The sequence below is a fragment of the Barbus barbus genome (genome assembly GCF_936440315.1).
Source record: "Barbus barbus genome assembly, chromosome: 11".
Taxonomy (NCBI): domain Eukaryota; kingdom Metazoa; phylum Chordata; class Actinopteri; order Cypriniformes; family Cyprinidae; genus Barbus; species Barbus barbus.
The window spans coordinates 3781869-3842722 of NC_136739.1; the positions used below are offsets into that span (position 1 = coordinate 3781869).

Here is a 60854-nt window from a genome sequence, read left to right on the forward strand (position 1 = left end):
ATCAAATTGAATTATTAGAGCTAAGAATATTGATGCATTAAACAATTTATTTAATAATATGCCCTAATGAATCATGTGTAATAAGAAGGTGCATTAACAAATGTAGCACATTGTGATTTGATGTTAAATTTAAATAGAAGCTGAGCAAATAAATAATTAAATAAATCAGTGTTCTGATTCCACAACTGTTAATTGTTAACAAAATGCCTGAATGTGTTTGTCAAAGCATATTTTGCTTTAAATTGCTTATACCTTGTCTCTGAACAGATGAAACTCCCAGTGAGTGCTCTGACTAGTTGTATGAGTTTTATGAAATGCTTGTAACTTATCTCAGTAATTACGAATGCCAATCATGAAATCTTTACAAACCAATAGACACAATTGGGAGGAACTATCATCAAGGCTTTAGAAAGATTGCCTCTAGCCTTGGTTTACTTTGATAAATGTTTTACCAGGGGAAAAGTGCAAGCATCTAGCTGTAGGTTCAAGCTCAACAGATGCCATATCAATTACACAATACCTCACACATCAGCTGAGAACTTCTCACACTTGAGTGCTCCACGAACTGCTCTATGAGCTGCTAATGCTTTCACATCATCACGTTATGCCTAAAACCACCTCCTTGCTGCTGTTTAATAATTAATGCAACTTGCGTCAAGTTTCTCATCCGTATAAATAATTCGAAAGCAAGAATTTCACTTAAGCTATCAAACTGCATTATACAATTTCTCAACATGATTTCCAGGGCGGCATCGCTTAAATTTAGGTGGTCTGGAACAACATTTTTATTTTATTCTATTCTATTCTATTCCATTCTATTCTATAGTGAGAATATAAAAGAAAACCGATTCAAATGACATCCCTCTGAATATATATTTCAAATAGTAAGGTACACATCAAAGCACATATTTCTTCTTTCTCAAAGCACTTGATATTTCTATGTTGTGTCACTCACCAGCTGCAGTCTCCTCAGTGTCCCGGTCTAAAGGAGGTGGCTGCCTGCTTCTGCTCAGGTGTTATCTAGCAATGTGTAAGTGCGTGTGAAGGACTTTGACAGGCCAAAGGTTGATCTAAAAGGTGAGCTATTTAACCATGTCCCGTGGCTGGAGGTTTATTCTTTGTTGCTAATAGTGACCATGTGACCATATATAAATATATACCTAAAATATATACCTAATATATACCTAAAATTCAAACATCATGTTTTAATAAGACATCTTTATTTGTAAATTTGAAGTCTGCAAGGATATTTCTTATTCATAGTGAATAACCAAGTAAATATATATATATTTACTTGGTTTACTGGGCTGTAAGAGTGTGTTCACTTTAAGCACTAGAACATGATATTTGTGATAGTTGGAGAGCTAATTTATTTTCATCAATATTGAAATATTGAATATTGATATCTGAGGCAAGTTACCAGACTGCAGATCACTTTGAAGCATTAAAACAACCTCAATTTTGGTCTGTGAGAGATTTTTTATGGTATAAATTTATAAAAAATTAAAAATAATAATATATATTTTTTAAATCGCCATATTTTTATATACATATTTTGAACTAAGTCTCTTATGCTCAATGAGGCTGCATTTATTTGATCAAAATACAGTAAAAACAGTAATATTGTAAAATATTACAATTTTTTTTTTTTTTTTTTAATTTTCAAATATTCAATGAATTTATTGCTGTCATGGCAAAGCTAAATTCAGCACAATAACGCCAGTCTTCAGTGTGTCATGATCCTTCAGAAACCATTCTTATATACAATTCGGTGCTCAAGAAACACAATTTTTATGATTAATTTTAACAGTTTTTGATGCTTAATATTTTGGTGGAAACCATGCACTACTATTCAAAAGTTTTAGGTAGGCAAAAAAAAAAAAAAAAAAAAAAAAAAAAAAAAATATATATATATATATATATATATATATATATATATATAATAAAACTCCTGAAATAAATATATCATGGTTTCCACCAAAATATTAGACAGTGACAACTATTTTAAACATTTATATATATATATATATATATATATATATATATATATATATATAATAACTTAGCATCAATATAGTACAATGATAATAACCAAGCATCAAATCAGCATATTACAATTTCTGAATCATGTGACACTGACAACTGGTGCTGAAAAAGTTGCTTTGGCTCACAGGAATAAATTACATTAAATATTTTAAATTGCAAAAATATTTCAAAATATTACTGTTTTTGCAGTAATTTAGATCAAATAAATGCAGTCTTAGTGAGCATAAAACACTTCATTCAAAGAAATATATAAAGAAATCTGTTATATTTAAAAATACTTTATTACTTATTTCTTAATACACAATTCCAATTATTATTTTTTCTATTCTAAAAAATATACAGATTAAATTCAGTCAGGCTAAACAATGTCCATTAAGGTTTGATGCCATGCCGTTGTCCTTCATGATCACAAGACGATTGCAATGAAAAAGAAAAGCAGGTGCCACAATGTTTATTACTCTCTCTATTCCATTAAAGAACAGATGCCTGTGAAAATAACTGGGATCATGGCACTGATTCGCAGTCAGTCTTCTGGTAAATCATGCACTCTTAATGTAATTGGTGTTTTCAGTAGGCCACATCAAATGAGTATTAGCGAACTCATTAAATCTAAATCCTAAATCCTGTGATAGAGTCAAGTGAGGAAACCAGTCTGGACCATGAGTGTTTGTATAATCACTAATTTGTTTGTATTGCCTCTGCAAATGTGCACTTCATTCAGACAATAAGCCTGTGCTTAAACTGCTCATCGGCTATACAAGAGAAAACCCCTGACCAAACAGATCAACATCTCTAAAGCCATTTTTATAGACAAGCAATAACGCGCTATCATATTACTGAATCAAATGATCATAAACTCTTCACTATATAAGAAGTTTGCACTCTGGTATACACTCATCTATTCATGTTAAATAATTGTAATATCTGTATAACTTAAAATATAACCGAAGAGTGACCTATGCATTGCGACTCACAGGATAAATATATTTCTTTAATGTGCAAATTCATAACACCTGGTCTGTTCTATGAATATTTATTAATTTAGGACGAAACGGCCAGCAATTTATTAACACTAAAATACATTATGTCCGTTGTATTCTTTTTAAATTTTACAAAAATGTACGTAATGCCTTTTCAAAATGGAAAAGGAAAAAATAAATCCAGAGAAGCTGTACTGCTTCCACAAGAGGGCGCCGATGCTTCACTCCACCTGCCACATCATTCATAACTTTCCCTAAATCTCCATGTGCGCGTACTCCACAAACTCCCTTCAATGTCTCCTCCTCTCCAGGATGCTCAAATCCCTGAATCCCACCGACTCACCTCCAAACTCCCACCCCTACTGTTTAAGAGCTCATCAATAAACCCTCAGCCCAGTCCACGCGTGAGAGGAGACTCAGTGGCGCTCCGCGCTTCATCACATTCTCACACAGAGCAACTGTGCCTTCAACACACTGCTGAGCAACAACGCTTTATTTCAGCCTGAGCTAATCTTATTTCTCCCTACTTACCTTTTTATTGATTCTTAATTTATCCTCTTTAAATTCCTGCTCTCTAAGCATCTCTTTGCGCTCTCGTTAGACACTTATTGTTAACCGATGATTGCGAGGAACTAATATAAAATAGTTGTGGTTAGGTCTGAAATGGATTTACAAACGCTAAATGATACATCTGGGATTTGGGCATGCCTTCAGCTTCAGAACAGCTCGGTTCTGAACGGGACCTTAAACGGGAGTCTGGAGATTTCCAACGGCACCTGCGGAGACGCGCTTCTGCTGCCCAAGACGGAACCTGCGCGCCCCAGAGGTGAGGATCTCCTGATAAACACTCTGCACCAGAACGCTGCTTCAGTCGCATTCGTTCAAGACACTCGTTCTCCTTCACTATGAGGTACCAAAGCTTGTCATGACCCTGTTCTGACACTATGAAGAGACTGAAACATCCTGATTTCATGACATTTTTTTTACATGGCTGCTGTAGATAAGCAAATTAACAGAATTTTGTAATTACAATCTCGGTCAGGCATATTTGGGACATATAATAGCTCTGATTATTCCCCAACTCTTATAAATTATACAGTACAATACAATGCAATACATGCCAATACATAAGTGGTCACATTCATGACCAGTGGGGAAACATAAAGCCCTGTTTTGAATAAATGTTGGTTTAATTTATAAAATGTGTAGATTTAAAATTGCATTTAATGAGACAAAGTAAAAAACACTTTCATTAACCCTTATAAAGGTATATGCAATTGTTTCATTAGGCCGTGTCCAAGGAGTATAATGCATGTGCTCATACTGATGGGGGAAAAGAAGGATTAAATGAGTTCATTTATTTTAAAAATCTAATTGAATTCAGCAGTGTCTATACAAGAAACAGAGTTTGCAGCCTTTCCACTGCTTTTAGAATCACTGCCAAAGCAAGTAAATAATTCAGCAGAGTTCACTGCATCACCCTCTGGGCATCGTGATGCGAGGGACTGTTGCAAATGAAGTGATGACAAATTCTACATATCCGCATTAAATGTTAACTTTAAAACATAAATAAATAAAGCATGAACTATTCCAAAGTATTAAAGAGAGGAAAACCAATATTAGCAATAAAGTTAGCTTTGTTGGAAGAAAGCAGAATTTGCTTCCTTAACAGATGCTAAATATTTCTCAGACAAATTTTCCTTATATTCGATTGTGATGGACATTACATGACCGGCTCCAACTGCCACTTGCAACATATGAAGTCATAACCACAGCGTCCCCAAGGCTTCACGATGTTGTGCGCTTTAACAGGATTGTAAACTTCATGGTTGTGACTGGATTTTTAAAAGAACAAATCTGAATATTACAGTTTTTCTCGATTGCTAATACACAATTCATGAAACAATTCACCATTTTCTTACAACTATAAACACAATCTCAAAACTGCGCACCAACTTCAAACTTCCAGGTCAAACTAGTTTAGTCAAAAACATGTTCTCTTTTGTCAGACTCAAATTTAGGCCTCAGATGATACACAAACCCTTCTAATACACAGATTTTTTTTTCTCTGCCTAGAAAACACTATCAATTCAAAACACTGTTAGAAAAACCTCCTTTTTGGGAAATAGGAATCCTTTTGCTAGTCAATGTCTGTTACAGTACATAAATAGAAGGGTGCAAATACAGTAAAATTCAGCAATGCACTTTAAGAAAAGTTTACTTTCATTACACTACTGTAATGAGATCTTACAGTAGATGAAAAGCACTACAAGAGAAAAGTACAAAAACAACTGAATATACAGTAAAAACACATTGGAATATACTGTCAGTTATTTTACAGAAATAAATAAATAAATTCATTCAGCATCCTTTGCCAAATTGCATTACAGTATTGGCAGTATCCTTATTTGTTATAGCAGTTTCTTAGTCTTCTGACAAAAGATTTCTCTGCCTCCCCTAGACAGTCATCTCTCAGTTTTGCAGAAATAGAGTACATGTAAGGACTACTTGGCTGCAAATCAATAATGAGTTTGAGGGAGTAATACATGTGTATTTACTGTATACAGAATAATGAAAGTTCTCTCCTCTGAAGAACTGCTGCTATGTACTGTAATTATATTGTATGTGTCAGTAGTTTTGAAACCTTGTAGACGAGCCTGTAGGCCAACTTCCCTCATGGTCAGTCCATGCAGAAGAACATGGTCAATAGTGCTTTGTATTTCATCAGGAACAAATGACCTTTGACCTCATCCCCTTCATTTTTATTTCCCCCTTCAATTCCCCTTTGTCTCCCACTACCAGTATTCAATCTCCAAAACACATAATCACTTCATGATGTTCATATCATCGTGAGATTCTGATGTGTGTCATCAGTTTTGCTACTGAATGTTCACACATGGATAAAAGTGTGCTGTTTGGTTATTTTTTCTTTGATGCTTGATGTAATTATATTGTGTTTTTGTGTTTTCTGAATGAGAACATGGTTAAACATGTGCAAAATTATGGCGTTTTTGTGTAGAGTTTAGCAGAAGACACTGAGCAAATTGGAACGTGTGTGCAAACAGGTGAAATGTGTTAAAAGTTTTGAGAAATGTGTCTTTGTTTCGAGAGCTGTATGAATGGTTTGGAAAATTGGGCCAAATTAATCAGTTATAGTGTGCTAGCAATTGAGAATAATTGTAAATTAGATCATTTTTAGAGCCCTTTTAGACATATTTGACATAAAATAACACATGCAGAAGAAAACAAAACAACAGTCATTTTATGTGATGAAAAATAATGACAAAAAAAAAAGCCTAACAAAAACAAGTCATTGTTCATCGCTATAAAAATGCCTTGCTAGCAGTGTTGGGAAGGTTACTTTGGAAATGTAATAGGTGACAGATTACAAGTTTTTCAATTACTTTATTAAATTAATGTAACTGATAATATTTGATTACTTTTTGATTACTTTTATAAATTTCTAATGAATGTTTATAACTGTTAATCATTTTCAAACATGTTGTGTTAACCTTACAGTAGTACTCAACACTGATTACTGCACTTTCAAAATCCTTATTGCTTTAAGTTAGATTATAATAATTCAAATTTAAAGTACAACCACAGATTTAAAATAATTTCTAATTAAAATCAATCTAATCTTTGCATAGCTATGACAGGAAACACTGGCATAAATGGTTAACCGTAAAAAAATAAAGCATAAACCCAAATAGAAAATAAAACAGTCTAGAATAATTATGAGTCCTATTCTGTCATAAATTCCCGAAACATTGATGTCTCATATTTTAGAGCAGTCAGTGTAATTTGGGAAAGTAATCCATTAACTCTATATGTGTGTGAAATTATTAAGATTTTTTAGGTTTTTTTTGGTCATTAAATTGCGTAATGTCATTAATAAATTGTGAAAATGTGCTACAATTTCAACATTTAAATGGTTTTACTTATTGTGAATATTCACTCATTCCACTTGACTTCTTCAGTAGGTTACCTAATAAACGTCATTTAAGAAGTCAGATGAGGTCGAAACAGCTCTTTGATACACACTACTCCACACCATCACATTTTACAGCAACAACATGTGATTTCTCCTCTTTCTCTCTGGGTGCTTTGATGGAAGCCTTCAGCATACCTCTGGGCGCAGGCTAAATTTAGTGCATTGCAACTGAGGAGCCTAATCAGAGACTGCTCGACAAAACACGTATTTGCTGTCCATTTCCTCCATCAGCAGAGGCTCTTGGACTCTCTGTTCTTGTGTTCAATATAAACCCTGATCATCAAACACACGCCTGTCATTATCGCCATCACACGGTGCTCCAACAGTGCTCTTCAAATCCACAGATTCTGGACTTGTAGCATACACTGCACACTCATTCATTCTTCTTGATGATGACTCCAGGATGGTGTGCACATGCTTCAGGCAATCAATGTCATCTCAGTGAAAAATGCAATTACGACTTTTTATCTCACAATACTGACTTAATATTAATCCTGAAGTGTGTTTTAATGTCACTATTGCTGAGGATGGTGTAATCTTTGAATAATATCAGTCTTTAAATGTGTCACGGTGTGGTGCAGGAGTGAACGCACGAAGAAGAAGAATAACGATAAACAGTCTTTAATAATCCACATAAGGGTAATCCATCACAGGAAGGCAGCAAACACACATACACAGACATACACATTGATGAGACCGGACCAAGAAACACAGAACTGAATGCAACTTATATGAGGAACGTAAATGAGGATAATGACTAGACACACCTGAACATAATGACACAATCAAACATGAGGAAAAAGGTCACACAGAGCACATGGGGAATGGAAACACAACAAAACGTCCATGGGGTGTGACAGAATGCAAGATTTGTATAGTGCAACTGTACAAATATACACAATCAAATATACTTTAGTATACACTCTTAAAAGTGCTGGGTTATTTCTGTAAATACATTGTTGGGTTAATTGTGCTGGGTCATAATTTTGGGTTGTTTGAGGTACTGTAAACACACTGTTGGATTGTTCATGCTGGGTCAAATGGACTGCAAGGGGTTCTTCATTTTTAGAGTGCATGTTTAGTTGGACTTCAGCACTACGTAAAGTGCATTAAGTACTAAATTAATTGTTCCAATTTAGCACACTTTCAGTATACCAGTTTAGTACACTAAAAATAGTGTGTAAATGTATGTGTAATATACTTAACATGAAATAAATGTATTTAAAATACACTTTAGTATATTTATTAACATCTCGCAATGGCGGTCCTTGTTTAGAGAAATGCTTATGTCTGCTAAATGACTAAAAGTAAAGAGTGTAAAGACCATCGACTCTACCGTGCGACGACACCGGCAAAGGATATAAGTATCGCTTTTTATTTTTATGTTTACTATTGAAATGTTGTTGTTGTATGCATTTGTCTATTTTATTTAATTTCTGTATTTTCTTAAATGGGTGTGTATAGAGTATTTACAGAGTGTTAACTTTTAGTTTTAGTTACTTTTTCTTATTTGTAAGTCGCTTTGGATAAAAGCGTCTGCTAAATGACTAAAAGTAAAAGTTATTTCCCACAATTCAGAATTCATTTTATTTCACAATTCAGAATTTAATTCAATTTTAATCTCACAATTCTTTTCTTTTCGAAATTGCAAGTTTGTATTTCACAATTCCGTTTTTTTTCTCAAAACTGGGTTTATATTTTGCAATTTTGACTTTTCGCATTAAAATTGTGAGTTTATATCTCGCACATCTACACACATTTTCAAAACTTTGCCTCTTTTTTTCAAAACTTTACTCACAAATCCAAGAATTGCACACACAAAATGCTAAATGCCTCACATCTCTTGCAAAACGAAGCACTGCATTCAAAATATCACAAACACACAAAAGCAAAGATTTGCAAACACCTTTGCCATAATATTAATTCCTGTTAGATTTTTATATGTTACATAAAGAATTGTGTGTTGTGTTTTGCATACTGTCAGGATTTAATAAAGACGCGCAGTGAAAGGGCGTGGACAGTTATTTTTGCGTCTGACCTTATATTAAGGTCAACTGGGGCTTTGGTGCCTTTGCATTGAGGGTAGAGGAGGAAACTGTTCATTCACTCCACCCACCTACAATTCATGCCGGTGCTGAGACTCGAACCTGCATCTGACTCTCCAACAATTAGGCCACAATTTTCTAGGAAATAGCAGCGCATGTATTTGGGGAGAGTTTTGCAGGGTAAAAGAAAAACACTCATGTTTTTTGAAGTATGGTGACCCATTCTCGGAATTCGTGCTCTGCATTTAACCCATCCAAAGTGCACACACACAGAAGTGAACGCACACACACACACACACACCGTGAACACACACCCGGAGCAGTGGGCGCCCGGGGAGCAGTTGGGGGTTCGGTGCCTTGCTCAAGGGCACCTCAGTCGTGGTATTGATGGTGGAGAGAGCGCTGGACACTCACTCCCCCCACCTACAATCCCTGCCGGCCCGAGACTCGAACCCGCAACCTTTGGATTACGAGTCCGACTCTCTAACCTCTAATGTTTTATTAAATTGAAAACTGAGTCAAAAGTCGAGAATTAGTGTATGGTTTTGAAGATTTGGTGTGTGGTTCTGGTGTTCGAGTGTCAGGTTTCAGAAATTGTGTGACAAGTAAAGATTAAGAAGTTGAAAAAAAAAATTTTTTCACAGCAACTTGAGTTTAAAGCTCACAATTCTGACTTTTGGTTTCCCAATTGCAAGTTTTTATCTAAAAATTCTGTTACAATTGCAAGTTTATATCTCACATTTGTTAACATCTCACAGTTCTGATTTCTTTTCTTGTGAGAACTGTAAGTTTATATTTCACAATATAGACTTTTCTAACAATTTAGACTTTTCTCTTTTTTATGTCTCAAAAATGCAAGAAAGTTCTGACTTTTTTCCTCACAATTCAGTTTATCAGATAAAAACTCACAATTACATTTATTTGTTTATTTAACATTTCATGGCAGAAGTAAGCTATCCTAACTATGCACATGGTAAATTGAATTATAACATTTGCATTTAGTGTATTTTTCTCCCCTCATCAGAACAAACCTGCGACACACCAGTTGGGAAGCACTGCTGTATATGATCAAACACGTTGCTGTGTTAACATGACGAGACAGGCAGTAGAAGTCATTTGCTCTGAAACGACACAACCTTTGATCTCAGGTGAGATGCCTGTTGAGTTCGCTCAGGATGAGGTCTTCAGTCATGAACTCTTAACATTTAGATGAGTCCAGTGATGAAGCTGCATCGGGGTAATTTGAGAAGACACAGAGGTTAGCAGAACGTCATGCTTTGGCTTAATATAGCAACATTTGTGGCCAACAAGTGATTAATAAACTTCCTTGACAGATCTTGATGATGATGATTGACACCAATGATTGAATCCAATCATTAGATAATTTACTGCTTTAAACTTCTCTTCATAGTGGGTTATGAGGGGTCTCTTATGGATGCTGTATGGCTTCATACAGATACAATGAATCAGCAGTCAGCCAATGCAGAATTAATCTTTGTTCACAGTAAAAAGAAAGAACGAGGCATTGCGATGTTATTATTGCAGTATGCTGTGTGCCTGAGTAGTGGTAATGGCCTTAATTGACAAATGTGTTTTTTGGTTGTCCTCAGCACATCAGACAGTGATCCGAATCCAAATTATGGCATTACCTTTGTTTTTGGCTCTAATGTAGAAGCACACAACTCACAAACATTTGCTACCCAGTAATTTAAGAGACCAATAAGAGGCATTACTTATCCTTTTTAAGATTTTCATTTATTTGTGTTTGGAAAGAGACCAGCAAAGCAGTGTCTGAAATTAACTGTTTTTTAAAAGGGCAGTATTTCCTCCATCAAATTGGTTTACAGGGGCATTCACCTGCATAATGGTATTTTTCTGTTTGTATTATAACATGCATTCTGCCATTTATTAAAAAAAAAATGGAATATAGAAATATGAAATTAAATGATAGACCTACTCTATGACATTAAGTGGTGGCAAATCACTGCTTTATCACAGAAGCGTTTATTGAACTGATTCATTCAAAACAGTTGATTTGTTCATGAACAAGCAAGAATGGGCCACTGAATCACTCGACCGATTCGTTCAGTATTCAGTGTGTTGCTTAATAGAGACGTGCGTAACTCTAGTTGTGGGCTGAACGGAACTGTTGGCAGCCGCACTGAAAATATTACTAAATATTGTATATTATATATATAAAAACTCATACTAGGTCTATCTGCCGCTGGCTCAGTGGCTTGCGTTTTGTTTAGCAAATTATGTCGCAATGATTTATAATAATAATTAGAGTTGTTATAAAGTCAAGTCCTGCCGAGACATGAAGGTCAAGTCAAGTCTCAAGTCACTGGATCTCAAGTCCAAGTCAAGTCGAGTCATTTTCTTTATTTAGTTAAGCAAGTCACAAGTCCTTAAATTTGCGACTCGAGTCAGACTCGAGTCAAGTCATGTGACTCGAGTCCGCCACCTCTGGTTCATGAAACATGCAGATGGTTGCTCTGAGCACAGCAATATCAGATGAAGTGAGTCGTACTGTTTTTATCCACATTTAACTTTGATATTAGTATGTCCAGCTTTTGCAGCAATTACAGCTCTGGCATAGTGTCAATATATTTCCTGAGAACTTCAACACTAATGTTATCCCATACCTTCTGCAAATCCAGCCAAAGGCTTTCCTTTGAATGTACAATTGATCTGTCCCGTTTATTTTCTAACTCGTCCCAAATTTGCTTGATGGGGTTGAGGTCCAGATTTTGAGGGGGTCAGTCCATCATTTTCAATGCTCCAGCAGATTGCTTCCGTTACAGGTAGTTCCGGCAATAGTTCGTTTTATGGGTATTGTAATGGCAAATTCAACAAAAACAACTGAAAACTCTTAAACTTGCCAAGTGTTCTAATAATTTTGGCCACTACTGTAACAGTTAATATAATAGTTAAAAAGGAGGAAATTACTATAGGGGCTTTTTTTTTTTGCTGCCAAAGTTTAATTATTTGAGGTACAATTTCCAGTTTCAGTGTCATTTTTGTCCAGAGTCCAGGACAAATTATTACACTGCATCGATTTCACGTGCAGTTAGTTCTGTTTTCAGTACGTTCCTAATAACTTCAACATTTTCTGAATGTTTATAATATTGTTGCCATCGATAACGACGTCACCTGACACTTGAGTTGTACATTTGTGTGGGCTCTTCCACTCAGACACAGCCTGTCCTGATGCAATCTCACCCTCTGACACTTTTATGGTTACTAACACCTGCAAAGCTCCCAGACTCTCCGCAGATTGATTTCACGATGTTGGGAGGAAATGATCAGTTTCTGTTGTGTTTTGCTCACAGAATGTGAGTACTGGGACCTTGAATGTAAACAAACATGACGTTTTTCACCAGTACAGCAGTTTATACTATACAGAAAGTCTGAATAATCCAGAAGGAGATGAGCAAACTAAGGGGTCACTGAAGGTCATCAGTGTGCAGGAATGAGCTACAGCCATGAATCTCTCTAAGGACACAGCTCGAAGACTCTGAACACTGCTGTATGGAGGAATTCTGGGTATTCAGTTACACTAAGATTGGAGCGAGACAAGGCTGTTCCAACAGCTTAGTACTTACTGAATGCACTGAGTAAGTGACATTTTTTATTTTGGTGTTCTGATCAAATAATAAGTCAAAATAGGTGGGTTGAGAAAATAAATAGTTCATTCATTTTACTGGAAACAGAAGGTCAAATTGTGCAGATTGCATTTTGGGATCCGAGTACAGAAAAAAATTATATTGTGCAGTCTCTATTTCACAAAAAATGCACATAACATGTGTATGGATTTCTACAAAATATACCACAGTACATGGCTAACAGAAACAAGCTGCATATGAATGTTTTTCCTGATGTTTCCACATAAACATACAGTAATTAGCGAACAGTTGATTATTTCAATTACGGACAGGCACTTGGCCTCTCTGTAGATAGGCTACCAATTACAAACATCATTCAGGAAACAGCATGGATTGCTTTGCTGATTTGGGTATATTGATTACAGCCTAAATGGACTGTTAACCTCTGACTTTGCCTGACAATCGAGCTTTATCCCAAATTCCATGATTAGACATTGATCTATTTTTGAATTGATCACTTGTTGCTGCAACAGCGATGGAACTGTTTGTAACTCATGGCTTTATCAATGTTGGTGAATTAATACTTTAAAACTATAGTACATGAACACTATTGCATGTAAAGCAAAGTAACCCAGGATTTAGAAGAGTTTTAAACAAAGGAGATGCAATTTAATGGGGGCAATATATTACTCTCAGATTTTATGTTATATTTTAAAACTATATTTTAATATATTTCTTTGGCTCAAAAAAAAAAAAAAGAGTAATTTAGCATAGCAGCTAGGGCCACAAAATAAATAGTAATTTAATCAAGATCACAATTTCTACTTTTCTCTATTTATTAAGCATAATTGTCTGGCAAAAATGTAAGTGGGAGTTTATCAATCTCCACTGGGATATTCTGCTCAAGAAAAAGTATAATAGTGATTAAAAAAAATTGTTTGCTTTTTGTAAAGAAATCTGTAAGCAAACCATGCAAAAAGACATTTTCTTGATTTATGCAAATGTGAAAGTGCGATAATTAAGTTAATATTAATAAATTAATAATGGTGATAATAATAAATTACAATACTAAAAAAAAAAATTATAAAATGACAATACAATTGGAAAATAAAGAATATGAAGGTACAGATATTAATAACAAATAAAATAAATAAAATATAATTATAATAATAAATAAAAATACCTCCTTAAGGCAACAATTACACAAAACGTATAGTGTTATAGCACTGATTATATCAACGACTGTGAAATGCTGTTGATATCTGAGGAAACAGTTGACACAAATCTAAAATATTCATGCACTTACATTTCGCCTCAGATTCATAATTCATGCAACTAACTTTCATGATATCTTGATTCCTCTTGATTGTAATTTATTCATGCATTCCTTCTCTGGTTTGAGATCTTTATTCGTATCCCAGTTCAATCTTCTCATGAGGCCAAAAGTATTGATGAAAATAGTACATGGTAGAGTTTTGGAAAGGGGAAGTTCAACAGCTGAAACAGTAGCTGTGCGGCTCTAGAGGTGATGTGCTGCGAGATGGAAATGGATGAGGGAGGATGAGAAATCATAGTGATGTTTTGTTTATGTGAGATACAGCCAAGGCATTTAATGTTATCCCATCCTGGAACAAATATTCAGTTTACTTTTAAACAATATCCATCTGATTTAATGATCTGTATATCTTGCGCATACACATTTTAGATAATGTAAAGTATGGAAGACATCAAGCTATAATTTTTTTTGTTTTTGGGGGGGTTTGCCATAAAAACACCCCAGAGGCATACAACAGCAAAGCACACATGACAATGGATTATTAGCCCTCGGATCTATCTATCTATCTATCTATCTATCTATCTATCTATCTATCTATCTATCTATCTATCTATCTATCTATCTATCTATCTATCTATCTATCTATCTATCTATCTTAGTCTTGGGCGAAAAATACCAGTAAATTGACTATCACAGACCTTAGAAAGTCACATTATTTAAAGTATTTTAAGTATTTTACTATACTCCCATACATTTTGCATCTCAAACATAAACTTCTTCAGATGTATATGCAATAAGGTCAGCTGCAAAAATAACTGTCCGTTTTTTTCATCACTTTTCACTGTATTTCTTTAGTAAATCCTGACAGTAGATTTTTAATACCAAAAGAGGGTTTACACAAGCACAAGCTGTTATTAAATTGGACCCTATTGATTTAGAGTAATAATATAATATAATATAATATCATGCAATTTAATGTTATGCAAGCCAATGTCAAATTGTAAGCAATAATGTACCCTTTTTAAACCATGAACCTATGTTTGCAGCAATGATAGAAGAACCATTTTGAGTTCCAGAAAGAACCTTTCTGTGAACAGATCTTAAAAGAACCATTTTTTTCTTCCAGTGTTAAGAACATACCAACAATCTTTCCACTTTAAAGAACTTTTTGTAAAATGAAACGTTTCAATGAATGTTAAAGGTTCTCCCTGGAACCATAGATGCCAGTAAAGAACCTTTATTTGTAAGAGTGTATGGCGGTTTGAATGAAACATCACCCCTGAATGGTCCAAACTGTTTTTTTTTAAAGATCTGTCCACCAGTGCATACCAGTCTCATAGGGCTAAATAAATGATCAATCAATGATCAATGACCAACAGTGTTTAGTTTTATACTTACCTCATTCTTGTTAGTCCCTCACGTGCAGAGAGTGACTGGCAGTTGCTGTCCTGGATGGTTTGAATAGCGATGACAGAACAGGTTTTTGCGAGATAGGACATGTTGAGAGATCATTCTGAAACAAACATCTGTCACATATGCCAATATTGCATGATGAAAAATGCTGAGGGAGACATTCATCCACAGGGAGAAGAGCACAAAATAAAGAGTAATTGAATTCGATTATATGGCCCCTTTGTAACATTTCAATTGGCAAGGGGGAACAAGTATTTCATTCTCTGTAATCTAACTTATTGTCTCTTTCTCCCTAAATCTTTTCTCCTGACTTTTGTTTGCATTCACCAGTGTGTGTTTCTGATTTTTTTTTATATGTTTCTGTTTATAAAAAATGTAACTCAGCCTGTTTGGTCTTTGTGGGTGGTCGGTCCAAGGTGGTCTTTACACACAACACTGTTTCAATGCGTGTTGGCTATTCATTTGCACGACAGTGGTGTTTTGGGGGCTTAATAATGCAAACTTTTGAATACGGGTTTTAAAGGTGCCATAGAATGCATTGATACAATATTTTAAATTGTTCTCTGATATCTACATATAAGAAACAGTTTTACATGTCCATTTACAACCCTAATATTTCTCCCCAGAATTAAACGGTTATTGGCTTATTTGGAAGGGTCGTGAATAATAATGTTGAGCTCTGCTCTGATTGGCTGTTTCACAGTGCTTCAGTAGCTCAGAGGAAGGAAACACAGGGAAAATATATATTTCAATACTTTCTCGTGCAGTTATATAGTTGGGTAATTATACTGTAAATAAAATGCGGGCATCAGGGAGCCGCTATTAATATGCTGGGCATTGAAACTGCTTTAGAATGCACAATCACATTTTACTTTCAGTTTCGAGATTCGCGATTGCACGATCTCTGATTATACTTTTGAGCAGCAGTACTTACCACACATTTTACAAGATCAGATGCTTGTCAGTGGTGGTCAGGATCTGTAAATCATTCGCCTTCATCCTCAGGCATCTCTCCTTACTCTTTATGTGGTAAGTGAAATCTTATGTACTGTAACAGGCTACAGCTAGCAAGGAGCTAACCATGTCCCTTTAGTGGCTCGCGTTATTTTATTAGAACGCATTTTTTGCTTTCCGTGCCTTTCTGAATACAGACACCAACCCATCCCTGCACAGCCTGGAACATAACATTTATTTCCATGATCTGCCATTTTTGGTGTTGTCCTTGCTCGTATTTCCTTACAATACCAGCAGAACTTCTGATGGTTCGGCTGGCGACTGGCCTAGAACATGGGCGGCTTTATGCAAATGTTGGGGGCATAACTATTAGTGATCCTGAATGTTATGTAACAGTTGGCGTTATGTTCCGATTCACCTATTTTTCAGTGGTCTTTTTTATTCACGAGAATTACATAAAGAGGAAACAATGTTGTTTGAGGCTCACGGTATGTCATTTCCATGTACAGAACTCTTATTATTCGACTATGTCAAGGTAAAGACAGTTTTCCATTCTATGGCACCTTTAATGTGCACGTTTTTGGAGACGGTGTCGTTTTCAAGAAAACATGACTTTGTGACAGTGGGGACATCATGTGCATTGCTTATTATGTGTTCAGTCTATAAGTATGTGCATGTATTGCATGTGGCATTTCTTAAAAAAGTGACATCTCCAACTACTGGCCTGGCATACATAATACAGTATTTTTAGTCATTTTCACTGTGTAAATGGGGGTCGTTTTGACAATGTCTGTATGCAAATAGTTTCTGTCAAGCAAAGGAAAAAAAGTACATTATTGTTGTGTAAACACACCCTAAAGGCCGAGACGCACCAAGCCAAGTTCAAAGAACTAGCGGTGACGAAAGCTGACGGTGTTGTCGACTCGCATCGGGAGCTTGGACCAAAAAGCTGCGCACGAACACATCGCACAGACTACAGCCGACGGCAAACTAACATGTGCATGCGTGAGAGGAATTAACTGTCTATATCAGCAGCTATTTCGTCATTCTAAAGGATAAACCAAAACAAAGATACACAAGTTAAATGCAGATAAATGAAACGTAAAAAAATCAGCGCTAGCTTACCATTTTGAATATCAGTAATGTTGATAACTTTAATAATTTTAAGCGGCTCATGTTGTTATGAAAAGATTTGCGTATTAGAATGATTGGGAAAGATCGCGTAACATTTAAACAGCCTTCTGTCTGTACCGCCTTCATTTACGTGCTTGTTTTCGTCACTTTCGCTGTAATTCTCGGACGGGCACTGACTCATTCGTTAAACTGAACATCCAATCAGAGTTCTCCCTCTCGCCGACGGCCCTGACGCCGATTCAGCATGTTGCCGCCGACGAGTGGAACTCGTAGGAAATCGGGGGTTACCTTTGCAAATCGTAACTCGATATTGTTGTATGGTTAATAACTCTCTAGCTATTTATTTTTGAACAAGAAAAATTCTACAACAGAGTACAATTCATGCCAACGGCCCGTAATATAACTGCATATTCAGCAATAATTCACATGTTAAACATATTTAGCTAGCTAGATAGAGAAGGATCACTCAAATAAGAAAGAATGTGAAGGCTGATAGTTCTTAAGGAAAGCATGATTTAAACAAGTAGCTACTACAACACTTATTCACACGCAATCGCTCTCTCAATACAATTGTAACCTTTCAGTGCTACTTCATCTGTATCCGATTTCGATTAAGCAGAAATGGATCGATCCGTAGGTAAGATAATTGACGAAAACTTACTATTTTCATCACAAACAAAATTTGCACTGCAAAAAGCGGCAATTAGACCTTTTAATGCTGACAACCGTGTTATTAGATTGTCATGTGGTAGGAAAAAAAGTTTGCACACTAGTGTTCCAATAAGCCACTCTCCTGTTACTTTATTTATTTGATTTTTTAATATAAGTTATGAACAGAACTGTGATATTTCAAACATACTGAAATACCTTAGACGAGGAGCAAAGGCGGAGCGGTGTTTCTGGTATCAGTAGCCATGTTTACATGTTTTTTGTCATTCTGATTAAAATCATTCCGATTGAAAGATTCGGTGGACTGTTTACATGAGATGTTCTCTAATCTGATATGGTGTTTACATGTGCCTGTGCTTTCATTTTAGGATACGCTAATAGCCTACAGTGACAACAAAAACAAGTCACCAGAGGAAAAAACGCCCATATTTGCGTTAATATTTTTAATAGCTGCTTGCACTTGCTTAGAATAAACGGTTAATATTTGAATCCCTTGCGTTCATTCGAGCGCTCAGTCATATGGCCAGAACGCGATCATAGAAATCATATGCCCCTCTGTAATGCAGCTCTGAAATGAACATGAATTCCAATGAATGGAACAAATACACAATTTCTTACCAAGAGTTGCTGAACAATGAATCAAAGGAGCGTTGCTTTATGAACACAGGGAGTGATCGCAATGAGCTATATCACTCATAACAAATGTGTTTTCATACAATATTCATGGTGTGAGCACGTATAAATTCAAGCAGATTGGAAATTATGAATCTGTAATCTATTTAATACAAATGACAAAGGCAAATTTTGGTCAAGTTATTTATTTTCATTGAGGTATACTTTCACAATCATCATTGTGTTGTCTCTAAGCTGAAAAGCAGAAAATTGCGCTTCATTTCAGATCCGTTTTTCCCTCCGGACATGAGAGCAGATAGTTTGTAACACAGCAAGCATTCTCCATTGTAATGTGTTTTTAACTGTATAATTAAAAATTTTACTTTATACCTTTACTATTACCCAGTCTCTAATGTAGTGTCGGTGTCCCCAGATCACAGAATGCATTGCGTCGCCGGCATCATGTTCACTTTCTGATGACCCGACTTCTTGACGCAATGACGTAGATGCAAAGTAATCGGTTTAACGCATTTACACGGTAGAATTTTAATTTTGTTCGGTTTATAGAAAGGTTTATCCCACCTCTCTCAAACCAATTACAATTTCATTCGGTTTGGGCATTTTTATTCCGATTGAGGTGTTTATATGGAGTATTTTCAGATTGGACTTTTAAACCAATTACAATGCTCCATGTAAACGCACCATGTATGTTCCAGGCTGTGCAGGGGATGTGATGTGCAGGGATGGGTTGGTGTCTGTATTCAGAAAGGCAAGGAAAACAAATAACGCATTCTAATAAAATAACGCGAGCCACTAAAGGGACATGGTTAGCTCGTTGCTAGCTGTAGCCTGTTACAGTACATAAGATTTCACCACAGAGATAATGACTGAGGATGATGGCGAATGATTTACAGACCCTGAGCACCACTGACAAGCATCTGATCTTGTAAAATGTGTGGTAAGTACTGCCGCTCCATAGTATAAACAGAGTACATGTGATCGCGAATCTCGAAACTGAAAGTAAAATGCGATCGTGCATTTGAAAACAGTTTCAATGCCCAGCATATTAATAGCGGCTCCCTGATGCCCGCATTTTATTTACAGTATAATTACCCAACGATATAACTGCGCAAGAAAGTACTAAAATATATATTTTCCCTGTGTTTCCTTCCTGTGAGCTACTGAAATGAGCCGCACTGTGAAACAGCCATTTAGAGCAGAGCTCAACATTATTATTCATGACCCTTCCAAATAAGCCAATAACAGACCATTTCATTCTAGAGAGAAATCTTGGGGTATGCCCTTATCCAAGCCACATACCTTCTATGTAGATATCAGAGAACAATTTAAAACATTGTATCAATGCATTCTATGGCACCTTTAAACTTAAGTATGCTGAAGTGTACTTCTTTTCACAAGGAACTGGTGTCCATTTTCATAGAAGTACCAACAGTAAGAAAAAGGAGAGCTTTAGATGGGTTCTTAGTCACTATTTAAATGGCAAAGCTTGTACAAAAATATACACTCAGATAAAATGTGCAAAAATTTGTACCCTCGGGAGTACAACAGCTTGTCACTCTGGCAGTAGCCTCAAAGGAACACCTTTTTACATTTATGCAACATGTATCTAGTGTGAAGCATATATAACAGAGCATTCAAAATAGTATATTAATCCAATTACCAGCAATGACTACACATAATGTTTTAACCCTAAATCACGTCAATCCCATCCCAAGGCAACACACCTCAGTTATCTAAGTTATCACTTCTAAGTATTTCCCAAGACCTTTGAAACCCATGCCTATGACAGAATCCACAGCAATCCTCAAACAGTTTAGTTCACACTTCTCCCACATAGTGAGGCTAATGCATCCTACAGAAAATAGTGCCATGTGGAGGATACTTGATAAACACGTTCTTCTTGAAAAACGTTCCTCGCAACAAAGACAGAGAAAGTGAGAGATCGATTTTTGGCGAGCCACTCATGTGGACCATATCTCTCATGAGATCAAAGTCCTGAGGATGAGGATTGGTGGGTCTAATCCGTTAAGACCAGTGGCTACAGGCGATCAGTAATGGAGCACACACAGAACCCTGCGTTGTAGTCAAACGTGGCCTCGATTGATTGCTTTAGCCTGACTAAACCACAAACAGGATATGACTGTTCACATCCCATAATCCTCCCTGCTCATGCTGGCTCACATTGACTGCTCTGTGCTCTCTGCAGAGGCAGTAATGGAAAGCAGCTGGAATATGTTGCACTTTGACAAAAAATTGCTTCTTTTCAAGATCTAATAGTTGGGCCCCAAAATTAAGGCTTAGTATCCAATACTCTTAGGGAGGATTGTTTATAATGTGGAGCTTTTCTACATCAAAAATCATTAAAGCAGGACCAAATAAAGACTTAAAGGGACAGTTCACCTTCAAGACTTTTTGAAAAAAGTATCATACAGTCAAATGGGCCTATAGTTTTGTTTTACACCCCAGTGATTTTCACCGTGAACAAAAACAGTTAAAACTACTTTTTGAAACCATTTGTTTTGGTGTTCCACAGAACCAAAACTGCCAAATGAACCAACAATATTAATTATCAGCAGAAGTGTAATGAAAAGTTCACATATACTGTATGTCAGGCCATAACCACTGTAGACATTAAAGGGTAGATATTCGTGTTCAGATCAGTAGTAAGTATGGATTTTTAATGTTTAACTTATACATTTGATATCTTGAATCTTTGGTTACATCATTAACCTGCCCTTTTCCCTTTCCAACTAAACCAATAACTATTTTGAAATGCAATATAAAACACAATCTTTTCAGTAATATCTTAATTGCTGTTTTCTTTTTAGTTGTTTATTTTGTCTAGTATGAAATGGCGTGTCTATATTAAACTCAGCGGAAATTAAACTTCCAGTCCACGTCAGCTCTATAGGAACCCCAACAATTCTGATAAAATTACCAATGTATTTCTGAGAAAATAATTTCTTTGTATATGTATGTTATGAAACATTTATGCCAAATGTGTCTAAAACAGTGAAGAATATGCAGAAACAAGGAATGCATATGTAAGCATATGCATATGTAAAATACTGTGGTGTTATCGAAGTGTTAATAAAAAAAAGAATGCATGATTTGTTTTTTTTTTTACAGGATAGTCTCTGTTCTTTCTTATTCCAGATATTCATACAACCATGAAAAGTTAGTGAAAATGATAAAAAATGCTGGTGGTGGCTTTTTTTTAAAAGGCTGGCAGGGAAAAATGTAATAATACAATTTTATATATATACTTGGTAATAAAGTTACCCGCATATAATTCTCTGAAGTTTTTGGTTTCAACTATAAACATGAAGTGTCTTATGAAAGGCTCCATATTTATGATACTAATAAATGAATTAATTGTAAGTTTCTGACATTCTAGCAGAATTACCATTCATAGTCTAATATTGTTTTGCAATAATCGTGCAATTTTTCTCCATTAGTCATGATATTTCCCCTTTGATTGATCAATAATCAGATAACTTTCCAATTACACATCAGCATCTCAGTTACAGATATCAAATTTCCAACTCATTGCTTAAACAAAGTGATGGGATATGTAAGAAAGAATGATTCCCTGTGTAAAAATTCTGATTTATGGCCACAGAGATCAGCTAGAAAAACACAATCCATCAGCCGTGTCTGAAAAAAACACACAGCTTTAAGTGTTTGAGTGAGCTGTTACATTCTGAGGATGTTATCTGATGATGGTTGGATTTTTTCCATTACTAGCACGAGGTTGCATTGAGGACCATTAGAGTCATTTATCGCTTCTAAATATCTAATAAGTCAGCAAGAAAACCTGACAGCACATGGGAAATTTATAGATTAACTTGCTAAAACAATATATGTTATCTAAGGGTTTTAGAACCAGCTGATGTGGAGTAGAAAAATGTGTATTTCTGACGGTATGAAAAATAAACTTAAAAAGTAATCAGAGCTTCATTAACTGAGGCCTTTTGAACATTATAGTAATTAAATATATGTGCAGTGATTTGGCATATTTAAAAGTGATTTGTGTTTTTAAACTGAGCGATTAAATGCCACTTAAACCCTCCTCCCATACCTTTTAACTCATCATTGACCAGCTTGATTTACTTGATTTCCTATTATCTAACGTTGACCCTGTAGAGCCTGACATATGAAATACTTGAACAAATCTTTCAATGAAAGATATCTTTATAATAGTAAAGCATATATAAACTGTTTTATATATATATACAGTATAAGTGTTATAACATAGCTTATATTTAAATGCTCAGTTTTATATATATTTTTTCTTCATATTTGATACATTTCAAAATTATTTTTCTAAATAATGATGTATGGGGTAACACTTTAGTTTTGGGGACCAATTATCAATATTAACTATACTTGCTTATTAACATGCCTAATACTATATGTTGTCTGTTTGTTAGTGCTTATAAAGCACATATTAATGCCTTATTCTACATGACCATATTTTAGATCTCTTAATCCTATTGCATTAATCCTAATCTTATTGTATTCCTATATTTAACAACTGCTTTATTAACTATTAATAAGCAACAAGTTAGAAGTTTATTGAGGCAAAAGTCATAGTTAACAGTTAGTTAACAGTTAGAGTTCATACCCAAACTAAAGTGTGACCTAAAAAGGCCTTTAACTTGCTATATATATATATATATATATATATATCGATTGAACCACAAAAGAATAGAAAAAATAAATATACCTATCCAATATTATAAGATAGGCATTATAGGGTCAAGTGTTGTTTATATTTTGTAATTTTAAAAGCCTTTAATATGTTGATCTGTTATTTGATCTTTGTCTTTCAGAAATGGATTCTCTGCGCATACTGTTATACTCTCTCATATTCCTGCTGAGTGTGTTTGGTAACCTGCTCATCATTGTGGTTTTGGTGGCGAATAAGCGAATGCGGACAGTGACCAACTCATTCCTGCTCTCCCTGGCCATTAGTGATCTCATGATGGCTATTTTCTGCATGCCCTTCACTCTTATTCCCAACCTGCTGGAGGATTTCATCTTTGGAGCAGCCATGTGCAAGATTGTGGCCTATCTTATGGGTGAGATGGACTTTCATTTCTTCTAATCTTAAATGAGGCATGTTACCAATGTACCCAATAAATTTACTCTCTTCATCTAGTTCCATGCAAAGCTTGCAGGATACAGGAAACTCTCTGCCCAATGGCAATGGAAAATGATTCTTGTAGTGTATTAAGTAACTTACACAACACAGTTGTATTAGGTAACATTTATTTTACAAATTTATAATTTAATTGAACAGTAATGCTTTTTGGCTTGCTTTGTTGGGGTCTGAAAGAAATTAAACTTTCAGTAATTAATAATCGATATGACCGCATTGTCTGACACCATTGGATGAAAACAAAACTTATAGTGAATTAAGCTGGATGATGGTACTGTTGTGCGTGCAGTTAGTTTTGCTTATGTGTTGGCCTATGTTGATGCGTGGGAGGAATGAGCCATGACATGAGCTATATATATATAATGTGTATATATATATATATATATATATATATATATATATATATATATATATATATATATGAAGAATTTGGTTCCAAAATGCTATAAATCCATTTTGATTCATTTGAGTAAAAATGTGCTTTCTTTACCAAGAAAGTGGCAAGATGAAAACCAGTATTTCCTGTTTCAAACTTTCACATAGCATCTTTAGGTCATAATAACATTAAAAATTCAAATCCAGATTTTGATTTTCAGAGATTTGTTATAAAAACTGATAATTTCCCCCCCAAAATGCAATAAATCCATGACGTTTTTTTTTGTTTTGTTTTTTCAAAATGCAATAAATCCACTGAATCAATATAAAAGTTATTTTTTATATTGAAACTGTTGAAAATACACAACAAAGTAAGTTGATCCACATATGACAGACTCTGAACTTGGTCAATAACCTACTAATATACAGGCACTGGACTAAAAATAGCCTACATTCAATCAGTCATCATCCCCAAAATTATTTCAACAGGTTTTCTTGTTAATGCTTTAAATTCATTACAACAATAAAATAAAATTTGGTTCATTTGTACTGTGATTGGTTGAGCGGATATATCGCATTCTGCAGAGAAGGGAGACTGTGGAGTCGTGGCCTAATGGTTAGAGAGTCGGACTTGTAATCCGAAGGTTGCGGGTTCGAGTCTCCGGCCGGCAGGGATTGTAGGTGGGGGGAGTGAATGTCCAGCACTCTCTCCACCCTCAATACCACGACTGAGGTGCCCTTGAGCAAGGCACCGAACCCCCAACTGCTCCCCGGGCGCTGCAGCATAAATGGCTGCCCACTGCTCCTGGTGTATGTTCACGGTGTGTGTGTGTGTGTGTTCACGGTGTGTGTGTGTGTTCACTGCTGTGTGTGTGCACGTTGGATGGCTTAAATGCAGAGCACGAATTCCGAGTATGGGTCACCATACTTGGCTGAATGTCACTTCACTTCACTGGCGTTTGTATTATATATATAATGTATTTTTTCTTCATACAATCTATTATTGTAGTATCATACTTCAGGTTTTGGCTCCTAAACAACACATACTGTAAAAAATTACACAAATAAGCTGCAATATGAGCCAGACTATAAAGCACAAGTCAAAATGGCTTGGTTACTATTGGACTATTGTTCATTTGTAATACAGTTAGCAGGATGTCAGATTTTGGCACTGCCCCTCGCTTTGAGAAATTGGCCACTGATGTAGACATATGTATGAATGCATCCAGCTTGATCTGCACTGTTTCATGGATCACTACCTCCCTAAATGAAAGTCAAGGCTCACAAGGGCTGCTGGCAAATGATTTGAAGGGGCAAAAAATCAAAAGACAATTCTGTTCTGGGCAGTAGTGGACCATATTGTTATGCATTTGAATAAAAGTCACAGGCACAAGGCACAATTCAGGTGTGGTGGCCTGAAATCAATTACACTGTCATGTTTTTTTTTTTTTTTTTGACTGGCATTCACGGGTGATCAGATAGTGATTCTAAAGGATGTTTTTCTCCTGCATTATGTTGACTGTCTGGTGGAGGCCCTGGAGATGACAAAGTTCACAAGAGAGCAGATCTTATTTGCTTGAGTGTGAGTGAGTGGCCTGCAGCCCACACAGTGTCAGAGTGCAACAGGGCAGCACATCCGACATGCTGTGCCAACCACAACCTCCCTCCCACTGTTTGTTTTTCGAGGGGGCGGAGAAGGAAGGGGATTTGTAAAGCAAAGAAAAATTTCCTTGGTATGAGCTCTGGTGCGGAGGGTGAGATCAGATCAAAGCTCCCGGGCCATCAGGGCAGTAATTCCTCAAACATGAGGAGCTGTCAGAAATCACACTCACCAACAAGAATGCCATTCTGCAATGGTTTTCATTAAGCTTTTGTATTTTAGATTTTGTTGCTTTCTATTTTGCAAAGCATCAAGCTTTCGGGGAAATACATACAGATTTGCAGTGAATACGTATAGGAGCAACTGAATCAGAAAACTTGGTATATAAACCGTTTAGACAAGATCTTGACTCAATGTTAATTTCTTTATGAAAAACTGAAAAAAAAAAAAAAAAAAAAAAACCCTGAAATTTATGGTAAAATTGCATGTATAAAAAATATGGTGTTCACATTTTAATATGGATTAATAAACACGTTTTCACACAGGGCCATGTGGGTTTGGATTTTGTGGATGTTGTGTTTACTTGTGATATCTTTGATTTTGATATTTAAATGTGTCTGATGATCTGAAACATTAAAGTGTGTCAAACATGCAAAAAAAAAAAAAAAAAATCAGGAAGGGGGCCAACACTTTTTCACACCACTGTATATATATATATATATAAACATGACACTAAAATAATGCAATAATAAAACCATAATCTATATAATAACTAATAAATACTACTAATAATTAACAAACAGTTATTTCAATGAAAAACAATAAAATGTGAGATTTTACACAGGGAATTCTGGGAATGCCACTCTAGCGTTTTCACTGTAAATTACAAGAATAATTTTTACTTCCAACAACTGTACATTTAACAATATTTTACTGTAAAATTGTATACTGTAAACTGTGAAATGTCTTGTTAGATTTATTACAGTTTTTCACCATTTATAGTGAGGTAACTCAGCCAGTCAATATATTCTTACTGTAACATTTTTACAGTCTTTTACAGTTAAAATTACAATATTCTTTTGATTTATTACAGGCATCTCTGTCTGCATATCTACCTTCAGTCTGGTGGCTATAGCGATTGAGAGGTACAGTGCCATTTGCAACCCGCTACAGTCCCGGGCATGGCAGACCCGATCCCACGCATACAAAGTCATTGCTTCCACCTGGGTCCTGTCCTTCCTCATTATGACACCCTATCCCATCTTCAGCGCGCTGGTGAAGTTCATCAAACCCAACAACATTACAGCTCACATGTGCCGCCATGACTGGCCAAAGAGCGAGGTGGAGCAAGCGTGGTGAGTGTTCAAGTATAGCTGTGAGTGCTAATCTGACTTTATCTTATAGGACAGTAAAGTGGAAAAAATGACATGACCTAGACCAGACTCAAATCTGGTTCCTCCAGAGCCAGCAGTCTGTATACATGTTCTGAGCACATGCACAAACCACTACACCACAGCTCGGACAGTTTACATCAATATGTGTACAAAATAAATAAATAAATAAATAAAAAGTTATTTTAATATTGTAATAATATTTCACAATACTACTGTTTTTACTATACTTTTTTATCAGAGACATAAAAAAAATCTTGAAATGATTTGCATACTAACATATTCAAAATGCTTGTCTGTGGTAATCAAGAGCATGCTACAGATGCTGCCTTAGAGCTTAAGTTGTTTTGTACTCTGAAAATTCCTTTAATTAGAAAGGAATGCTGTTATTACTCATACTGTAACATCATTGACTGTGTGCATTTGTCTCAACATAAGAGGCAAAAACAGAGAAACAGAGACAGAGTCACTGTGCAGCGCTCTGATAAGGAGCCGGGGTCTTAAACATCAGCTGGGTGCCTCCTGCATCACATTGATGTTTTATGACAGCTGTTGCTAGGTAGACAGAAAGTGACGACAACAGTTCTCTCTCTCCATGTTCCTCTGAGTTTGCTTGTACTTCTTTCTGCATATTCTGTTACAGTAATAATAAGCCATGAGAGGCTGGACATTAAAGTGATTTCATTACAGGGAAGAGGTGTTGTTAGGCACATCACGGATATGTTCCCTTCAAGCTATGCCAAAGCATGACTACACACTTATGAGGATAATTATCAATATTTAAATTAATTCAGAGTTATAATCAGAATAAATAACTCTTTTGTAGAATAAACAAAGCTTTGAATAGTCTAGGTGAAACAGTTTTCATTAAATCTAGACATAAGCGGCTAACTCTTGAATGGGTGGATATCTTAAAGGAATTGACCTCAGGTAATAGATGTAGACGGGTTTGTTTCTTCATCATAACAGCTGATAAAAACATCACGATAATCATCAAATAATACGCACCACTCCAGTCCATCAGTTAACATCTTGTTAAGTGAAAAGCTGGACTCTCATTCTGACGGCACCCATTCACTGCAGAGAATCCATAGGTGAGCAAGTGATGCAATGCTACATTTCTCCAAATCTGTTGTGATGAAGAATCAAACTGATCTACATCTTAGATAGCCTGAGGGTGACTAAATTTTCACTTTTAGGTAAATTATTGCTCAAAATGTTTCAAACCATTTTAATGTTGTTTTAGGTGCATCCTGTTGCTATTTGTTCTGTTCTTCATTCCTGGAGTGGTGATGATCATTGCTTATGGGCTCATTTCTCGAGAACTCTACCGTGGAATACAGTTTGAACAGGAGCCGAAGAAGGGACAGAGCGGTGAGACAATTATGAAGTCAATAACACAACACAGTCTAATTTAGTGTCATGTTTTAGTAAGCCCCAGATCATCTCACTGGGTATTAAATGTGCTAGTCACTGTGATTGTATTAGATGACCTAACCTGAAGATTTAATTGGTTGTCTGTACAGCTATGACAATCTGTTTGTGAATGGGGCTCAATGTCCTAAGTAATGAAATGTGACCTATTTGATTTTCGAAAATATAATTGCAGCTGGACAACATTACCGCAACCTCCCCTAAAAAAGCAAGAAGAAAAAAGCAGGACATATAAACTTGAATTTTAGCCTTTAATTGCTCATTGATGGAGCTCTTACAAGTTTATATCTGCTGGATTGCTTTGATTATGTCTCATCATGAATTCCACTGTTCTACTCTAAATCACATTCTATTAATGTTATAAATATGTCTCCATTTCCCCTGGGCTGCAATAATCTAGCATTCAAACTCTCCAGCGCTGAGTCACCACTCTACCCATTAAGATGTTTTCATTTGAATTAGTGAAATGTCATTTCCTTTCCCATTTTATTGGTAAAAATTTGTGCAAAAGAAGGGAACTCAAGAAGGTCAAAATACAACCTACTGTGGGGTCTTATGAAGGTTATTGTTTAGTGAAAGACACAAGGGTTTTAAAACATTTTAAAACGAAAAAGCACTAGTGTAAACAGGGCCTAAGAATAATAATATATTAATATAATAATTATAATAATTCTCCAAACTTAAAATGTAGCTGACAACAATGGCACTTTCGTCATATTTGGATGTGAATTCTGCCTCGCAAGCAGTAGTACTTTATTCAAAGAATGCAAATCTAGTTCAAAATGTAAGTTTCCCCTTGATCTGTATTCATCTAAATACTCCCTCTGAGATTCTTTTTGAGGAATGTGCAATGTTTCCTTTTTAGGAATGAAAAATGGTATCAGCGCCACTGTCTTATATAGTAGCGATGATGGAGATGGCTGCTACATCCAGGTGTCCAAAAGGCCCAACTCAATGGAGATGTCAGTCCTCACCCCAACAGGCTCTGCAAAGGTGGACCGACCCCGCAGCAACACGTCCGAGGCTAAACTAATGGCCAAAAAGCGAGTGATCCGTATGCTCGTTGTCATCGTGGCCATGTTCTTCATCTGCTGGATGCCCCTGTACTCCGTCAACACCTGGAAAGCCTTCGACCTTCCCTCAGCCCACAAGGCTCTTTCTGGAGCCCCCATCTCATTCATCCACCTGCTGTCCTACACATCTGCCTGCGTCAACCCAATCATCTACTGCTTCATGAACAAGCGCTTTCGAAAGGCGCTTTTCACCACCTTCTCCTGCTGCTGCTGGCCCTGCCGTAGAAGAGGCTTCAGGGAAGGTGACGATGAGGTTACTGCTACTGGAGCGTCCATGTCTAAGTTCAACTATTCCACTGTCAGCACAATGGGACCATGCTAATTCTCCGAGGACTCAGGCTGGGCAAGAAGGAGAAAAAATTGGGGTTGATGTTGACATATTGCGAGGGTTTACTTTTGGTGGAAGACTTTGATTGTTTATCACCTACTTGCAGCAAAGCAAACCACATGCTACATCAACACGATTGCTCCATCAACATGAATGATTGGTCATGTTGTTACATCTACAATAGAGACTTGTATAAATGTATATACATAAGGTGGCATCTAACAACTCGGTAGGGAAGGTCACACCAACCTCACCCTCTTCTGTCAAAGGTCTGTCACTCTCACATAACAAAAAAGACACCAAAAGACTGCCTGGACATTTATTTCTGACTGACCTGGGATATCGTTTTGGTGTAGAGGAACCAGAAATTTTTTAACAATCTGTAACAAAGAGTAACAATCTGCATTTAAGGTAAAGTTTGTGGCATCGAGTTTGCTGAGGAAAAGTTTGGATTAGATGCGAGCAGAACAATGGCTCTTCGGAATGAGAGGAAGCTCATTGGTTGCCTTTATCAACTGAGCGATAATTTTGAACTTGCTAGATGTTGTCAGAGTCAGCAAGACCATAAACTCAGCGGGAAGCAGAGTCTGTGGAGCTGTTAGCGCTCACTGAGAGACAGCTACATTAACCGACTTGCTCAAACGACTATGTAAATGACTTAAAATGGCTAGTAGAATGCCAGCCTTACACTTTATGTTAAATTATCCCTTTGTTGGAGTTTTAAGTGCCTGCATGGTGGTTTTAAAATCTTTTCTGAGGTCAAGGTTCATCAGGAAAGATTTAATTCATAAGATCAGGACTCTAAAACACTGACAAACAGTAGCTTTCCAAAGTCTGAGCCAACAGGCTTATACTAAAAGTCCAGGCCCATTAGAAATACGTGCCTCTAAAACATTTCTGCAGCATCGTTATTACGTACCTTACTGCATGTTTCGAGTCAGTTTCAAAGTGAAACATCCAGTAAGTGGCGTTAAAATGCGGGTTCGATGCATGACCCTGACACCTTTTTGACACGCTTATATAGCTGTGTTTTTATTATGTTGCTTCAGGTACATAATGCTGTGGTTCATAATTCAAATATCTGGGGAGTGCCTCTAAAAGTTAAAGCTCTATGATGTTGGAAATATCCCCTACACCAAACCCAACCCTAAACCTACCCGTTAGCGTTAACAAATGCAAAACTGATATAAAAACGGACTTGTTGATGGAACCGTGCCATTTGACCTTCCTTATATGCCGGTTTGAGCTGTTTTGTTGAACCGTAGTTTCATGGTATTCGTACCCAAGCTCTTCACCTCTCAAACTGAACTCCAAGCGTGAGCTACCAAACTAACCTACTGAATATAGAAACCCATACATATGAAGCTGGATATGTGATGTTAATGTTCAAAAGTATCAGTTTTCAGATGTCGCAGCAGTTTGAAAAGGTTTTGAATTCATAATATGATATTCCTGAAGTAATTGTGCGAAAATTAGGCTTTATTAATCAAAACTGTGGACCTGCAAATCATACTTTATGTTAGAAGGAATAAAAGTTGTGGGAGTTTTATTCCCTCTAGTCTTTGTCAACTGGAAACTGCAGCGATTCGAATGTATAGGAACGTTTTTTTCAGTTTTGCAGAAATTTATTTAGAGATATTTCCAGTGAGCCTATGTTGCAAAAGTCACAATATTCTACAGTATTATAATGTGTGATGGTTTGTTGCTAGACAGGATACTAGTTTTGGCAATTGGCTTCATCCTCATTTTTTGAGCTGCAGAGGTTTTGTTTGGTTTTTGAAGTTGTCCTTCGTGGCCTTCACAGTGGTTATAGGTGACCTCAACTGAATGATAACCTTAAAACCCTTGATTGGGATGAAATCATGCCAATCTGTCATAATCCCACAGACTGATTTATGACTGCTTTCACATGCCCTCGTAAATTCATAGCTATAAGCGTATTAAGGTCCTTCCAGATCACATCAAACAACAGCAAAGAACACTTAAACATGATTTGTGATTGTTCTGTCCTTCTTTTAAAAAAGAAAATGTTTTTTGAGCCAGGTTAGAGAGAGAAGCTTGATTAAATGTCAGATATTTTTGAGTGCCGTGGGACCCATGGGAAGTCAGACTTGATTCAGAGACTGTAAATTATAAAAGTAAAGTCACTAAAATTGAAAATGTCAATTTAATGGTTGACTTTAAGTAAAATTAAAGTGCTGCCAAAGTGAGAACCTGGCGTGATGAGTTCATTGCACTTTTTCAGCCACTTTGATTTTAATTACTGATGAAAAAATTCAAGATGAAACTCCAAAAACGCATAACATTTTGTAGGAAGTTATGACACTTTGAATGGATATATACAAAGATTATTTTTGTCGTAATGATGGAAACATTTAACAGTATATTCTCTTCTACACTGCATTTTTCTAACAGTCATCATTATAAAACAAAAAACAAAAAAATAACTAATTTTGCATGAACTCATTACTCATCAAGTAAGATTAAAATTCAAACGTTATAATTCCCAATTCCTCAAATGATCACAACTGACTGTCCCATGGGGTATTGTTTTTAAACCTATGAAACAGAAATAAGTTATAATAACTTGTCATGATTCATGTCATGGTGTTTTTCCTTTGTAAAGAAAGAAAACAAAATAATAGGTAACATTAATTAAACAATTAGTGTAAACTGGTCATAACATTATTATTACATATATGATTTAATTATGTTCCTTGAAGACTATGAAGACTTGTTTTCACCAAAAGTGTTGATGAAGGGATGCTTGAGCCTTACAGATAGCGCTTTGGGGATACAAAAGGCAAAAATGGATGGGAAACACTAGTTTGAAAACATGGTATTGAGTCACTTTGTTCTTAGTCTCGCGTAGCCAGACCTTCAGACTGACGGCTGAAGGTCTGGAATAGATGTCCGCTTTCATTGGCCAAGGCCCGCTCATGAGGCCGTTTGATCGACATGTCAAACAACCAATCACAGTTCGTTTCGTTTAGCGTCACGTTTCGGGGCGTGGAAATGTCGCCACAATAACAACCCGGTGTGCGAAATTTTAAAGATTATATGCCGCAAACTTTAAATATTTCACATACTTTTGAAAATCCAGCGTTTAGTTGACCCTGATAAGCATTCGTTATCACATTTGTAAACACGACGGCATTCTTCTTTCGTGTGTTGGTTTGGCATCACGGCATATTTGTTTCCCGGTGGACCGAAAATAAACGCAACACTCGCGTCTCTCGGAAATCCGGTTTAATTCAACCAGTCAGGTGACGACTTCGACATTCCTGAAGTGTTTCCAGAAAAGTGTGCCATATGCATCAGACGTTTAATCAACGTTCTGTGGGCCTGACGTCTGAGGCTGAGACTACTTTGTTCTTTACATTGCTCATGCTCAATTCAACCATCCTTATGTGCAGAATGATTTTACATCATTGGGTACAGTTAAGCATAATCATATCCAAGCAGGAACCAGCATAAATGCTCCCCAAACTACCCATATTACTTACATTTCTCTATATTTGCCACCTACTCCTCTCTTCCCCATTAGTTTGTCTCTTTTTTCCAGATTTATATGCTCCATATTTTTTCCACTGGCTAAACATGCTCCCTGAACTTACTTTGCAGTGAACAATGTCAACATTGCATTGATACCTTGTTATCTACACGCTTCCCTAGCCCGGATGACCGTCCATCACATAGCAGGCCTTAAAAGCTGCCAATTCCCCCATTAAATTTATGTCGCTTGGCCGTCCAAACTTTCCCTGATGTACCAGCCAGGGTTTTAATGGCATCGTTCCCCTGCGCCACGGATAATGGGTCGGTATTCAGGATCACACACAAAGATCAGTTTTATCGGATCACCCTGACGATGTTGTCGGATTCGCTCATTTTAAAACAGCATCCCATTAGTTCAGGTTGTTATTTTTGGATCGGAAAAGGTGACATGCTCATAGTTGAAAATGATCATTTGAGCTCTTCTTGATTGCGTGTTTTGAAAAAGGATCAAAATACTTTTATATAAGCCAATCTTGCATTGTGTCACTCAGTCTTAAAAAGGTTTGATCAGCAGATGTTTTTGCTTTATTCTAATGAGTAGAGAAATGAGGTCAGCAGATGCATTTAGTTCTGACCTTTCCAAGCCCATCATGGCTCCTTTTTCATGAGACTAATATATAGCCGGTGGTAGAGATCCTCCTGTGAAGACGTTTGCGAAACAGATGCCTGACTTCGTCAGGTTTGGATCCAGATTGAGAAACCATGTGTTTCTTGTGAAAAACAACTGGCGTACTACAACTTGTAAAGCATCTACGCTTATAAAGGAGTTCCAAAAGTGAGAGAAAAACCCATAACTAGCACAAGGCAAATTTGCGTTTGAATGCTAAGTGAATTGTGAATGCAACAGTAAAATGGATCATAGGCTGCTGTAGGCTGCACAGATGTTTAATAGCCCATGATAGTCCAACATGGGGCTTTTTTTAGCACAAAAACAGACCAGTTTCACTCAGGAAATGCTCTCATGAAGGAAACATCTGACATACGGGTTTCGGATTAGCAGAACGTGGAATCAATTAAACTCTAAACACTTAAATAAATACAGCAGAACAGACAGAAACAACATCTGCTTGGTAAATCCAATAAAACAATAAGTGTTTTGAAATTGACTATGCCCGTGGAAAATTAATTTAATAAATGAGCTGTTTCTCTGTAATTAGTCGGACATCATAGCGCCTGTGTCCGTCTGTGGGCGTTTTACTGTTGTAATGCTCTGAGCTTGGGAGTTACAGCTGAAAATGGAAGGGCTGTAAAACTCTGATGACCCCGAGGTGTGTTTGAGACGTCTTTGAGAGTTCTGAACACATTGTTGTGGCCCACAGCTCTTTTCTCTGATTAATAGGATATAATCTGAAGCCTAAACTAACCACATGCTTCATGGTGTTTAGCCAACAGTGAGCTCAAGTGTTCTCATCAGATTACATACACAACCTCTCAGCGTAGTCTTTCCTCGAAATGCTTCACCTTGTCACGGACAAAGTTTGTAGACAGCGTGATGAATATAAAAAAGTTTATCAGCCTCATCAGTCAAGATGACAAAAAACAATAAGGCAGCCAACTTCACCCAGACAGAAGACAGATTTTTGCCGTAGCTTTTGTAATCAGAAAATACACATGGCATCTGATTTTTACAAACCCCATCCAAACCACATCCATATGTGGTTCTAAAATGTGAATTTTTTGGAATGCATTTCAGTCTGATTGAATTTCAAGTCATTGTTTCTGCACTCTAAAAATTGCTGGGTCAAAAACAACCCAATTTGGGTCAATTTGTCTACCAGTTCTGGGTCAAAAAGGGAGAAAATGTAGCGCCGGGTTGGGTTAAATGTTTGACCCAACATATTAGGCTTCATTTAACTCATTTATTGTTTAGAAACTACTGTACTGCTGGGTTCAGATGAACTCAATATGGGTTGGAAATTAAATTCTCACACAGAATGACTGCAGTAACAATGCCAGCAACAGTAACAGTACTCAAAAGGTGAACATTTATTTAGCAAAAACACCCCAGAATTTATAAAAAAAGAGGCAAATATAAATCCATAAATGCATATGAGAAAAAGTGCAGAAAAGAATGGCAACCCAATAATTATACAGCTTATAAGGTTAAACAAAACTGCTTTTGAAAATTGTAATATTGAATCTTAAAAAAAAGACCAGTTATTTTGTTCCCATTTTCTCCCGCCAATGAATACTCTACTAATACTACTGACGAACCATCAGGCTGAGTGTCGCCATGAAACATAGACTGAAAGCCTGTAATAAACACAGAAAGTCGGGAATAAACTGTGCATTATAGTGAATCGACAGGATTCACTCTCCTCTCAAGTGCCATTCTGTGTTATCCAACCGTCTCAACTCAGCCTTTAGGTTGAAAAAGTAACCTAGCATTTTTTGATGCATCATCTGTAACATCATAAAAAAGTAGTATTGTCTCAAGTTTTGTATGAATATTTTATCTCATTATGTGTATATGCATGAATGTATAAAATCCCACTCATGTTCTCTCATGTGCTTCAGGAGTTCAAAACGAGAGCGAGATATTTTCTGGACTCATTACATCATTCCAACTTGTTTACATCTGATATGAACTAAAGTATCTGTACAAATGGATCAAATTTCATCACTAACACAATGACAGTCAGTCTGAAAGATTGGATTTGAAAACAAATTGGATATATGTGCAGTGTGCACAGGTCAAGCCTAAAGGTCCTTTTAAACCTTTTTTCAGATGATGTATTAAAACATTAATTTTTTGCAGGAAGCTTAACACAGCCTTGTAACCAGGCTTAAGCAGCATCTGTTACTAAGGCAGTGGACAGATTTTACTCAGAAAGCATCATGATCTATTACTGGCTCATGCAATCTGATGACAGATTGTGCTTTCTAAAACAAATGTAGCAAACCAATGCTCATCACATCAAAGAATTTGAAATTTAATTAAAGAGATGTTCTCCAAAGAGCGAATCACCAATCACCGACAAGTGTAAATAAATACAGAAGGTACCATTTATACTGCAACAATACAAATAATATTATCTTAATTTATTATTTTATAATCTGTTTAGTGGACAGAACATTGAGTTAAAATTAAGTCATTCATAAATATTCTTTAAGTTAAATTTACGTGAATATGGTATATAGGAAAAGAAGAAAGGCCTGTACACATAAAGAACGATATTGAAAACTATACTAGTTAGTATAGTTTTCAATATCCATACCAATGCACAATCATGTTCTGTTGCCTAATACTGCAGTTTTGTCATCTGCCACCTTAAATGCTCAAGCTCTTTAAAGTCAGGTGGATTCCGATTGGCTGTCTATGTTTTTATTGCTCCTCAGATGGGAAAAAAAAAAGTTCTGGAAGTGATTCCAACAATATCGCTCCTCTGCTTCGTTGTCACTATACCTGTGATGTGGACTGTTTTTTTGAATTTAGAATAATTAAAAAAAACTATATCTCTACCATTACTGTTATAGTTATCATCCTTGGTGTGAACGGGCCTTAACTGACAAAAATATATTTAAAAAAATAGTAAAAGAAATGTTATTTGCTCTAAAGATAAACATGTTGTCTAAAGGTGTTTCGAAGTTCAAAAAGAGTCTTGTGAAGCATACGAGTGTTGTTCGTGATTGCCTGGAGCTGTAAGCATCTCCAGAGACGTCTAGAGGACGTTATTACATCTACTGACATCCGTGCACTGATATCTCCACCCGAACTGTGGTGACACGTTTCATGGAACATTTCTTGAATGAAAGGGTGAATTCTGCAACGAACTCCATAGCCATACACCCTTCAGAAGTGTGTTTCTATGTCATCTATAGTCCTAGGAGAAATCTCTGTGTTGCCTCTGGTTCTTGCTGTTGGCTGGTCATAGAAATCTCAAATACATGATGCACTGTACATCATGTGGTTTTTATGTTATTACCCTCCCATATACTTAAATTAAAGTTCCTCTTTAGGAACTCGAGCTGTGTCGGAAAACGCTAGGGGAACGCCTTCAGCGATATCCAGCTCTGAATCATATGTGTAATCAGACCTAACGATGGGCAAGACGTCAGAGGCGGGTGACGTCATGACCAGGAAGCTTAAAAGCACGTGAGGTGCAGCCGGCGTCAGCTTTTTGTCATTCAGCAAAGCTCTCTGTGTGTGTCAGTCACGATCTGTGTGTGTGTGAGGCCTATTTACTGCTGTCTGTAAAGTTACACCAAGCATTCAGCAACCAGAAACTCCAGCAGTGTCTAAAGAAAGTGCTATAACAGTTAAGGGCGAAAGCAGATCGCGTTATAAACTGTGTCTTCCTCCCTGCCCACGCTATATTACGAGCGGGGATACACAGTTTGTGCATGGTCTGCTTGGGAGCGAAGCACGCAGAGTCGGCTCTCGAGGGAGATTTCCGACGCAGCATCACGTTTCCTCGGGGAACAATGGTTATACGTAATCTGAGACGTTTTCTATCTACAAGTTATTGCTGAACTGCAAAGGATCAGTCTTTTGATTAAGAGGGAAAAATTAACCAAACAAATGGAAATGTGTGTCCTCCCCTCCTGCTGGATTTATGCTGATCTGCATGTCTGATATTGTATATCTGATATTCCAGGTTGTAGAACACAAAGAAGATTATTATTATTTTCATTTATTTAATTTTTGAATGAATAATAGTTGTGTTATGCTATCAGCTCTGATAACATTTTATTAGTTTTGTGCAATACTGTAAGAATTTAAAAGGATTTTAGATTTAATCTGTGTATTGTGTAAACATCTAGAGGAATAATAAATAATAATAATAATAATAAAATATAGAAAACAAGAGTAAAGGAAAAAGTGGAACATTATAGACTTTAGGCCACCAATGCCTTAAAACTATGTATGTGTGTTCATAAATGTGCAGCTGACTTAATGATTGATAGTTCTTAAGCACAGAAATCTAGACTTGAATGTGTGTGTGTGTGAGCGAGAGAGAGAGAGACTGAAGGTGTGCAAATCTGTTTGTGAGGTTTTTTTTCTTTTCTTTTCTGTGAGGACTGAAGCATTGAGCATTTGTTAAAAAAAAATGTTTGCCACTGTTGTGAATTTGCTTTGTTGAATCTTAAAGGGGTGTCATATTCAGGCTTGTGTTCATTGTACTGGTATAATTTATAATCTATATTAATCTGTACTATGATTGTTGTGACAGACATTTGTGTTATTGCCTTGGTTTATCTCATTGCTCCATGCAGTTAAAAAAGCTAAACTATAAGTAATAAATGAAAGCTCTGATGTGCTGCAGTGCAGGTGAATATATATATGGCACTACATCATGGAGTTTAATAACACTGCAGTATGTCATATTTGCCTATAATCTTTGCTCATAAAACAATCTCAGAATCTTTTTTTTTCTTCCTGTATTTCCACTGCAAGTATAAATTGTGCTTGCAAACCCAAGAGACTGACGCTTGTTGCTTTCACAGTGTGTTAATCTATATGTAAACCAGTGAGTCTGTCTAAGGCCGCTGATGCTGTGTAATTTGATGTTATAAGGTAATCATATAATAAAGCTAATCAACTCTGTAGTGTCTGCTACAAAACAATATCATAACCAAACACACCCTCAATGCAGTAAATAACTTCAAGATACATTATATAGACAGATATAGTGCTTAGCGTTGTTGGAGCTGTTCAGTATAATTTATAAGTTCACTAACGCTGCAAAACACTTTTTGTAGCTTCTCAGCAATGTACTGTACCCTACTACCCTTGCCAAAATGGAAGATATGAATTGAAGATAAATACCATAGCAGTATAGGTTTACAAACTTAATGGACGGGGGCAAGTGTATGTGATATTAAATTTCATTTCCATTGTGTCATATCGGGAAAAATGTTTATTATGGTGTTTGCCTGGAGCAGCAAAACCTTTCAGAGAGGAAGAGATGCAGAAGGATATTGATAAATCTTTCAAACTACAGCATCGCTGTACATTTATAGGTGATTACTTCCCTCCCTCTCACAGCAAATATGACCCTAAAGTACTTGAAGGTTTTGATCTCGTGTTTAAAATGTCCTTAAGGGATTATAGAGGAAAATGCACACTCACAACAATTTTCTGCCATCTAAGCAGTCTTGCCTCCCTAAAGGTTCCGGATCAAACTTTCGATTGATGGGTTTAAAGAACAAGTGGACAGAGTCCAATGCACCCATTTGAGAACAGAAAATAAATAAATAAAAGAAAAATTAATAAAAGAATTTAACCATGTAAAGCCTGTCATATGATATAATAGTCTGAAAAAATTATTATCTTGAAATGGAAGAGTTTATTGAACCTTTAGACAAATATAGTGTGTGTGTGTGTGTGTGTGTGTGTGTGAGTGTGAACCCACACTGCCTGTGAAAACCCAGCTCTAGTTATTTATTTGTGATTTACTGTTTTTTAACATAAAATCATCCTAAATGTAAAGAACGTTTTGTGAAAATATAAACTTGAAACCTTTAATATAGACTAAGTAAGGTCATGTCAAAAATTTAAATCATAGTGAAATTAATGGCTGAAATCAACTTCAGTCTGGGTTTCACAGACAGGGCTACATATATTAGTAAGATTATATTTAAATGCTTAGTTTTATGATCAAAACTAAGTTTTAGAAACAAAAGTTTCTTTTATTGTTGGGGCAAAACATTTTATGCAATCTACAGTAGTCAACATTTGAAGTGGATCAAAAAAGTTTATCAAAGTTGTCCTAAAGGTCCTTGCACACAAAGTAAGACATTTTCGTACGTGGTTTTTCTGGGGGGACAGAGGCGAAAACGCAGAAAATCAAACCTGATCCGAATTTTTTTTATGATGGATGAAAGTTTCAGAGGCAGTGTGTAAATGTGATTGACACAAAGTGAGGTCATATTTATTTTTTAACGTCCCAAAATTTCAAACTCAGTGTGCAATGACCTAAAGACAAGAACACATTTTGGTTTTAGGAAAACTTTGATGAAAGGTTTTGATCCACTTTAAATCTTGACCGGTGTAACATTCCTTAAACGTAATAAAAGTTCCCCAAAAGCCTACTGTACCATATTTTAATATAAAACGATGTATGGATAATAATAGGAAACCTAAATTGCTTCCGTCCATTGCTTCAGTCAAGTGTTAATCTTGAAATTGTCAAGGTTTGGCAAGGAAGGACCCAGATGCAGAATGAATGGGGGGAACAGAGTTTATTAACAAAAATGGGAACACTAAAGGACGAGGAAGGAAGACAGTCCACACAACGGCAGGGCACATGACAGAACCACAGGCTTGGCCCTGGGAATGGTAACTCTTGTCTGTCAGGTCAGAAGAATCAGCGACCAGGTAGGACTCAGGAAGCAGGGCAGGAACCAACACGACAGACACACGCAAAGAAAAAGACAACAGGAGAGACAAGAGATAAAAAATAAATAAATAAAATACCTTTCAAAACTATGACTAGGGAGATTAACCAAGTAAAACTGAAAAGGAAAAACAAAAATAAATACTAGAAATACTTAAATGGAACTTAAGAAAACAAAAGGATAACAATAGGAAAAAGCTAGGAATAAATGACTAGAACAACAAACACAAACAATAAATAAAGACAAGACAGCAACCTTGCTGAAAACTAGATAGAAAATAAAAGGACAAGATAAAAAGGTTCAAGATCAAAACTAAAGAACTAAACCACAAAGACTGCAACTGTCAGTCTTGTTCGGTCTTGTGTCTTGTTCTCCATGCCCTTACTTGGTCCTTCCTGTTCCTGTCTTCATTATTAGTTCATTAGTCTCCGTCTGTGTTTTAATTACCTCACCTGTTTAAATTCTTCCTCGTTTGATTTCCTTGCGTTTATTAGCCCAGTGTTTCCAGTGTCCTGTGTTCGGCGTTGAATGTCATGCTTCTGTGTATCCTATCTTCCTGAATTCTGCCTTGCCTTTTGAAGTCATTAAAGACTGTGATTATTGAAGTTGATCTCTGCGTCTCCTCGTTCTGTGCATGGTGCACTGTGACATCGTGCAACACTGCCGTCCCCAGCTCTCTTAAGCGTGCCGTCCGTGGGGAAATCAACGCCGCCTTCCATGGCTCCCTCAAGTCCGCAGTCTACGGGTAAGTCAAGAAGCCCGCCGGCCGCCACTGACTTCAGCCCTGATCACGCTCCAGTGCCAGCCCCTCGATAGCGCTATGCTGTGCCTGGGCCTCCAGAGAGCCCTCCAGAACACTCTCGTCGACAGCGCCCTCAAGTGCCCGCTCCACCTGAGCGCTAGCCAGAACCAGCCTCTACTTCCCCCAAGTATTTTTTTTGGTGGGGGGGTAGTATGGCTCCAGCCATAGAGGCCGGGGTGGGGGCTGGGGCCGTGGCCTTGGAGGCAGTCCTGCCATGGCCTCGTAAATACCTGGATCCGCCATGGCCTCCCGAGCTTCCTGTTCTGTTGTGGGTCCTGGAACGCGTGCCGCCCTGGAGGCCTTCCGTCCGTCCAGCCTTCCGTTTGAGAAACACCCTATGTTCCTGGTTAACACGCAAGACATTCTCAATAGAGCGATGAATTGACGAGGCAGTATGGAAACAGACTCTAACAAAAAGTGCGCCATACTGCTTCTTTCTTCCATTTGCACACTTTGTGCATATCGCCACCTAATGGGTGGTAGTGCAATCATTTTTCTTTTTGTTACATTTAATCTTTAATCCTTGAAAGTAAGAATTGTATTGTTTGTTTGATGCTAGTTATATAATAAGTCATCTTAGATATGTATTTTTATTATAGAAATACATTATAGAAAATGCAGATCCATGATTTGTGAGATGATGATAAAATATAAAAAACGTATATAATAAAATAAACATTACCTTGTCATAAAAGTGTTTTATAATTTAGGCAGAACTATTTTGCCAATACAATAAATATAATAACCACATTATAATAGATTACCTTATATATATGGTTATTATATATAATACATATCATACAACTATATACAGTGCCCTCCAAAAATATTGGAACAGTAAAGACAAACTTGCTCTTTTGGCTGTGGAGTCAAGACATTTACAAATATGATTAAAAGATGAATATGAGACAAAACTACAGAATGTCACATTTTATTATTGGGTGATTCAGCACAAAGATATGTGTTGTGGCGGCATGTATATGCACATTCATTCTCTGCCAGCAGGAGATGCTGTTGGAGTGATAGAGATCGAGGTTTCCCTAGTAACCGCTCAAAAACACTGTTTTATCAGACATTACATGCAAGATGAAAGGAAAATGACATCCAAAATTTTCTGAACACAGTCGGTACAGTGATATAAAAACACCCGCACCGGGTTTTGATTTTGAAACGTGCAGTGCTCAACCAAGCGTTCTCCATTCAAATTTCCGTAGGCGGGATTTCTTTTAATGATGAGTGGACATTGAGATTTGTAACTTTATAGATCTTTTTATGCCCAAATATAAACACTACACACTGACTACAATTTAAAAAGTGAAAAAGCAAAATAGGACCCCTTTAAATCCCATTGATTAAAAACCTGCTATCAAGTGCTTCATTCTACTGGTCATCTTCACACACATTTCTGTTTTGAGCACACACAGCTCAAAATAGAAATTTACATTTACATTTATGCATTTAGCTGACGCTTTTATCCAAAGCGACTTACAATTGCTATATATGTCAGAGGTCGCACGCCTGTGGAGCAACTAGGGGTTAAGTGTCTTGCTCAGGGACACATTGGTGTCTCACAGTGGATTCGAACCCGGGTCTCTCACACCAAAGGCATGTGTCTTATCCATTGCGCCATCACCACCCTTAATGGTGATGCAGAACATTCATAGCCTATATTACTGTCATAGAGCTACATAAAGTTATAATGAGAGCACTACTTTTAATCAAAATATAAAACATTATTTTTGTATCTGCGAGGCGTGTTACACATTTTCCCTATGTGTTATCGTCAGTAATTATGACTGTCGAATGCCTGACCAGACTTGGTAATGTATTTTATCCCCGCCCCCAAACAGGTTTCGACTATCAGCAAGATTCAAAATTTTCGATTCGACTATATAAATCCTTAGTCGGGGACACCCCTACATCACGCCTGGCGCCGCATTGCACCAAGTGTATGATAGAGCCCACAGACACACAAACTCATCAAGGGGGCTTGGAGATTTAATGACACTGAAGGGTATCAGATAGTGTGAGTTCAAGAGAAGAAAAAGCATCAAACACTTGCCTTTATCAACCTATTTGGAGTTCAGACAGTAAAACTAAGATTGTGTCCCTTCCCTTTATCCCTGAACTTTTCTGGCTTGGAAGACTCGCACATAAAATAAGCAGCCTGGAGCTAAAACATCACAAACATCAAAGTTTTGGAGGATGCCACCTAACCACCTTGTTAGTGACCTGAAAAGATGAAAACTGAGAGAATATGTGAAACACTGGATAGTGCACAGCGGCCTGGCATTTACGCTTCTACTTCCATCTGGACATCAAACGATAAAAGACAGCGGCGGAGGAAATGGAAAGGCGGATTAGCACTCTCTAGATCTGACCTGAGGCCATACATTTTAAAGAGGCCATCTGCATTCAAATAGACTGTCTCTAAGTCATATCGTAAAAAAAATAAAAAAATGGTAGTCTGGAGGAAAAGGAACCAGTAATCTGAGAGATTTTACCCTGGCCTTCCATTGTTCTGAGACATGGTCCATAACCAGAATGAAGATGTGACCTAATTTCAATTTACAGACTGCCTGTAACAACCATGACTCAAAGACAGAGATAGAGTGAAGCAGTTTAGAAGTGAAACAGGATGATTAACATGATATCAGTAACAAATCAGGATTCCTTAGAGATTCAAGTTCAAATTCACCAGTAACATTCACAAGATGCATTCAAAATCAGATAAAGACTACACATTTCTGTTGATCTCGGTGTCAGTTGCTCGATTTTGAAACTGCCATCTTTGCTCATGAGTGCACAGTTTTTCAGTCAGTTTGTTTTGAGACAATCACCTGAGCTGTATGTCATGTGACCACCCTTGTAAAAAAGAAGTACACAAGTATTAAATGGGCACTTGCAGTGTACTTTGAATCTAAAAACAATATGTCTTAGAACCGTTGGTAGCTATTGACTTCTCTAGTCAATGGGGACCATCAACTGTTTGGCTAGACACATTCAACAGAAGAAAGAAAAGTTTGGAACTACACGACAGTAAATTATGACAATGTTTTTTTTTATTTTTGTAAAGTACTTGATAATTTAGTGTAAACTGTGGTGAGTTATTTCATATTACATTTAAAGTAAAAATTGTAAATGTACTCAATTGTAACTTCATCATTAAATAGTATTTTAAAACATGACATACAAGTTTAAGTAGAAATGACATTGAAATACATTTAATCCAAATACTTTTTGTACAAAGCAAACAAAAATAACTTGCTGTCTATGTGTTGCTGTCTACAGAGGGTCAGAGGGCTCTCAGATTTCATCTAAAATATCTTAATTTATGTTCAGAAGGTGAATGAAGGTCTTAAGGGTTTGGAATGACATGAGGGTGAGTAATTAATGACAGAATTTTCATTTTCGTTTTAATTATATAAAGCTTATTATATAAAGAAATCTTTGTGTTTTGTTACCTGCAAAAATATGTATTTAATCAGAATTCACTAATTCGCAGCATCTACCAGCAGGAGCTAACAAGGCCATGCTAAACACGAGATAATGAACTTCAAAATGAAAGCTCACAAGAGAAAAACACTAGGACAGATCACATAAAAATACCCAGCTTTCCCCTGTGGTTGCTACTTAAAGTCCCAGATAACACAACGTGGCACTGCCATGTGGTTTCGTGGTGCCTCAACAGCATCTGACTAATGAAGAGAGCAGAGTGTCTCTCCCTATTATAGTCATGGAAAATAAGGCACTTGATTTTGATTTTGAGAGGTAAATGAATGCAGGAGGCTTTACTGCTCTTGTAGTGATCTCAGAGCTGAAATATATGCAATAATAATAATCCACCAAGAACATTCTTGGCTTTTGAGATTCCAGTCTCCAAAAACTCCAGTCCAAGTCATCTCTGATCCCGTACATCAATAACTGATGTTCTTGCACAACACCTGATCAGATAACACCAACACAGTCTTAACTACTCCTTACAAACAGCAAATGAATAATTCCTGTGGCAACATCAAGGCCATGGGTTTTTATTCCCATGGAATGCATGAACTGATAAGTATACAACTTTTTATTTTTTGATACTTTTTCATTTGGACAACTTGATAGCTACTTCTTATTTTTGGATAACTGCCAAATGAATGCATACAAATCTTCATAAAAATGTTCATGTAGCGACTATGGACTTTTATTTGAAATGTTTTTGTTACACATCTTATCAATCAACTATTAATTCAATGCAAACAAGACAAAATTAGGTAAATAACTGATTTTTTTTTGTGTGCTTTTTAATGCAACAAAGGACTGCTCATATGTCTAAAACAAGCAATTACCATAAGATTTGCAGCATTTCAATTTCCATCTGGAACTACTACAACTGGTACACATACCAAAATGATAGATCAACTGTCAAAGATAAACTATCAGATATCTTCAGGATGGTAACGAGGCTGGGTAATATCCCAAGTCACCACAAGACAATATCCTAAGGCTTCTGTTTACACCAGGCTGCTGTCTACACTAAACAATGAGATCGAGTTTGAAATGGAAAAAGTTTTATGATGAACTATTGCAACACTGTGGGCATATGTGACTGGGTACAGAAGGTTTCACTTAATAATAATATGGAAAAAAATGATAAAACGTGGAAAAACAATCAGTGGCCCAGAACCAATATGTTTCTTATTTTTTATACTTAAAAGTCATATTTCTATGTTTACGGAGAGTTTTAGACTTGTTTACATTCCACAAATGCGCTGAATATTTAAAGCATCAAAATGGTATTAAAAAATGCATTTGTTTTCTTTTAATTTGCACAGATTTAGTTTTGGAACAGTTTGGTTATAAAAAATAAATCAATACAATATGTTATACTATTATCTAGGTTTAAAAGTACTTTAAGAAGTTTGACCCCAATATAACACTCCAAGGTAATAGAAGAAAAGAGCATATCAGTAAATTTGAGTCCTTCAGAAAGTGAATGTTATCTAGGTTTTCACATTGGCCAGTCAAATATTTAAAGGTTAATACTGTGGTGCATCACAATCTAGTTAAAACCCAAGAGAGAATAAAATAGTTTAAGAGGGGGAACGTAACTGTACAAGGTTTTTGGAGAAGGGTTGTAAAAGTATCTCTAGTTCTCCCAGATTTTTAAATTATTTTTCTCCACAGCTGACGTAAATCTCACTTGAGCTGGTTGGTACATGCTGAATGTGAAATATGAGATGTCATCTTTAAATCTGTTTTATTTAAAGGGGTTATATCATAAGGAATACAATTGTTCTTGATCCTTCAAGATATTATTGTATTATGAAAACATTGCAACTTTCAAGACTTTCTAGTGCAAAAGAGCATTTACTGAAACTAAGCCGCAAAAATGGCTTGTTGTATACACTTAAGCTTCCTGATGTGAGACATTGAAACACAAAGGCTACATCTGAAATCTTGCTATAAAGTATGTGAAGAAAAAAAGTGTTCAAAAACTTGGATTGTCAAGCCACAGAAAGGTAATACAGAGAATGAAGGGAGGTACTTCAGTCATTCCTGATATAAAAACTATAAAGTAAAATCAGTAAAGTCAGATCTTGTGCTCTTTCTGATTTGTGTGTAGCACCTACAGCTTCCCAACATTACAATCAACTGGCTGATGACTAATCATTTCAGCCTGGCCTTAGTTTGTGTGTCACATTTAACACAGATATAATTATGAATCTTTCACAATGTAATGTAGACAATTCAAGAAAGACTGGTCATTTATCAATTATTATACTGTACAGCAAACACAGAGCTTGCAACTAATTGCACACTAAAATTAATTTGAAAAATAAAATAATGTAAAAATGCCACAGTTAACAGCTTTACAAAATATATACAGTATATATATATTTTTAATGTATATGATAAGTCCAGGACCAGACTTATATGTTTATAAATTTAGTTTACATACTGATTCAAGTCTGTAGAGAATATAAATAACTACAGAGTTCACAATACTATAGCGATTGTAGGAAACTTAGAAACACTTCTGCTCACTTACACTAACGTTATTAGTTATAATAAGGTTTTTCTCTTTTAATTTCGGTCTCATTTTTCATTTGCAGTTTCTGCAGTTTTTAATATTACTGGGTAATTTAACATTTTCTGTAAAGAATATAGAAGATAAAAAGCTTTTTAAGATGAACACATTATTACAGCCCACATAAGAATAATATTACTATAAGACTCAATTTTTATGACTTTATGATTATATTTTACTGAAAATCAGACTGTTCACATAAATCTCCAGTGTATTGCTTTGAGATACTCTGCAGTGCTCATCTCAGTCAGCTAATTAACTAGTTTATGACTGGGTTTTGGTGCAAAACAAACTTTTTAAAAAAGTAGACCTCAGGGGGATGAATGCATGTTGCTCTTTAATAATGGGGTTTACATTATATGAAATTGTTGATAGCTTGATTCATTGAAATTAATTGGTTTTGTACCATTACGGAGAAGAAAGTAATACATGTAGTAAACCAAATCCACGACGGACTGAAAATATAAAAATCAGGGCTCAGGGCTCAGTTCTTGGACCACTTCTCTTTTCTGTCTACATGGCATCACTAGGTTCTGTCATTCAGAAACATGGCTTTTCATATCACTGCTATGCTGATTACACTCAACTCTACCTCTCATTCCATCCTCATGGTCCGACGATAGCTACTCGCACGTCTAACAGACATTTCTTGCTGGATGATGGACCATCACCTTCAACTTAACCTAGCTAAAACAGAACTGCTTGTAATTTCAGCTAACCCATCGCTTCATCACAATCTCAGTTTCCAGTTAGGCTCATCTACCATAACTCCTTCAAAAACAGCCAGAAACCTTGGAGTTGTGATTGATGATAAGCTGAATTTCTCAGACCACATTGTTAAAACTGCCCGGTCCTGCAGATTTGCATTATATAATATTAAGAGGATCAGGCCCTTTCTCTCGGAACATGCAACACAACGCCTTGTTCAGGCTCTTGTTCTGTCCAGACTTGATTATTGCAATGCTCTCTTGGCAGGTCTTCCAGCCAATTCTATTAAACCTCTACAATTAATCCAAAATGCCGCTGCAAGATTAATCTTTAATGAGCCGAAAAGAACGCACGTCACGCCTCTGTTCATCAATTTGCATTGGCTACCAATAGCTGCTCGCATTAAATTCAAGGCATTAATGTTTGCCTACAGAACCACCACTGGCTCTGCTCCCCTTTACCTAAATTCTTTACTTCAGACTTATGTGCCCTCTAGAAGCTTGCGTTCTTCAAGTGAACAACGAATTATTGTACCATCCCAAAGACACAGAAAAACACTTTCAAGGACTTTTTCATTAACTGTTCCCATCTGGTGGAATGACCTGCCCAACTCGATCCGAGCAGCCGAATCCTTACCCATCTTCAAGAAACGTCTAAAAACTCATCTGTTCCATCTTTACTTGACCCTCTAACTGTAGCACTATCTATTCTAATTGTATTTTATCTATGTCTTTTTATTAAAAAATAACAATAATAATAATTATCTGTACTGCGTTAGGCTAACCAAGACTTGTAATAGCACTTGCACGTTGTTGCTCTTTTGTTGGTTTTGATTGCTTCGTATGTCCTCATTTGTAAGTCGCTTTGGATAAAAGCATCTGCTAAATGACTAAATAAATAAATAAATAAAAATGCCTTCATTTTTTTGTTCAATAAGGATGAAATTTAATAAAGGATGTTTTTTTGTTTTGTTTATTTTTACACAGTAGCTGTTGATGAGCACATTTATTAAAGATATGTGACACGCAGCAAACACAGATTTTCTTTATTGAATTCTGTTGATAAAAGTAGCTGGCAGGAAATACTCTTCCTGAAGTGTACTGATTAAAAGTGTTTGTTGGAGTGACAGAGCAGAAAGTAAACTGGGAGAAAATCAGCTGTCCTTCACACAAAGGAAATCAAAAGAAAATCATGTGGAGAAATACTTGGGCCTGCGAGTGAATATGACTGACCCTCATATGACAATCATGTCATTAATCAGCAGTAAGTAATTTTAAGAGTAATTTACTTTCCCACTATCTCACTATAATTAATCATTAACCTTTAAAATTAGGTTACAAAGTTATTTTTACATTATGGGTGTTGGAGGTTCTGTGTGAATTTTATTGGTTCATTAAAAAAATAATAAATAAATAAATACAAATAACTGATCCTTTATGTCAAGGCTCGGTGTGTCAATTTTTCTTTGCACAACCTTAAAGACAATAGTCACCACCTGAGTGTGTATGAAAGTATGGTATAGTACTGAGATGTATTGCCTTTAAAACTGGTTTGATAAATGGGGGTTTATGAAGGAACTGCCAAGAGTTCTTAATACAAATGTCAAAATAAAACAAACAATTTTAAAATACCAACAGTGACATCTACATGTGTGACCATTAGCCATAATCAGAGAACTGTGAACATGCTAATCTGTTGTTGAATTAATAAAATGCTAATTTAAAATCTCAGTGTGTAGCGTTCTTAGAAAATATTTTGTTTAACAGCTGACAGAGAATGTTCGGAATCCCTGCTCCAAAACATGCACATATGACTTCAAAACAGCTGTGTGTGTTTATTTTTAGACTCATTTAGTCACTTGTAAACATCTCTAAATCCTTTCTTCATATCTTAATATAGAAGATGTGAAGCAAAAATAATCCTTAAATGTAGCTGAGTAGATTAAACTCTGTATGTTCAAAAATATTTAAAACATAAAGATATATATGTAATCAGTTGCCTTTTAAATTGGTTAATGACTTGACATCTGTATGTTTAGAAGACGGACTAAAAAAGGGATTGTATGAATTGTATGATATGTGTGAATAAAGTGTCACTGATACCGTATGAATCTTTGCGAAATACTAAATAACTAGGTAAAGCATAAACAAAACAACACGCTTATAGAATAGCTAGTTTCCATAAAGGCTTTTTATACATCATTCCAGTCATTCATTGCATGAATAATGTATTTAATTTCCATGGAAATGGCAGCATCATAGTCTGAACATTCTCAGATGTAATCTCTCTCTGAATCTTTGCCAGTTTATATGAGATACTGATTTGACTGGAAATTCACACACAGACACAGACACACACTCCACAAAATCGCAATGATCCTTATGATCTTTCATCAGAACTGCCTTGTTTGTATAAACCAAAAAGCATCATGAACAGAATGACTTAAATTCCAATAAAATCTAATTATAAAGCTTTGCTGAATAATAATGATAATAAATATATATAAATGTACTCTTTTAGTTTCTTTGGAAAACTGAATTGCAGATCTGCATGAAATGTCCTCTGAACCAAAAGAGACTGTCAGACAATAAAGTTCCTTAAAAGCCAAAGTGTACATTTTCTTTTTTGTGTGATTTGCACATTATCTTTGCTCTGCTAGTCAGAAATGAAAGCCTTTAAATGGAGTTAGTGTGGTCATCCAGTTTGATAAGTGAAATTATTAAAGACTTATATGGGACTCATTAAAATTCATGACAGGGCATTCCACTTGAGAGTAACTTTCATAGTGGAACAAATTTGACATTTTCTACTCTCCTCTTATTTAGCGCACAGAGGATTGGGGTGGGTGTTGTTGAAGCAGCGGTGATTCTCATTATGCAGGGGACCCCTTTTATCCACACAGCTCAAACTGACAGGTGACCTTTCATGATGTCACTTCTCCACGCTCTGTCTCATTCGTTCTGTTCATTTGGGCCTGGAGAAAAGGTGAGGAGGTCCTCATCTCTGGCCAGGTCTTAGTAAAGCGCTCAGTTAAGATGATAAAGTGTCTGATTGTAAATTCAGTCGGGACCTGTTCTGTCCGGTATGAATTATGTATGGCTATTATCAGACAGGGAAAATTGTGCTATTGTGATGTTGCGGTAATAATGGTCCAATTACAGTAATTGTACTCATTTAGCTGTCTTAGCTCTCCCTGTCTGTCTCTATTCATCTGCTCCTGTATGAAATGCATGTAGAGTCAAATTTTGCTCATGAGACCAGTCTGCAAAAAGCACTAAGTATTGAATGAAAAGAATATTTGATCTTTTTGAGATCTTTTTTGCCCTCAAAGAGGTGTTGTTTACAAAAATCAAACAAAAACACAATCATCCATTTCCACACATGAAACCTGTGAAATTGCAGTAAATTGCCAGATTATCTTTTAATATACCACATCTGCTAATCACACCATCAATAGCTTTCCATCTTTTATAGGCCTACTGCTACAGTACCATTCACCCTCAGGGAAACAGTAAAATAACATTTGCATTAAACTATGCATGTATGTATGTACAGTATGTATGTATGTTTATATATATTAGTGTTGTCAATCGTTAAAAAAAACAAAAAACTAAATTAATTAATTAACTAATTAATTGCAGGGGATTTTAGCCATGCTAATCTGAAGGCAGTGCTCCCTAAACTCCACCAGCACGTTAAGTGTGCTACCAAGGGAGCAAATATACTGGACAAGGTCTATTCTAACATTAGGTTGGGCTTTAGGGCCAAACCACTACCACATCTGGGCCTGTCAGATCATATGTCCAGCATATACCCGCCTGAGGAAAAGAGCTCCTACCATAACCAAAATTGTAAAAACCTGGCCTGAAGGTGCTTTCCAACAGGACTGCTTTGAGTCAACAGACTGGGAGGTTTTTGAACACCAGAACCTGGAGCAGTACACAACAGCGGTTCTGGGATACATCAAGCACAGCACAGACACTGTGGACAAATACATCCGGGTCTATCCCAACACAAAGCCCTAAATGACAAAAGAGGTGCTGCGCCTGCTCAGGGAAAAGGACACAGTCTTCAGGTCTGGCGATCGGGCGCTATATAGTGCTGCCGGAGCTGACCTGAAGAGAGGGATCAGAGAGGCCAAGGCTGCCCAGAAGAGGAGGATCGAGGACTGCTTCCATAGTAATAATCCCAGGCAAGTGTGGCAGGGGGTCCAGCACATGACCAACTACAGACCCAGCAACCTCTCAGCCACCAACGGTGACACCTCACTGGCTGAACCACTTCTTCGCCCATTTCGAGATGAAGCCAATGGGGACTGCCAAAACACATTCACCAGCCCACAGCAGCCACATCCTCATGGTGGAGGAGCACGCTGTGAGGCACACGATGAGGGGCGTGAACCCGAGGAAAGCTACGGGTCCTGATGGTGTTTCGGGACAGGTGCTGAGGGACTGTGCGGGCCAGCTGGCAGGGGTCTTCCCCAAGATCTTTAACCAGTGCCTCTCTCAGGCTGTCGTTCCATCCTGCATAAAGACCTCCACAATCATCCCAATCCCGAAGAAGAACACCTTTAGCTCGGCATTTAACACCATCCTCCCCAACAGACTGGTGACCAAACTGTTAGACCTGGGAATATCTCACTCTATCTGCCTGTGGATTAAGGAATTTCTGTCCGATCGCCCGCAGAAGGTGAAGGTAGTCCGCCCCTACTCCTCATGCCTTAGCCTCAGCATCGGCTCTCTCCAGGGCTGTGTGCTGAGTCCCCTTCTTTACACCCTCTACACCCATGACTACACCCCCACCCACTCCAGCAACAACATCATGAAGTTTGCTGATGATACCACCGTGGTGGGGCTCATCTCTGGGGGAGATGCATACCGGGAGGAGGTGGAGCAGTTTACAAGTGTGGTGTATAGAAAACAACCTGGCTATGAACATTACCAAGACCAAGGAACTGATTATTGACTGCAGGAGAAAGAAAACGGACATTCAGCCCCTGTTCATCAATGGGGACTGTGTGGAGAGGACCTTTAACTTCCGATTCCTGGGCGTTCACCTTGATGATAACCTGACCTGGAGCACCAACACCACTGCTACCATCAAGAAGGCACATCAGAGACTGTACTTTCTGAAAATTCTTGGGAACAATCAACTTACACAGAAACTGTTGGTGTCCTTCTACCACTGCTCCATAGAGAGCATCCTCACATACTGCATCTGTGTGTGGGTTTCCAGCTGCACAGTCGCAGAGAGGAAGGTGCTCCAGAGGGTCGTCAACACGGCCAAAAAGATTATCGGATGCCCCCTACCCTCCCTGGAAGACCGGTATAGTTCCCACGGTCTCAGGAAGGCAAATAATATTCTCAGAGACCCATCTCACCCCGGACACACTCACTTTGAACAGCTGCCCTCAGGCAGACGTTACAGATTAATGAAAACTCGGACTAACAGACTAAAAAACAGTTTCTACCCCAGAGCCATAACTGCACTGAACACAACAAAGATTAAAACATTTTGTAATTATCTACTGTACACTTACTGTGCAATAAGATGGGAATGTGCAATGACCAGCAGGAATGTGAATGTAATTTGTGAATTTTTTTCCTCACCTTAAAGGTTTGCTTTTCTTCAAATTCGTTGTACTTGAACAATGACAATAAAGGTATTCATTCATCAATAAAGCATTGTCCCAACATTAATAGTCATTAGTAAGCAGTTTATAAATACAGCTATACTGTAAATGCCTTGTTCTTGATTTATAAGCATATCTATTAGAAATGAGATTTAAAGGCTCAGTTATCTTCCTAACAGAAAAAAATTAAAATAAACAAACACAACACAGAGGGATACAGAACTCAGAAATATTAATTTCAAGATGCAAAGAAAAAAAAATGAAACTGTACACTAGAAATGTTATTATATTTTTTTCTATTAAATTGCAGAGGTTTATTTTTCATTTTTATCACAGTTATGTACAGTTGTACAGTTACATTTTTTTGCATCTTGAAAAAAATATTTCTGTGTTCTGTATCCCTCTGTGCTGTGTGTAACTTTTCTGTTTGGAAGATACATGAGCCTTTAAATCTCCTTTGTAAATGCTTTACAAGGTATAAATAGTCCTCACTTTAGATGAGCTCACAAAAATAGATGTCTTTCAACTACTAAATGTTTTATAACTACCTGACTTAATCATGAATTACAGCAGGAATATGTGTAAATAAAGCATTTATTAACACACTGAGTACTATAATAAGATTTATTAAATGTACATTTTTAATAAATTATTAATCATTTACTTACTCTTTCTAAATGATCTTATGAACCACTGACAACTCCTAAATAACTGGTTTGTAAATAACATAATACTTTAGAAATGATAAATTGATCGTTAATAAAGAATGAAAATACAATTATTAAATATTATAGATATGCTAAAGAACAAAACATTTATAGCTATATTTATAAACTCCTTATTAATGTTAGAACAATGCTTCAAAGGATGATTTGACTATTTACTTATGCTTAACTAATGATTCATAGTGTCCAGTTATTATAAAGTATGAGGCGCCACGTAGGATTTAAATCAAACTTCGCTTTTTTTTTTTTTTATAAATGTGCTTGAATTTGTGTCATGGATGGTTGTCATTGTCATTTACTGCAAGACAAATTTACCTGCGGGTATGAATAAAGTAACCTAACCTTATCAATACACACATAAAACATGTGCATATACTCCTATAAAGTACTCACAGATATACTATTGGATGTTCAATATGAAATACACGTGCACACCAATATGAAATCCATACCAATACATATTATGTTAGTAATGAATGCATACACTTTTTAATAACTTATTAAAAAAAGACATACATCTATAGACACTCGCTTGTACATATAAACTCGATCCATGCATATACACCCACAAAAAGACACACACATACATATAAACTCTCTGCATGCAGACACACCTATACATACTCGCATAAACTTAATCCATGCATATACACCTATAAACACTCGCACATACATATAAACTCGATGCGCGCACACACACACCCATAAAACACTCGCGCAAACATACAAAATAAAATTCACAAACGTATACAAATACAGTTTACTAGTCACATCAGTAGCAGTGGTATTGGACACCTTGACTGTGAGGTTACACATATTGTAATTCCAGTTAATCTGTAACATCAAAAACATATTGATGAATTAGCTACAGCGGTGTTTCCTAACTCTGTTAATGGAAGCACACCAACAGTGCACGTTTTGAAAGTCTCCTTAATCAAACACACCTGATTCAACCCGTTCAGCTTGTTAATAGAAGCCGATGAAATGGATGGGTCAGATAAGAGAGATATCCGAAATGTGTACTGTTGGTGTGTCTCCAGGAACAAGGTTGGGAAACAACCTTCTTCTCACTTTACTCTCAAACAATTGCCTCATCCATCCTGTACTCAATAACATCAGGTCTATCTGGAAACTTTAGATGTAGGGAAAAAAACAAACAAAACAAAACAGCCTGTGTAGTGCCAGCTATGCATGCGCTCGGTGGTGTTTATTCTGTTGGATCATCCTGTTCAGCTCAGATTAATGTAAGTGGCATAGAAACTTCATAATGCCAACAGCCTTATCAGGGTGATGGACAGCTATGCAATGTGGGAAATAAACAAATAATCCAACCCGCTGCTGGAGAAGCTGTGAAGGGATGGAAGAGTTCAGGGGAAAAACAAATGAGGATGTTTATTGTATCTCCGTACAATGCATGTAAAATATCCGCTGCGTCATAGACACATGGACAGGATAATAATAATATCACCACTGGAATGGAAATAGAAAAAGCCATTTAAATAAACAGAAATCTAATGTCAGCAACCTTACTTACAATACTACTACTACTACTAATATATTTTTGTCAGGATCAATATCGTCAAAGATGATTGACAATTAGCATATAGTTTGAATTGGTAGAATGGTTCTGTTCTGGGCAAGAACTGCCTGCGCATCCATGCAGCCTAGCATGGATAAGAGCAGGGAGAGCAGCAATAACTAATTAAAGCACATTTGAGTCAATAATAGTGCAACGAGATAGCATTAGCAAGCTAACTACACAATCGGAATTTAATGTTAATTTAGCTAACATTAGCAGAATTTACCATTCACAAAGACCCGCCCTCCTTAGTTACTATTGCCATCTCCGACAAACATTGCAGCTCTCACACTACAAATCATGTTTTCACGCAGTGAAAAATACATTGCAGAGCAACGAGAAAACTGACAACGTGCTGACAGACAAGACAGAGCAGGCTACTTCTGGTATGAAACAAGGTCTCAGGACTCTCAGCTTTCAAATTTTTAAATGTAAAAAAAAAAATTCAAACAATAAATACCGTTTTGTGGCTCTTTGATGTGTCGTGACAGATCACTGTATGGCCTCAGTTCAAACACATGAAACGATCGTCTTTTCATATTTACTTAAAGCACAAAATGAACATGAATAAACATCAGAAAGTTTTTTATTTAAACCGCGGAACACACCATTTTTCAAGTTTAAGTCCACCGAAGTTAAACTACTCTCCTGTCTGATTTGTAATTAAGGCTAGAAGGGATATAGCTGCAGCTACAGAGCATGCACATTTACATATTTTCTGAGGCGACAATATAACCTGAAACCCATGAAAATGGTTTAAAAAAGCACATGGCAGCACAGTTTAATCTCTTTAGAGTGTCACAGTGACTGTCTTTTTGCAGTAAAGGACCTGTCATAGTTTAACGAGTGGGAAGATGACATGAAGTAACGCAAGGTTAGCTGCATTGTATACAGATGAGCGCACGTGCATATACAGCTCTCGATCCGGGCGAAGTTCACAGGATTTTGTCCACAGAAGGATAAGAGCACACATTTTAACATATTATTTATTATTTAACACTCAGTATTTTAACTTAAGCGCTGCAAGCCATGCATACAGCGCAGGACATTACAGATTTTCTGGTATGCAAAACAAGAACTTTTAAGGAATTCTTCAGCTTGTTGCCGTTACTGTGGCAGCCAACAACAGCACAGCTTAACCCTCCACACATTTTTATATTTAGTTATATTGAAAAAGTTTGAAATCAGTCAATGTTTTTTTTTTTTTTTTTACTCTGTTTTAACATGGATTTCTCTGGAGACCGGTCCTAGCTGTCGGGTAAGATGGCAGCGGCGGCACATAACATCCACGCTCTGATTGGTTAGATCACCTGTCAATCAAGCTCCCTGCGAACGGGAGGGATAAATAATCATTCTTTGCGGACAAATAATAGTTTTATTTGCAAAAGTAGTCGACCCTGGAAAATCCTCTGCCAGCTGGTCGCTCGCCCTAACTGCAAATCCCTTCACCATCTGCATTTTGATTTGTGCAAATCAGTTTTCATGAATGCAAACAATGAGAAACCATGCAATTAACTTGGGGAAGGCGTCTTTTATTTCTAGAGTATTCTTATTATTGAAGCACAAATTTAAGCACCAAAAGCAGCCCACACTCTGTAAGTTCTCTTTAATTAAAAATAAGCATTTTCATTCATTCATTCATTAATTTGCTATATGGCTGCAAGAACTTAAACATTTTGCCATTGTTAAAAAAAAGCTTTAGCCTACTGACTGACGTTTCCGACTTTCAGTTTATATGCTTTCCTATTTTATTCCATATATATATGTCTGTGTGTGTGTGTATTCAGTAATTTCACAGTATATCCACTTCCTAAATTACTACACAACTTGTGCAATCATAATTCACAATGGTACAATTTACTTAGGCTGTTTGTGTGTAAAGTGTGACTTTTTCTTTTTGTATGACATTAAAATTATTTTCAGAAAAAAATGTACATGATTAGGTTAAGCAAAACAAATGTGATTATTGTTGGGAATATTTTATACACACTTTTATTACTTAACTGCAGACAGAAAATAACATACACTGTGGTACATTCAAATATTTTAGCGTCCCTTATTATCCCCTATTCTCCAATACAGAATCACAACTATCGCTTATTTTCCTTTTCTGAAGTTGGCAGCCCTAGCTCCTACTAGGCCTCATTTGTAGGCCAATTGCGGCTCGGCGAAGACCGTCCCAATTCATAATGCATCCTCTGAAGGCTGCATTTGAAGGCCAATAGCGTCACTGTGGCACGACGAACGCCAGCGCAATTCGAAAGCGATTTCAAATGCGCCCTTCGTTTCGCCAGCAAATGAAGGATACAACAGATGGATCCTTCGCAGCCTACCCTATTATTAAAACAAAATACCAGGTAATGGTTCTGTGGTGGCCGACGAATGCACTAAGTGTTGTGTTTTTAATTTACTCAAATAACTAGCAAAACAAATGTTAAAAGTCAGGTATTAAAAATTGTGAACTTAAACTAATACCACTGCACAGATTCCTTTGTTAGGTGGTCTGAGGCATAAGTTTTTGTATTTATTAAATTGAGGGCTGAATATGATAATTCCTTTACTGGGGATAAAAAGACAACAAGTAGATAAGGCTAATTAATTGGATAAGTCTTTCAATTTATTTAGTTAGTAAGTAAGTATAGTGCTGTTATGCTAGATATGTCCACAAATGTTTTGGGCAAACTTGATGATCCAGAAATGAGTTCTGGAGTTGTCTATTGTGTATGCATGTCTGTTTCATATTTTCTAACCTTACGATTGCAGACCTGTCTTAATAATTTTCATAAGTCTTTCCTTTTTCACTTGTTTTAGGACAGTTCTGGAGAAAATGGGGCTGCTGGGAAACATAAAATATAATGAATGAAGCTGTTCGGTACATTACTTTTGTAATTTAAGTTAGCCTATTTGTAAATGAAGCAAAGCAATTTCTGTGCACTGTTTTATTTAGTTGAAACTTATAATTTTTATTTTTTTCATTTCATATTTGCACATATCAGACCTGAACACACATAATTTTCTATAATATATATATTTTTCCTATTTTGTACATTGCCTATTTGTATATTACTCTTTTATTATCTGTGTCCTGTCTAATAGGTAGCTGAATTTGTCCACACACTGCAATAAAATTATCAAAAGGTGGTGATGAGACGCGTCCCAGACCCTCTTGCTCTCCTGGAACCAGTAATCCACGGATGGTAAGTCAGATGGTTCGCCTGACCAGGGGAACATGGGTGGCTGGTAACCGAGTATGCATTGAAACGGGGTCATACCGGTTGGTTGGTGGAGCAAATTCTGGGCATACTCGGCCCAGCCTATAAACTGGTTCCAGGAGTAAAAAAAAAAAATGTTGCTCTACAAAAAGATGGCGTAGGCTATAAGAAGATTGCCAAGACCCTGAAACTGAGCTGCAGCATGGTGGCCAAGACCAGACAGCGGTTTAACAGGACAGGTACCACTCAGAACAGGCCTTGCCATGGTCGACCAAAGAAGTTGAGTGTACATGCTCAGCGTCATATCCAGAGGTTGTGTTTGGGAAATAGACGTATGAGTGCTGCCAGCATTGCTGCAGAGGTTGAAGGGGTGGGGGGTCAGCCTGTCAGTGCTTAGACCATACGCCGCACACTGCATCAAATTGGTCTGCATAGCTGTCGTCCCAGAAGGAAGCCTCTTCTAAAGATGATGCACAAGAAAGCCCGCAAACAGTTTGCTGAAGACAAGCAGACTAAGGACATGGATTACTGGAACCACGTCCTGTGGTCTGATGAGACCAAGATAAACTTATTTGGTTCAGATGGTGTCAAGCGTGTGTGGCGGCAACCAGGTGAGGAGTGCAAAGACAAGTGTGTCTTGCCTACAGTTAAGCATGGTGGTGGGAGTGTCATAGTCTGGGGCTGCATGAGTGCTGCCGGCACTGGGGAGCTACAGTTCATTGAGGGAACAATGAATGCCAACATGTACTGTAACATACTGAAGCAGAGACTGGGCCACAGGGCAGTATTCCAACATGATAACGACCCCAAACACACCTCCAAGACGACCACTGCCTTGCCAAAGAAGCTGAGGGTAAAGGTGATGGACTGGCCAAGCATGTCTCCAGACCTAAACCCTATTGAGCATCTGTGGGGCATCCTCAAACGGAAGGTGGAGGAGCGCAAGGTCTCTAACATCCACCAGCTCCGTGATGTCGTCATGGAGGAGTGGAAGAGAACTCCAGTGGCAATCTGTGAAGCTCTGGTGAACTCCATGCCCAAGAGGGTTAAGGCAGTGCTGGAAAATAATGGTGGCCACTGTAGAATTAGGTCCCAGCCTAACTGATACGC

The 60854-nt window shown here is 36.9% G+C and overlaps 1 protein-coding gene across 1 annotated transcript; it reads left to right on the forward strand.

The window, feature by feature from the left end:
- The first annotated feature begins 3420 nt into the window (after nucleotides 1-3420).
- On the forward strand, nucleotides 3421-32539 carry LOC306876682 (cholecystokinin receptor-like). The gene is made up of 5 exons (XM_079428027.1): nucleotides 3421-3852; nucleotides 23585-23833; nucleotides 26982-27243; nucleotides 28526-28653; nucleotides 29579-32539. Exons 1-5 carry the CDS (start codon nucleotides 3690-3692, stop codon nucleotides 30106-30108), a joined length of 1332 nt encoding a protein of 443 aa, XP_079284153.1. The 5' UTR covers nucleotides 3421-3689; the 3' UTR covers nucleotides 30109-32539.
- Nucleotides 32540-60854: the final 28315 nt, after the last annotated feature.

Excerpts from the sequence above, each read along its gene's own strand:
- LOC306876682 (XM_079428027.1), top strand. The coding sequence starts at position 3,690 with ATGGATTTACAAACGCTAAATGATACATCTGGGATTTGGGCATGCCTT. Across the intron at positions 27,244-28,525 it reads AGCGAGGTGGAGCAAGCGTG|GTGCATCCTGTTGCTATTTG; the intron begins GTGAGTGTTCAA and ends ATGTTGTTTTAG. Across the intron at positions 28,654-29,578 it reads GCCGAAGAAGGGACAGAGCG|GAATGAAAAATGGTATCAGC; the intron begins GTGAGACAATTA and ends TTTCCTTTTTAG.